The following is a 72,089-nucleotide window of genomic DNA, read 5'->3' as shown; positions in this document are numbered from 1 at the left end:
ATAAGGTCTTATTAATTACACTTGAGGACAAGACTCGTGAGCGGTGAAAGGAAAGTATAAAAATACTCTTACCAATTGTCTAGGATAAACTAATGCGTAAAAGAAAAGGGCACATGCAAACGTGACATGTTATATTAGAATAACTCGACTCTCTCAAAGTGAGCTACTTCATGAGTTAACGAAACATGATATAATAAAAACAATCCTTTATGAAATGTTATCCTAAAACAGACCATGCACAAATCAATCTATACTAAGATGATACTAGCAAGCATGAATATAACTAAGCGACGAAATTGAACCTTAGTAAGACTAAAAAAGTAAAATTACAATAATTTCGTATCCGGTGAAAATCTTGCCTAATTTGTCAATGTCGGTAGCTCGAGTAAACCATAGATCATGGAACAAAGGAGAAAATAGGTTTTACCCCACTTTGAAAGTATTCCGACATTAAGGGTCCATTCGTTTATGAGAAAATGACCATTTCTGGAAAATATTTTCCCAGAAGTCATTTTCAGGAAAATGACAATATTTTCGGTGTTCGGCTAAAACCTGAAAATATTTCAGGAAAATATTTTCCGATATTCGGTAAGGAAAATAATTTCCACTCACCAAATTGGCAAGCGCGAGCATCAAGCTCCAGGCTCGCCAGATCGACGAGCGCGAGTTTGAGATCGACGAGCTTGAGGTTCACTTGGTCGACGACTAGCCAAAAAAGAAGAAGGTGGGAAACAAAAAAAAAAAAAGAAAAAAAAGGAAATTTAAAATAATTCGAATTTAAAAAAAAAAAAGAAAAAGAAAATTAAAAAATTCAAATGAAAAAAGAAAAGAAGAAAAATAAAGGAGAGGAGGAAGTCAAGATTTGTAGAGGTGTGAGATAAGAGAGATCAAGTGAGGAAAATGTTTTCCACTTTTCAAAAGTGGAAAATATTTTCCCCCTACTTTAGAAGGCTTTTTCCTTTGATGGAAAACATTTTCCTCAAGGAATTCATTTTCCGTGAAACGAACGCCGGAAAATCCGGAAAACATTTTTCCGGAAATTATTTTCCACGAAACAAACGGACCCTAAAAAAAGAAATAGAAAAAGAGGTATCTTTGATTCAGTCAAAGATTTTGAAGAGCTGGGTTCCGGCTCTAAGATTCCGAGGTTTCACGTGGCATTTAGCGATCAAAACAAGAGTAAAAGTCGTTACCAAAAAAAAAAAAAAAGAAACAAGAGTAAAAGCACGTCTCATCTTTGTCCATGACAACCCTCCCCTCTCTGTTGAAAAAATGTGACTTCGAATCAATAGAGTAATCAAATCGGATTTGAGATACGATATCACTTTCTTTAAAGATTTATTTGCCCACAAAATTGCTAATGATCACTAGCTAATATCCTTCATAATATAACAAAGTCTAAAATAAAATTACTAAATAGCAATTTTAATATTTCTCCAAAGTCATTCTAGGAGACAATTGAAATATGGCTGTACTTTTGGAAAAAGGACTTGAAAAATAATCTCTCACTCGTTAATTCAAAAAAACTGACAAATATATTTAAATTGGTCTTAAAGAAGATAGGCAACTCTTTGCGAAAAGTTGTAAATTGAACAAAGATATCATTTTGTTTGGAAGGAGCTACAAAATGAACAAACGCAACCCTTTGGGAATTGTTGCAAACTGAACAAGTGTAATTTGCAAATGTTGCTTTGAATAAACATATATAAAAAATTCATAATAATAACATAATAAAATTCCTAATTTTCATAATTTCTAAAATACTTAATAAACAAAAAACAACCTTTAAAATAATAAAGGTTAATAAAATAACCGTATGTGAACAAGTGTAATTTCCAAAGGTTTTTGAAAAAACACATATAAAAAATTCAAAATAATAAAAATAATAAAATAATAAATTTTTAATAAATAAAATTCCTAATTTTCATAATTTCTAAAATACTTAATAAACAAAAACAACCTTTGAAATAATAAAGATTAATAAAATAACCGTATGAAATAAAATAAAGAAAATAAATGGATTAGTGCTAATTAAAAGATGAGCGCACAAGCATGCTAAGTGCACTTAATAATTGCACAATTATTTTACGCCCGTAGGTATAGTGAGATCTATCCCACACCAAATATTTTCTTTAACTACATTAAAGAAGTCTCACACTTATTAACTAATCCACTTGCTCCCACTTTTCCTATGTGAATAAGGAAACATACACTTAGTTCGTTTTATAAACAAACCTCCAAAACATTCCCCGTGAGCTCTCTCTCTCTTTGGTTTTTTTTTTTTTTTTATTCTTCTCGCTTCCACTAGCTCACCCATCTACACATAACTGCTCCCTATCTTCTTCTTCTTTTTAATTCTTTTCATTATCCACTTTTACTTTGACCAACCCAGTATTCTCCTGATGCGAGTGCTAGCACATAACGGATAAACAGAGAAGAAACATCACTTGGCAGGGGAGGGGGACAAGGATGCTTAAAAAGCACAGTCCGCTTACCTGAGAATAACAAAAATAAGCACGGCAAAAAACTTGGACGGCAATAATATAATATCCTCGTGACTAAAGAATTTAAACGTTTGTATAGCTAATTGGAAGTAGCTAGGTCGAAGGAAACTAAGGGAAAAGACGCAAGACTACGCGCACACTGAAGGGAGACATTCTCTACTTGCTTCTAATTTATGGGTAAGCTGAGAAAGTCCTCCAGTCCCCGCCTAAAGCAAATGTCTTTGCCAATGAACAACAAAAATATTCGGATGGCAAAGTTCTCTCAACAAGGAAACCAACTCTAATCACCAAAATTGCTCAAAACATTCCATTGGCGACAACATAGTAAGCGAGAGAACAAAATGAGTCTAATGAGGACCCTGCTGAGCACATCATAAAAATCCAAATTGAGGCACATCAAAACACCGCAGCGAGCTTAAGCATGAGCAAGCAACAAAACTGAGACTAGTTTAGAGTAGGGGTGAGCATGGTCCGGGTTGGTCCAAGCCACCCCCTAACCCTAGGACCAACCCGTACAGTGTCGGTCCTCAATTTTTAAGACCGAGGACCGACCCTATTGAGCCTGGGACCAAGGACCGGACCGACCTAATGGGTTCGGTCTGATTCCAATGCCAACTCGGGACCGATCGATAATTTTTTTCGTTTTGTTTTTTATATTCCCTAAAAAAGCAAACCTACAAATTCAAATTACACATCCATCAACAATGCGACATTGTGCAACTAAACTATAAATACCAATACATATTCACCAAAATTTCCTTTCTTTTCCCAGCAAAACTTTGGCATTTTTTACCTAATTTGAGCTCATAAATTACAAGCTTGTGTCTTTATCGAGCTTGTTGTTCCAACATGCAACGATCTAGATTTTAAAAACATGACATCAATACGGTTTGATTGTTACTTCAATTAAAATCACGATGGATGATGAGCACGATTTGGTTCTCCAATCAAAGCTAAAATCCATCTCCAAAAAAGGAAAGAAAAGCCTAGAAAGAACACATCGGATGCAATCGCCCCCGTTAATCGAGGGTCCAAAAGGGGAGGTCACGAGGACTAATACCCAGCCAAACTAATCATGTACTTGAAGCAAATGTGGAAAAATAAAAATTCAACACAAATCAAGAGCATTGAAAATCTCAAATGAAGCACAAAGTGGAACTCACTAGCCAAGTTGTGTTTGGAAAGCAAGGGTGAGCCGAGCGTTAGGGTTTCTAGTTAGGGCTCTTTTTTTTTTTTTTTTCTTTTTGATTTACTCGGCAATAAGCGAGGCGACCGGTGCGACTGGCAAGCGGCAAGCGTCGAACGTCGAGTGGGGCGAGCGTCAACTAGCGAGCGGCAAATGTTGAAAGAGGCCAGCGGCAAGCGGCGATCGCTGAGCGAGGCTAGCGGCGAGTGGTGAGTGGCAAGTGTTGAGCGAGGCCAGCAACGATAGCAAAGGGCAAGTGGTGAGCGGCGAGTGATGCGAGTGGCATGCATGGTCAAAGGTGGGCAACGTGGGCAACTAGAGGCGAGCAAGATGTTGCTACTTTTGATTTTGGCAAATTGAAGAACAAGGAAGACAGAATGGAAGAGAACTTACTTTGGGCAAGGAAGTCGTGAGGAGATTTACGGCGTAAACTTTGCGTTGTTTTGGATGTCGCAAGTCTGTGACTGTGAGGACTCCTTGGTCTTCACGGTGAAGATTGAAGAACATACTTTGGACTGTGGAGGACGCCGTGAAGACCTTTCGGCGTAAACTTCACGCCTTTTGGAATTGGATGTCGTATGTCCGTGACTGTGAGCCTGAGGAGTCAACAGCTTTAACATCATTTTACTTAGGATTTTTTTAACATATATTTTACTTATGTTTTATAATATAATATAATATAATATAATATAATATAATATAGTATAATATAATATAATATACAGGGTTGGTCCAGGGTTGGACTGACCCAAAACTCTCAGGACCGAGGACTAACCCACACAGTGTTGGTCCTGGAATGTCAGGACCAAGGACCGACCTAGTCCCCTTGGGAATCGGACCAGGACTAGTAGGGTTGGGTCGGTTCGGGGTCAACCCTAGACCGTTGCTCACCCCTAGTTTAGAGCCCATGACGTGGGAACGCACTTAGCAAGCTAGCTAATACGGTGATGAATATAAAGTTGGATGTGACTACAATAGCGAGGTAAATATTTTGACATGCGTGAATAATAACCATTCTGATCAAAAATTGATTTTTAGAACATAAATAAAATTTTATATTTCTATTTCTAGATGAATTTTTGAACGAAAATACGCATTTGACAACGACACAAAATTATTGTTCTTGGAATAGAAATTCATTTGTTAATAACACCAAATTTCTTCCTCTCGGGCGACAACAGACGGTGGGTAGTAGCAACTGATAGGAGGCGACCAACAATCAATGGCTACAGGGGGTGATGGACATGACGGGCAATGTTTGGTGGCTAGCGGCCAACAAACACAGGTGGGCGGCGGCAGTGAGCGGTGAATGGTTGGTGGCAGTAACAAGCGATGGTGGGTGGTGGGTGGTGACTGGCTAGTAACGAGGACGAGCGATGAAAAGATTTTTTATTTTTCATTTCTGTTTCACTTCCCATTTTTGTTTCAAATCTATTTTTTTGGAATAAAAATTTATTTTAGAAATAGAAAAATGAAATTGCGTTGCCAAACGGATCTTTGTTTAAACAAAAATATAATTCTAGAAAAAAAAAATAGAATGGTTATCATACACGCGTCCTAAGAAGCTATTGGCCTAGTAAGGAAAAGTTTAATTTGAAATGAGAGGCTGGCCTCATTGAGAGCGTATATGTATAGGCTCCTGGCCATACGAATTCCTCTGGCATCCCGAGAAAACGGAGAATGACTTAAAAAAAAGAGGCAACTATTCTCACTCATTGCGTCAGCCACCCAAGTGTATATATCACAAGAAACACAGACTTAACACCTCTGTGATGTTAAACCTTTGCAAATGTCTCTCGACTTGAAGAGGCATGACCGCACTCTGAAGAAGAAGGCAAAATTTGTCTAAGGGTGCGCAAATGTTTCTTAGTCAGAGAACAGTTTCTTTTCAAAAATAGTTCTAGTCTATTTTTACTTCGGGGAACAATTTTTGAGTAAAATAATGTGTTTGGTAACTACACAAAATTTATATTCTTAAAATGGAAAAATAATATAAATGCATTTGGTACAATTTTTATTTTTGTATTTATTTGTTTTTTATTCTTGCTTACGAACCGTTGACCACCGCCCTTTGCCGCCGCTCATTGCCCATCGCCGCCATCGCCGCTTGCCGCTGCGGGACCGTGGTCACCGCCGTCACCACCAACCGCCGCCACACAATCACCGCCCACAGCGCACCGGCCCCCCACCGGCCGCCACCGACCGCCGATGGGCTATGGGCCATGAACGTGCGATGGTAGTCGGTGGCGATAGGTGGGGGTGAAGGGTGACGGGGCGATCGGTGGTCATGCAGCGGCAGCCGGCAGTCAAGGACAGCAATGGTGGTCGGTGGCGGTCGGTGGGCTATGGGCAGCAGTGACGACGATTAGATGGTGGTGGCAATGATGGTCGCTACTGGTGGGGCGATGGCCAGCGGTCGGCGATAGCTAGCATTCGGCCAACAGTGGCTGTGGCCGGCTGGAGGTGGCTAGTAGTTGGCAAGAGGCCACCCAAGGCCACAGCAAGCAAGAAAAACGAAAGAAAAAAAGAAAAGCAAAAATTGGCTTATTTTTAGAAATTGTTCCTAGGAACAAGAAGTTACTTTTTTTCTTGTTTTTGTTCCCGAGAACAAAAGTTTTACCAAATGGATTTTTATTCTTTTTTTATTCTGGGGAATAAAAGAATAGAAATTGTGAGAAACGGAAACATTACCATGCAAGCCCTAAAATGCTCGAGACTCAGCTTCAGCATCACCTAAAGTAAACATCAATCTGAAAAACAGTCTATTCGAAGCATGACACATCATATTCAGGTCCTGGCAAGAGCATGCTAGTGCGTAGTGCCAAGGTAGATAGCAGGCGGCGAGAGTCTCCCGAGCACCATGCTAAAAAGAAATCTGGTACAATAGGAAAATCAGTTCATCAAAGTTGTCAATATTTTTCATCACCTGTGATGACCTAAAATTCAAGCATTAAGAGGATGTCCTGTCTGACTGGAAGCTAAAAATTCAGTCGAAAGTTCACAATAGAGAGACCTACTCCTGTAGAGAGAACAAGGAAGGTTGGGGGAAAATGAGGAAGTGGACATCCACAAACTCACATGTCTATATTCCTCATCTCCTGCTCGGGACCTCCTTTTTATCCAACAAGCCATCACAAACACATAGAACAAAAAAAAAAAAAAAAAAAAACAAAAAACACATAGTACGTGGCGGCTGTCGGCCAAAGTGGTTCCTCCAACAAAAAAAAAAAAACACATAGAACAAAAACCAAGAATGAATTGCCATCCTGCAACCACCGACTGTGGTGGCTCTGCTAGGTAGGCTCCTGCCTTTGAAAGGAAAGGTTAGGTGTTCGAAGCCCCTGCAACGCAAGTTGTAAGGAGGCTGGCAGACCATTAGGCGTATTACGCGTGGCACCCTGGTGGTGGGTCCTAGGCTAGCGTCACCTAAGGGTTTACGTGGTAGCTGTTGGCCAAAGCGGTTCCTCCGGCACAAAAAAAAAAAAAAAAAAAAAAAAACACATAGAACAAAAACCAAGAATGAATTACCGTCCTGCAAATGGATTGCCAAGAATCGTGGGAGCAAAACCATGATGACAGCCTTCTTACATATTTAGTGGTAGGCCCAATACTTTCACCATAAGACCCACGTAGGCTTCTTGAACCCAGGTAGAGAGATCCCTCTTCGGGTTGCTGGCCACAGCGATCTCTCTCCCCTTCATTTGAATATGCAGAGGCCTAGAAGTGGCCGTAATTTTGGTACTGGCTGTTCCCATTCACGTAGTCATGACCTCTGCGAGTTCCACACGCTAGCGACCTTCCTGCCATGTGACTACTAGATGAATTCCAGGTTTCAGAGGAATCAGCTGTCGAAGGTACAGAGCACGATGAATTGGCAGATAGGGAAGACAGAGCCAGACCAGAGTTTGTGCCCTTCTCTTCAGCTGCATCATTCGAAGCATTTGTTTCACTTTTCTTAGCCAAGCGGCCTCCGCTTCCACCGGCTCTTCTCATGGCAAATTTGAAAGTTTAGTACTAAATCAATATATGTACAATAAGTTTAGGACTGATTGAATAATTTCTCCGTATATTTGGTGTTTCTTGGAGTGATAGAATCTTTAGAGGATATATAAAATCTCACAATTACAAAATATTTTTTTGACAAGGAATTATTGTTACACTAGCTATTGTACGCCTCCTTTTTTTCCCTAAACATACCACGGCATAGGAAAATTAGTTTCAAGGAAACTCATCTAGAAAACAGCTCTCCTATTAATCAAGTGTGACGCCCCCTGATGGCCCCCGATCTGTTAGGGTCGCCACATCACTTCCTTGTCCTGGACGTCCTTTATTTTGATACCCTTGGATTTCGGCGAATCCACAAGTCTGGGGGTCTATCACATTTCTCATTGGTCCTTGCGCAATAATATGGCCGAAGCAAATCCAACAACCTCCTTCCTTAAACATTGAAATGATGCACACTAGATACACATAGATAATAATTAGACACTTTTTTTTATTAACATAAACTTGGTAGACGTCTTTTGTTGATACAACAAAAGCCAAAGTTTCCTATACTTGGCTATATCAAAAACTAGACCGACATTTTCCATCAGCTATTCACAAGTCGTCTATCAACAAGTGTTGATGTCCAAAATTTCGCTGCTGACCTTGCATCCTTCGTCGCTCCATTCCGCTCGAGCCTCCGTCATTATCCTCTAGCGACGGAGACGTTATCACTTTGTAATATGTTAGTCCCCACGAGGGGTGAGTACGACTGCTCAGCAATCGAAATTTTACTAAACTATATTACGGAGCCTATCGTCACCCAATTCCTTGCAATCCAAATCAGTACGCATAATAGTAGTAATAAACATGCATTAAATCAATAGAGTTTTCCAACGAAATGGCAAATGCAATTTAAAAACCGGAACACATCATGTCAATCAAATGGGTCTTGATTATAAGGCCAAACCATTATGACACGTCTCATACTGTGCCACATAATTTTGTCCCATAATCAGGCGCAACTATCAAAATGGTGTAGCTCAGCAGAATAATCAACTTTAAAACTCAATAGATTTTTGATTCACTAACACTATCTCCCGAAGGACCAGTGTTTGCGTCCCTCCAAGTATTCGAACCCAACCTGGCGTCACGAAAGCCTCTGGTTCCATATTTCAGTCACCGAACATCCAGAGCATGTCATGTTTCACCTCGAGGCATCTCGCACCTAACCTAGCATCATGAGGAATCGCCAAGGCTCACTATGTTACTAGTGTCCCCTACCCTCTGGAATGTGTATTGTCATACGTCCAAGCATCCCGAAATCTCCCGAGGAACCTCTAGGGCTCACCACGACAATGGTGTCCCACAGGCATCCAGAGGCATCGCAATCACGATCTTCCAGGCAACCCATCTCCCGAGGCTTCGTTGTCCCGAGGGTTCGACGGTAGCAAATAACACATCAACCATGATGTAGCAGTTAAATCATTTCAATGCCAAAACGTTTTCAAATCATCAATATGGAGAATCGTTTGGGTTATCGAAAATCCCACTTTATGATATCAAGTAATGCAAAATAGGGATTTCAAAGACATGGCAATACAACAACAATAGTCTTTAAAAATAGGTCAATCTTATATCGATGAAATCAATTCACAAAATCAAAAGCTTGATACCGAACCCATAAAATTCATTTTCACAGTTAACCCTCAAATGTATTTTGAAATCCACATGTATATCCTAGAGTCGCACTCGCACATCACGGCTCGAAATAAAACAATTTATCAAAACCATAAGTAATTTGAAATCGGCACATCGGCGGTCGATAATCGCAATTTCGACCCTAAAGTTTTCAAAGAAGTTCACACACATAAAATCTTAGAGTTTCAAAATATTGGAAATCGGCACATCTGTGGCCTCCAATTCGGACTCAACCACAATAGTTATAAAATCCTTTCCCATATAGCTCAGAATCAACTCGATAACCTCCAAGTTCACAATTCAGTGCAAGTATACCAAAATAATCTTAATATATGAGACGGTTTCACCAAGCAACGATATCATTCACGTCTTATAGGTTAGTAGGGGATAAGTACACTAATATGGCCATAAGTTGTGTACAGCACTCACTTTGGTGCCAAAAGTTTCCGTCGGATCACTTAAGTGCCAAAAAATTTGAAAAATGCTCACTTTGGTGCCAACGCCGATCTAATCGGCCGGAAATCCGACGTAGCATTTTTTTTATTAATTTCTTATGCTGATGTGGCTCGCCGGAGTTTCCTTGGATCACTTAGGCCTTAAAAACGACGTCGTTTTAGCGTCCTAACACCAAAACGACGCCGTTTGGTATCTCCCCCAATTCAAACCCTAAATCTCGACGGCCCCTGCGCTCGGTGGCCATGGCTCCGACCCCGACCCCGACCCCGACCCGACCCCGACCCCAATCCCGACGACGGCCAATCGATGGCCAAGTTGAAGGCCGTGATCTAGCCAGTGCTTGGGAGGCCGCCATTGATGTCTCCCTCTCCATCTCCGATATCCCCGACGAGTGCACGGCCTGCGTCTTCCGGTACATAGGCTCCGGCGACAAGGGTTAGTGCTCCCTCGTGTGCCATCGAGGGCGTCCGAACAGTGCCGAGCAATGGCGACTGAGCGAGCGATGGTGGCCCAGTGACGACGACCAAGCGAACTAGGCCGGAAAAATCCCCAAATGAGTTAAACGGCATTGTTTTTGTGAGGCCATCCATGTAGGACGGCAAAACGATGTCGTTTTCTTAAGGAGGACCGAAAACGACGTCGTTTGAAGGCCTTGTCGATTTTTTTTTTTAAATCACGTAATCATTTTGGCCGGAATCTTTCGCCGGTGGCACCAAAGTGATCGTTTTTCCTCCGATTTGGCACTTAAGTGATCCGACGGAAACTTTTGGCACCAAAGTGGGCACCGTACACAACTTATGGCATCATTAGTGTACTTATCTCGATTAGTAGATATCGACTTGCCTTTGGTTTGGTGCATCAATGGAAAGGCGAATCCGGGAGCTTGCGGGTCACGAGTGCAACTAAGGGGAGTTGGACGGCGCAAATGGTAGAGCGAGAACACAGCTGGTGGCATCGATGGCAAATGGATCGTGAGTTGCCGCAAAGTCGAGATGAGCTAGATAGTGATGAAGGAGGTTGGTGGCTAGTGGTGGTGCGGTAGCTACGAGCACAGCTAAGGCAACTAAATCGGCTCAGCGGTAGATGGAGATGAAATGCGAGAGAGAGAGAGAGAGAGAGAGAGAGAGAGAGAGAGAGAGAGAGAGAGAGAGAGAGAGAGTGAGAATTTCTATGGAGGTGTTGCACAAATTGAGAGAATGGTGTTCAAGAATGAGCGCAACTCCTTCTGCCGCTATCTTCACGATTTTTTTTATTTTTTGGTGACTGAGAACTCTGCCACATGTTCCCCGTGCCCGAAAGGCTCTTGAGGACCGGGCCTCTATATCTCGGGAAAGACTAGTACAGCAATCCATCACTACAACCCTCCACTTAAATCGTTAGTAACGCAGAGTTTCAAACTCTCGACTTTAGTGATGAGAGAGGGATTCTCAACCAATTGTGCTGTCTTCACCATTTGTTGGCTTCATGAGTCAACAATCCAAAGTTTCGGTGGCAGCCGAATAAGAAGACAAGCAAGAGATCCGGCGCTGGCAATGGGACAGCTTGCATGCACATGCAAGGGACGTGTCCGACTCCTTGCTCTTGCACTCGGTACGCTGACCGAATAAGGAGAGGGGCGCTCGCACGTCAACAGTTGGAGAAAGGACGTGTCTTCCGCATGCAGGGGTCCTGAGATTTGCTGGCAGCCGAGCGAGAAGCAACGTGGCCGTTGCTGGCCACACTTCGGTCAACAATCCTCCTTTGTTGACCCCCAGATGGACGTGAGCGTGGCCTTCTTCGCCAGCATTGTCAAAGCCTTTATTTCCCTTTTTGCCGTTCAGCTGTGGAGAACCGACCCTGATTTTGCATGTTCTTGCATGGGAATGCATGTTCTAATGTAGCTGAAACTCCGGAAGTCTACGTCTTCGCGTGAATAAAAAGCTCACTTGATAAGGTTTCAATGCCGAAGATGTTAGCCTTGTGGGCAACGTCACGCGAAGAAATTTCAAGATGAGGTATTATTGCAAGAACGTGACGAAACGTGACGTTTCGATATGGTAAGTGTAGTGATGAAACGGCATCCACAAGTGGTGCCAATGACGTAGTCCGACGACAAATTCGTCGACCTGTCTCGGACAGTTACATATTCGAGGTCCGACGAAATCCGGATGTCACATCAAGAAACCTACACCAAAATCAACATTGAAAAAGGTCCCGCAGATCATCAAAACAGTCAGGCCACAACATATCCCCTTGATCACGACACATCTCCCCGTCAAATTTGAATACAACATAGTAATCGGATGACGTAGATTGATTGTTGTTTCTATTGTCGCAATGGTTGGGGCCGTGAGGGTTCAGATCATCCTAATTGGGCAACTTTTGCTCATGATTCACCGATAGAAAGTCTGAAGAAAATGGGGTTATCGTCGCCATCTTCTTGTTCGGCAATGAGGTTAGTGTTGAAACTTGGGGGGATGGAGTCGTCCCTACATCTGTCTCGTCTACCGATGATGCACCTTCCATGTTGGCCAATGGTGATCTCGAACCATCCTTCGTCCTCTCTTCCAACGAAGAATTCGAGATCTTATCTGAGATAGCTAGTATAATCACCTAGAGGGGGGTGAATAGGTGCACAAACAAATTTTCGAGATACGGAAGCGATTTTAGGCAATCGATAGAAAAGAAAATACGATCAAAGTAAAGTAAAGGTTAGGGAAGAGAGAAATGAACACAAGATTTATAATGGTTCGGCTTATTTCAAGCCTACGTCCACTCTTCCGCACTGACAGCCCACCGGCTGGATTTCACTATGAACAAAAGAGAAGTTACAGCATAGCTTTTCCTTTATTCCACAGTGTAGATGTTCTACCACACTTCCTCAAGGTTTCTCACGAATATAGACTCTCTTTTGTTTACACGATTTTGCACAACAAATGAATTGACTAGGAACAAGGAGCTTCAGACTTTGGAATTCTTCTATCGTGCACCTTCTCGAACAACTAGAACGTCTTCCTTATATACTCCTTCATGCCATCATACCCGTTGGCACTTACCAAATGAATTCCTCCAATCTACCCGTTGGACGGAATCAATTAGAAAGATCATTCGAGCTATTAAAGGAACATATCGATAGCCCATCAATCATGTTCGTCCATACAATCAGGATCTCGGTTTCCATAAGTAGAACCTTCCAAGTATACTTTGCCAATCATCGGATCCTTAATCTACGAATCAATTATGATCAAATAAAGAATTCCGTTATGTCATATCCAGCCAAGAGATCTTCTCCAGTTGATAAGGCCACATCCTTAATGAAACATCCAGTTTTGGATAGCCTTTCTTCAACGGATTAGAAACTGTCAATGAGGATAGACTTTGAGTCTTGAGTCTGGTTGTCCGGAGGTCTTCAGACTTTAAATAACAGAGTGCAAGCCTTCGACTGGGCGATGGAAACGTTTTGTCAACTTCAAAACACTTCAAGAGGAATTTCTCCAATAATCTCCACCTTTTTACGGTGACAAGACTTTCTCCCGCAGATTTGGAAAACTTTGACCCGCAAAACATTTCTCAAACACATATGCATATCTTATAGATAAATGGCTAAATGAATAACACTAGAATCTGCAACCACAGAAAATAGGTTAGTCCAGTATGCAATAAAGCCATCCATAAGATATCAATAGTAGTTAATAATAAGCAGTCAAATCCAAATAGCAGAGTTAGTCCACATCCAGACACAAGTCAAGTCAAAACAAACCACAAACCAAACCAAAAGTTCGACAAATTTAAGTTCAAAGTTTTTCAAGTCTCGCAACTCTCCCCCTTTTTGTCAGCATAAAAAAGATTGAGATGAAAATGAAGTCAAGGATTCTTGGGAACACGAACAAGCTGGAAATCTCCCATCGGCGAACGATGCCTTCCAGCCTTTTAAAGTCTTCCTTCAGCTGAGCAACATCCTCACCCTTAGCATTAGCCTGAATCTAAAGAGAAAGGGCTTGGATTTGATCATTTAATGAACCCGAAGAGACTTGTCCTGCATTTTGCAAGTTCTGAACTTCACATCCCAATGCATATATCTGACCTTGCATCTCCAAGAGAATATCCATCACTCGCGAAAGTCTGCTGAATTTTCGGTGCGTCTTGGTATTAGCACGATCTGATGGAGTAAATGCGGGACGATGCTAGATCAGCTTAATCACGCAGATTTGGCGAAGAAACCTCATGACCTTCCTCAGGAAACTGAGAGGCAAAAACTTCCTCTGGATCTGCTGGGGATCGACTGACTCCCTCACTAGTTGCAGGATTTGAGGTCATTCCTCTTTTCTCTTGGTCTCCCCCTGTGTCCATGCCTTCAGGTGGAGAGTGCTCTTCATGTTCTCCTTCTTCTTGATCTCTTTTCTCTTCTTCTTCTTTTTCAACTCTCTCTTGCTCAGCATCTCTTTCTTCTTCTTCTCCTCTTTCCTCCGTTTCTTTTTCCTCTGCTTCTTTCTCTGCTCTTTCTTCTGTCTACTGTTCTGACTCTTTCTCTGGAACATATTGACTGAGATTCTTCAAAGTAGAAATAGTGATGTTTTCCTCATCAACTTCATCCTCAACGAGGAGAGCTCTTCTTCTCTTAGATGGAGCATCCATGGGCTCCTTCCCTTTCCTTTTTCCTGCAAAAGAGAATTGATGAGATTTGATTGGAGTCTTCTCCTTAAATTTCTCCAATGCCTTGCTTAGTTCCTTCAGACGCATCTTGGTCACCATTTTCAGTCTTACCACCATATGATCGCACGATCGAGCACAAAAAGAATTTGCGAAGGCTGAATGTTCAGATGTCCGAATAACTTCGTCACAAGACTGGATAAGGAAGTTGTCCTCTGTCCTTCATCACAGCTCTATACATGTGGAACATAACAGTGTGAGGAAGAGAAAACCTTTTCCTAGTGATGATAGTATACATTAGCTTTGTCTCTGAACTTGAGACATTAGTCTTGGAAGTTGATTTCGGTCTGAGGCAATTGATTACAATTTTGTGCAGTAAGATGTTAAATGCACTCATCTTTGAATAGGAAATCTTTCCCTCTGTTTCCTGTCCTTAACAAGTTCCAGTAGTACGAGCAATAGAAACTTTGATCCGTTGATACCTTCCTCTCTCAACTCCTAACACATCTTGACATATCCATATCCACAACAAAGTCTTGATCTTTGACACTGAAGGAGAATATATTCGCATCCAAGAAACTAAGATTTGAATAGAAATATGCGGTTAGTTGAGGATAGGCCTCGTGGAGTCGAGCAGAATTTCTCAAGTTGAAGATGACCGAATTTTTCCCTCAAGTTCACATTTACAGCATCCAGGAAGTCAAAATCCACACTCCTAGGGTTTATCACCCCACGCTTAAGCAATTTTGAGTATAGATCCTTCTGTTCCTTCGATCTAAACAACTCTTCCCTTTTTCCTCGATTTTCCGCCGTAATTCCCATTCTTGGCTAAAATTCACTGTATAATCTGTTATCATCATTTCCATCCACCAGATTAAATCCCCAATCACGAGTGTCACTTGGGATATTCGCAAGGGTTTCTTCGCCACCCCTTACGAGCAATTCCCAAACTTTCCATTTTTCGCAAAAAGATATATTCATTTCCATATCCTTTGTCCTTAAGAAAATCATCCACATAGTTCAATGGAGTACCGGTCCCTTTTAAAGCACGATACTGCTTATAAATAAAGAGGGCCTTTGAACTCTTACAGGGTCTGCATCTTCAATGATTTCTTCATTTTGATGATGATCAACATCTTGAGGACTAGATGGAGGAGATTGACGCTGCTGAGAATGTTGTGGGCTCTGCTACTGATTTGGAGACACTTCTTCTTCAGTGAGATCGAAGTGCGTAGGCCCCTCACTCATTCGCCGTGGTCCCCTGCTTGCGATCCTCGAAGACTTTCTTGAAGACGACATCTTTCTTAGTCTTTGAAAGATTCCTTGCTTGACTTTCCCAAGAAAGATGACAACTTTTTCGAAGATTAAACAAGAGAAGAAAACAGGTATTGAAGATTGGTGCTTTTAGGGTTTTGGAGTTAAGCGAGGAGAAAACGATTTGTATATAAGACAGTCGTAAGGAGAGGATACCAACCGTCGTAATGGTAAGTGAAAAGATGCCTTTTAAAAAAAATAACTGCCTTTTTCGAAAAAAATGGTCACATCAAAATAACTTCTTTTTATAAAAGAAACGAAGCAATAATTTCGTCAATTAAAGATAGCGATTGTGATAACAATAATCAACACAGCTGATGAACGTACCTTTTCAAAAAGAGATTAGAGAGAGAGAATAACTTACAGTTAAAGTCTTACAGTCAAAGTCTTATAGTCTGAGTCTGAGAGTCTCTAAACTTTAACTTCTTCTAACTTCAAAATGTTGAGTCTTGAACGGATAATTTCAAATTGATTTTCTCGAAAGGCTTTGTAAATATATCTGCGGTTGGTTCTTTGAGTCAACAAACTGAATCGTAATTTCTCCATTTTGAACATGATCTCTGATGAAGTGATGTCGAATCTCTATATGCTTTGCTCTTGAGTGAAGAATTGGATTTTTGGTGAGATTGATTGCGCTGGTGTTGTCACATTTAATCTCCGTGCATGAATCTTCAATTCCAAAGTCTCTTAGCTGTTGTTTTATCCACAGAATTTGTGAACAACAACTTCCAAGAGCTACATATTCTGCTTTTGCTGTAGAGAGAGCTACTGTACTTACTTTGCTTTCTTGAAAACCAAGACACATTCCTCCAAGTAGTTGTGGCACGAGGTGCTCTTTCTATCAACTCTGCATCCGGCTAAGTCCCAACGTCGAGTACCCAAGAAGAGTAAAGTCTCCCTTTTAGGATACCGAGACCGAAGCTTGAAGTTGATGCAATATATTTGATAATACGCTTTGCAGCATTTAAATGTGATTCTTTAGGGTGCGTTTTGAAATCGCACAAATGCAAACACTAAACAAAATATCAGGTCTAGAAGCGATAAGATAAAGAAGTGAACCGATGATACTCCTATATAACTTTTGGTCGACTTTCTTTCCTCATTCATCTTTATCTATCTTCACAGAGCTTGACATTGGTATATCAGCCTTTTTGCAATTGTCCAGTCCAAACTTCTTCACAATATCATTAGCATATTTTTCTTGATGAATAAAAGTTCCTTCCTTCAGTTGTTTTACTTGAAGTCCAAGAAAGAAGGTTAACTCACCCATCATGCTCATTTCAAATTCATCCTGCATAGTCTTAGAGAATTTCTTGCACAGACTTTCATTAGAGGATCCAAAAATAATATCATCGACATATATTTGAACAAGTAGAAAACTCTTGCTTTCTCTTTTAATGAAAAGAGTAGTGTCTACTTTACCTTTAACAAATCCATTTTCAATTAAAAACTTACTCAGTCTATCGTACCAAGCTCGAGGTGCTTGTTTTAAGCCATATAAAGCCTTTTTGAGTCTGAATACTGAGTTTGGTTTCCTTGGGTCTTCAAACCCAGGAGGTTGTTCCACATAGACTTCCTCTTGGATGAATCCATTTAGGAAGGCACTTTTGACATCCATTTGGAATAACCTGAAATTCTTATAACAAGCAAAAAGCAAGTAATAATCGAATTGCTTCTAACCTTGCTACTGGGTGCGTAAGTCTCGTCATAGTCTATCCCTTCTTCTTGTGTGTATCCCTTGGCCACAAGTCTTGCCTTGTTTCTTATGACTTTTCCTTTCTCGTTCATCTTGTTCCTGAAAACCCATTTAGCTCCAATAACAGACTTACCTTTCGGTTTAGGAGTCAATTCCCAGACATCATTAATACCGAATTGCCTGAGCTCTTCTTGCATAGCTTCAATCCAGCTTTCATCAGATAAAGCTTCTTCTATGCTTTTGGGTTCTATTTCAGAAATAAGAGCCACAGCACTAGACTCGTTGCGCCTTTTGGATCTTGTGCAAATTCCTTCATTGATGTCGGCAATAATAAGATCTTTGGGATGACTGGACTAATGTTTCCAGTTGCTGGTTAATTTGTCAGATTGATGGTCACTTCCTTCACTTGAATCTTCAACAGTCACTTGTTGCTGGTCTTTCAAAGTCTGAGCTATTTTAGACTTTGTAGAGTCTGGAGCAGTTCAGATTCTTCAAGATGAGTCGACTGGATTCATTTTGCATAGAGTCTTGGAATTTAACATTCATTGACTCTTCCACTGTTTGAGTCTTCTTGTTGTAGACTCTGTACGCTTTGCTTGTGGTTGCATGTTCGATTTTAGGTGTGATTTGTGCGAAAAACCGAGGTAAGAGTTGGTTATTTTCAAGCCGTGTGACTGTTCTTGTTCGGTTTGTAGGAGTCAGTAACTTGTTCGAGCTTGCATGTGTGTTTGGAGTCCGATTTTGGCTTCGATGTCTTCATGAACGTTGTAGCTAACATATTTTACTATAACATACTTAAATTTCGTGAAAAATGATGGATATTTGAGGGGTTAAAGCCTTGTTATACGGAGACCCCAGATCTGTGATGTTTTCACTGACTTCTTGTGGGATTCTTGGTTGCATGTTGGTTTTTGATGAAAATATGACTTCGATGTCTTCATGAAAGTTGTAGGTAACATCTTAAACTACAACATACTCAAATTTTAAGAGAAATGAACAAGTATAGCCTAGTAAATCGGCTAGATCTTGGAGACGATGATTCTGGTGATGTGTTCCGAGACACCCGAGACTTCATGGACTTAAATGGTGACCATAATTTGGTTATTTGACCTATATCTCTTCATGAAACTTGTAAAGAACACCTTGATACATAACATATCCAAATTTCAGAGGAAACGAAAGAGAATAGATGGGTGAAATCTTAATATTTCGGAGATGTGTATTCTGGACGATGCGGTAGTGGTTCCAGAAGCTTCGTGAGGTTGTATAAAATAATATAAAAATAATCTGGCTTGGAGTTCTTCACGAAAGTTGTGCGAAAATGTCTTGGCTATCACTCTGTAAAATTTCGTAATTTTTGGAGACCGTATGGATATTTTAATCGAATTTCTTCGGAAACTGTGCATTCTGGATTTATCCGAATATTATGTGCTGTTTTGTGAAAATTGGGAAATTGTGTGAAATGCTATTTGGCCATGTATTTTGTATGAAATTATCATCCTATTGGCTTGTTTAATATTTTCTGTAATTTTTATAATTTTGGGAATTTATGGATATTGAATTTAATATTTATTTATTAAAAATAAATAAATAAATAAATAAAATGGATTATTTTATTGGCCATAAATTACATTGAATTTATTAATAAATAATTATGCCTTGTTGCATGTATGATGAGATATTGGTGTATGTATGACATTGAATTGTGATGCATGTGTGCAGTATGACTTGTTTGATGTCACGCCATATGCCATGTTAAATTGAGATCAAAATAATGGTAAATGTGGATAATGATAAGTGAGGAAGTGGTTGTGGTGGATGATGATGCTCGGTGGCCTAGTGGCGTAATTCTGGAGATTCCCGGGAGTGTCGGGATGCCGGTGGTATACGGTACGTAATTCGGGAGGCTGGTGGTATGTCGGTACATAATTCCGAAAGCCTTGTCGGAGGTCTTTGCCAGAAAGGAATGCCTCGCGATGCCGGGATTGGGGTGTGAGATGCCTGGCTAGAAGGGTAAAGGCCGGAAGCCTGTCGGAGGTTTCGCCGAAGGGAATGCCTCGTGATGCTAGTTGGGATGCGAGATGCCCGGAATGTGGGGGCGAAGCCCGGTGGCCATGGGATGGCTGGAATCTTGGGAACCCTGTCGGAGGTCTTTGCCCGAAGGGATGATGAAATTGATGATATGAGAAATGGGTGATGTGGTGATCAAATTTAATAATAAAAGATGAAAATTAACCCATGATATAATATGCATGATGATATGCATGATGATGATGATGATGATGATGATATGTGATGTGCTATGATGATCACCCATGATATGATATGCATGATGATATGCATGATGATGATGATGATGATGATGATGATATGTGATGTGATATGATGATCACCCATGATATGATATGCATGATGATATGCATGATGATGATGATGATGATATGTGATGTGATATGATGATCACCCATGATATGATATGCATGATGATATGCATGATGATGATGATGATGATGATGATATGTGATGTGATATGACGATGCATGATAGAGTGTGCCTAGCTTCAAGGTAAGTAATGCCTGCAATGCATGTGTAAATTGCATGATGCATTGAGTTGTTATTGGATTTCCCTATCTGCTGAGTGGTTGTACTCACCCCTTTTGGGGAATAACATTTCAGATTAGTAAATGGTTTGAGCGGTTGGATATGACCGCGAGGAGAAGGATAGCAAAGGAGGGAACCTTTGGATGCCGACACTGGTTGATGGACCTTAAGCATACGATTGTGGGAGGAGATGTCGGTCATCTTTTAAAGTATAGCCGAGTATAGAAACATTGGCATTTCAATGTACTGACTAAAGATGTCCATCTGCTTTATGTAAATAAACGTGTTCGGCTTTAACTTGTATAAGATGTTTAGTAGGTGTGCATCGTTTTCTGAATGTAGGGAAGGGAGTTTGTTAGATGTGCTTCCATATGTGAATTGCGCAAGGGACCTATAAAAAAAAAACCGTAAACCCCCTTATGTTGTATGGACCCGCTGTAATTGAAATGGTATCAGAGTGACATGTTATTAGGAAAGTAAATGGTAAGCAAACTGTGGTGACCCAAATCGGATCAGGGGCCGTCGAGGGGTGCCATATATTTCCATGTCTTCAACCCATGAATGACTGAGTAGAATCTTTACTAATTCAGAACATATTCCCTTTTGAAAGTTGATTTTGAAACCGGTATCACATAGCTGACTAATACTAAGCAAATTGTAATTGAGCCCTTCCACTAAGGAAACATTGCTGATTTTGAGATTTCCAGTCTTTCGGTTCCAAATCCCACAGTTTTCCTTTTTTGTTTCCTCCAAAAGAAACTTTTCCACCATTTACTCGAACAAGCTTTATGAAGTAAATTGAGTCTCCTGTCATGTGTCTTGAGCATCCACTATCCGGATACCATTTTAACTTTTTCTTGATAGTGACCTGCATTTAAAAAGAAACTCAAGCCTTCTTTGGCACCCATATTTTCTTGGGTCCACTGGTGTTAGTATGGTATGCGGTTTTTGCCCATACCTTTTTAACAAGTTTCCAAATCATAGGACATTCTTTTTCAAAGTGATTTGCACTATTGCACTTTAAGCATCTGAGAGCATTGCGACCTACTGGTTTTACAAAGATTCTTTTAAAATGATTTTGTAAGCATCTCTTATGGGTCTTTGTTTGATTCTTTCCTTCACCTTAGGAAAATCAATTAAAGAAATGGTTTCATCAGTCATTCCCAAACCAGATTTATTAAAATAAGGTCTTTAAACAGAAAGAATTTTTTTCAGTTTCTCAGATCTTATAGAAAATCTTTTGGAAATATTTGAGATATCTCTTTTCAAAAATGCATTTTCTTTTAACAAATTATCTTCACTTTCTTTAAGAGAAGAAACATTCTTGTCTAAACTTTTCACTTTTTCTTTCAAAATATTTTCCTGTTGTTTTAGAGCAGAATTTTATTTCTTGAGTTCGGAAATTCTTTTAAGAGAAGTCTTAAGACTGAAACACAATTCATCAATATACTTTGAAACCTTAATAGGGATTTTGAAGTTACTTACCTCAAATTCGCTTTCTTAGTCTGAATTTGTCTCGGAATTTGAATCTGAATCCGATTGTGTTATCAGACATATATTGGCATAATCATCATCACTTTCTTCACACTCTATATCACTCCAGATTTCAGCTTTAAGAGCTTTTCGGTACTTTTCAGTTTTTCCTTTCTTCTTCCTCGAAGAGGACGGTTGGAGTCGATGTGTCCATTTTTCTTACATTCAAGCAGACTACATCTTTGTTTGATTCATCATCCTCATGAGACTTAGTCATTTGCTTTGAAAACTTTGTTTCTTTGGATTGAATCTTCTTCCTTTTTGTTCAGCTTTCGAATCTTCTTATCATGAGAGCAAGTTCCTCATCATCCATATCGTCTTCGTAACATCGGAATCATCATTAGATTTTAACGCAATGGATTTCTTACCTTTAGGGTCTTCGTCTTCATTGATTCATTTCACTTCATAAGACTGAAGAGTCCCAACCAACTCATCAACAGATAGAGGCATGATTCTTTGGATCTCTCCAATTGAGGTCTTTATGTGATTCCAATCCTTGGAGAGTCCACGCAGTAGCTTGTTTACTTTCATGGGATCAAAAATTGGTTGACATTGATTTTCAAGACCGTTCACAATATCTGTAAAACGACTAAACATATCAGTTATAGATTCTCCTGGTTTCATTTTGAAGGCTTCATATTGGCCGAGGAGAATGTTGATTCTAGTCTCTTTCACTCGATCGGTTCCTTCATAGGTAATATGTAATCTATCCCAGACTTCTTTAGCTGTAACACAAGAAGATATTATGTTATATTCAGTAGGGGATAAAGCACAATATAAGGAATAAATTGCTTTTGCATCAAGAGCTTGTCTCTTGATTATCTCTTCCCGAGTCATTCCATTAGACTCAACAGCATCTTTTCCTCTTTCGAAACAGATGCAGCTTTAGGAATGATTCCTTTTTCTACAACGTCCCATTCCAAAGGATCCTTTGATCTTAGGAACGCTTTCATCTTGTTTTTCCATATATTGCAATCCTTTCCATCAAAGTAGGGTGGTCTGGTATTGCTTTGCCCTTCTACCAGCCCTGGAGCCAACATACTAGCCATGGATCTTTAACTCTAAAGTAAAACACTTCAACAAAAGTGAGTACACAGGCTCTGATACCAATTGAGATAGCTAGTATAATCACCTAGATGGGGGTGAATAGGCGCACAAACAAATTTTCGAGATACGGAAGTGATTTTAGGCAATCGATAAAAAAGAAAATACGATCAAAGTAAAGTAAAGGTTAGGGAAGAGAGAAATGAACACAAGATTTATAGTGGTTCGTCTTATTTCAAGCCTACGTCCACTCTTCCGCACCGACAGCCCACCCGACTGGATTTCACTATGAATAAAGAGAAGTTACAGCACAGCTTTTCCTTGATTCCACAAAGTGTAGATGTTCTACCACACTTCCTCAAGGTTTCTCACGAATATAGACTCTCTTTTGTTTACACGATTTTGCTCAACAAATGAATTGACTAGGAACAAGGAGCTTCAGACTTTGGAATTCTTCTATCGTGCACCTTCTCGAACAACTAGAACATCTTCCTTATATACTCCTTCATGCCATCATACCCGTTGGCACTTACTAAAGGAATTCCTCCAATCTACCCGTTGGACGGAATCAATTAGGAATATCATTCGAGCTATTAAAGGAACATGTCGATAGCCCATCAATCATGTTCGCCCATACAATCAGGATCTCGGTTTCCATAAGTAGAACCTTCCAAGTATACTTTGTCAATCATCGGATCCTTAATCTACGAATCAATTATGATCAAATAAAGAATTCTGTTATGTCATATCCAGCCAAGAGATCTTCTCCGGTCGATAAGGCCACATCCTTAATGAAACATCCAGTTACGGATAGCCTTTCTTCAACGGATTAGAAAGCTGTCAATGAGGATAGACTTTGAGTCTTGAGTCCGGGGCTGTCCGGAGGTCTTCGGACTTTAAATAGCGAGTCGCAAGCCTTCGGACTAGACTGATGGAAACATTTTGTCAACTTCAAAACACTTCAAGAGGAATTTCTCCAACATTATCCGCCTCACCGTGGTCGATACCAGGCTGAGATCAAGAAACTGCCTTGGGAGCATGGTTTGATTCTTCTTGATTCTACCCTGCAATTTCCAACGCAAGCGGACCCGGAAACACTTTTTGGTTTCGTAATGACCTTCTCCTTTCAAATTCACCCTCGAATACTAAGAGCTAACATTTAAATTTTGATTAAATATTTATTATTAAATTGTAAGGAAAATTATGGATAATTTAGTACTAACAAGAAATGATTTCACATCACAAAGGCATTAATATTATTCGCATCAACTAATTTTTATTATATATAAGGGAAAAAAAAGGCGCCAAAAAGGCTCGAGGGGGCTGGGCTTGACCCCAGCCCCTTTTCTTTTTCCACCAGACTATGCCCATCCTTTATTTCTTCGCAGCCCGGCTTGGGCCCGTCTCGCCCAGCACAACTCCTAGCCCGGCTTCCTCTCCTCTTCCTCTTCTCGCTCCTGCGGCGAGGACACGAGCACGAGCAAAGCCAGCGGAGGTGACGAGCAAGGTGCCACTGATTCAGCAAAAGGGGAAGCCGGTCGGCGCCCCGAAGACCGGTGGCCGAAGTGCCTTCGCCAACCGGCCCCCTCGGCCTATAAATAGGGCCTCGGGCAAAAGGGGAGAGGTGGACCCGGGCAAGAGAGAGAGAGAGAGAGAGAGAGAGAAAGCAACGGTGGAGGTCGAGAGAGTGTGTTTGGTGTCTATCGTGCCTCGACCGTGGCCGACAACCCTTTGAAGGTCCTTTTCCCACGCCAAGGCTACGGTGGGGTTTGAGGGGGTCTCCCTTGATCTTCTTGATTTGGAGTCGGCTTCCCGAGGATTCGAGCTCGGAGACGCGCATCGCGAACAAACGTAGCCTGATCTATCGAGCTCATCTGATGTCCGACACTACCAAGCTAGGTAGGGCGCGCACACCGACCGCCTCTGTTCTACCCTCTTCTCACACCCTATTTCAAGCTCGCCGAACCAAGCTGTTTTGTCCGTTTTGTGCGAGTCTTTGACCCCGTTGGCGTGTGTGCTATGATTGTTGGGCGCTGCTTGTTTGTTGCTTTCAACCCCGGCTCGAGCTTGGACTGGGTTGTCCCCGTTTCTCACCCTTCTCTTTGCGTATATCCAGTGTTCGATATAATACCTAAATTAGATCGTTTTTCATTCTTTTGAGAGTTTTTCAAGTATTTTGAAAAGAAGACAAAAGTGGTGACAAAATTCTTGTTCTTTGATTCAAGATACTGGGTTTGATTTATATGTTTATTTCTTATTCTACTATGTTCTAATTTTCTTTTGTTAGGTCTACAATGTAGCCTAACCATGATAGTGTGAATTTCATGATTTTTATGTTTTACAATCGATTTCATTCATGTGAGTTATATATTATTGTGCTTAATACTTTTGAGTAACCACTTGAATGATCTGATGTGCATGTTTGAGAATGAGAAGTGGTAATATGCAATTGCTCATTATAATATATGACCATGAATTAAACGTGGATAGAGATATACTGCGTTATTTGTGTAGCTTTCGGTGATAAGGTGATCCAAAAGACTCATTGTAAACCGGGAATATTCATATTTTTTAATACACTCATGTTTATTTGAATCCACATAGAGATATAGTGGATTACTAAGCTGAGTAGGTTTGCTATACCTAGAGATAGGATAGAAAATAGATTAGAAAATTATACTATCACATGTTTGATATCGTTTTTGTACCCACAACAATCTGAAATTCATATCTAATGGTTATGGTGAAATCGGATGCTCTAACATATTTATCTTATTGATTTACTACATTTAGCCTCTAAATTTTGTTTCTAATTTATTCTCAATTATATTTTGATCTGTTAGATAAATTTTAGAATTAATCTATTTTAGTATTTAATTAGTTTATTTATCATCGATCTCTGTGAGATGAACAAGTTTTTGGCACTTAAACGTTCACTTGTGTTTAGAATTTTATGAACAAGTTTTTGGCACTTAAACGTTTGTGTTGAGAATCTCTGTTCTTGAACTTTGAGCGATCATCTACTCATCGTTTGGGCATTGTACGAAGGGTCGAGACCAGGAGAGATCTCGACCGAGTGTGGGGGAAGCCAAGCTGGGTCTCGACTAGCGGCAATGGCCGACCAGGCGAGGCTTAGCCCTCAACCTTGGTTGGCCGAGGTGTTGCCAAAAGGGAGCGTAGCCAGCCTGAGACGAACGGTGTCGCTCACTGCGGCCGTCCCTGTCGTGGCGGGGTCGGCAATGTGGCGAATGGAGGAGCAGGCACGCAAGTTGGGTCAGAGTCGGGTCCACGGGCTAGAGTGAGAGGTCTGCTAGGTTTTTAGGGTTAGGTCCTTGGGCCGGACACATTTTCTTATTAACATGTGGGCTTGTTTAAATTTAGTTAGTCTTTTTGCTGGGTCTCATTTTAGGCCAGGCGGACTAGGCCTACCGTTGGACCCAGTTTAGTCCGACCGAGTCCCTATTTTCGGATTAAATCAATTAAAAATATTTTTAGTAAAAAATTAGAAAAAGCTTTAAAAAATAGTAGGAGTGAGCATAGTCTAGTTGGGCAGTTCCACCTTTGAAGCTAGAATTGCTTATTAATCATTGGTTGCGAAAAATTAGAATCAAAATCCACCTGTTAGTTTCATGGATCCACTTGAGAATCGGATTGCCATATTGGTCTGGTTCCCAGCCATTGATTTTAATTAAGGATTGAAAATTATAAGGCAAAACGAATTAGACAATACACGTTGAGTAAAAACTTAATTTTTTTGAAGGTTGTGATGTGATCTTCTTAAAGTTTCTCGACATCGGAAACATGTGGAGAATTAGACTCCATATTAAAAGTTCTATGCTCTATAGAAGTTCAAACATTGATCGCTTGATTCATTTTTTTTCAACATCAATCTAATTTAATCATGGGAATGGCTAAGGAGAGATCCAATTATACTCTTAAAATGAGCCATTAGCTCTTATGGACATCTTTAATTGATTATCTCATTCCTTTTACATTTGTTTATCTTGTTTTAGTTAAGAAAACAAGTAGATAGATTATTAGAATGAAAAAAGAAGAAGTAGGGGGTTAATCTTATTACACATCCAAGAGACAAATTAATTGATAATGTGTGTGTGTGTGTGTGTGTGTGTGTGTGTGTGTGTGTGTGTGTGTGTGTGTGTGTGTGTGTGTGTTTGGTAGAAAAACTATAAAATAAATAAGTAATTGAGATAGAATTTCTTTTCAAAAATATATATCCTAGGTGAGTGGGTGGATGGTTCCACGTCTAGAATCGAGAATCGGACTAGTACTCACCGATTTCACTTAATTGAAATTAGGAATCAAACCAACCTCCATGGAAATTGCCAGTTCCAATTCCAATCCGATCCGATTCTTGGCGGTTCCCAGATCTTTTGCATACCCTTGAAAATTAGTTTTTTAGTGGTTTTTCCTTAAGATATGTGAAAATCCTTAAAAGGAAAAAAAAAAAAAAGAAGAAGAAGAAGAAGAAAAAGGAAATCGTGTAAAGGTCCTTGGAGATAAATGTCAAATTGTTGTTCGTACATTTCCTTTATTCCAATTAAGCCCTTATAATGCATGGATTGATATTTCCTTAGTCTAGTTAGGAATTGAATTTTAAGACTTGTGATTGGTATAAAATGCTACATAAATGTTTTACCTAATATTTAAATAAGATTAGGTATCAAAAGGATATTAACTGGTATAATAAAGTCACTGATTCAAATTTCTCTGATTGCATAGGAATAAAAAAAAAATCCCAATAATTTATTTGGGTTTTTAATTGATTTGCTACAAATTAATTAGTGGGGACTCCAAAAATGAAAACGACTTGCTAAAAGCACGCATGACAACATTTCTATTTATCTATTTCTCTATTTTTCTGTTCCTGGAACAGTTTGGAATATAAATCCGTTTGGTAACGCAATTTTATTTTTCTATTCCAGAAATAGATTCGAAGCATAAATCAGAAGTTAAAATTTTTAGCTTTTTTATTTTTGGAACAAAAATGAGAAATCAAAATTTTCCTTATCATTTACTCTCGTTACGTCCGTCGCCCACTTGCCGCTCGTCGGATGCCGGATGCCCACTGGTCATTGGCCGCTCATCACCAATCGTTGGATGCCAAAGGCTCACCACCAACTACCAAATGTTCGACGTCGACCGTCCGCCACTCGCCATCGGCCGCTAGATGTCTGCCGCCAAATTCCAGATGTCGAACATCGAATGTTGAACTCCGAACGTTGGACCCCGGTTGCTGGTCGTCGAACTATGGTGATGGACTTCGAACCGGCCGCCTACCGTTGGTCACCGGACTTTGGTCGCCCGCCCCGATCACCGGACTTTGGCCGCCCACCGTCGATCACTAAATGCTGAACGCCGATCACTAGACGTTGAACTCCGGCCACCGGAAGCCGATGATTGCCACTCTTAGAAATATAAATTTTATTTTGTTATCAAACGAATTTTTATTTCAGAAATAGAAATTTTGAATCATTATCAATCATGTTTCTTTACTCATAAACTCATCAATGGAATATAAATTGAGAAATTAATTTCTGGTCAGAAATTGATTTTTGTTTAAGAAATTTTGTGATGCACGCACCTAAGGTGACGAAACAATACCAAATAGACTTGTTAACTAAGATGGAAAGTAGATGAAAATAATTAATAATTATTAAAATATATCTCAAATTTGAAAACATCAAATAAATACTGTGCAAGTTAAATTGAGTAATTTTGCGAACGTCTTTTGACTTTTGTTATCCGTGCATTGATTACTATGCACGTGTCTCGTTCAAGAATGAAGATTGTGGTCAGAAGGAAGCGTGCAGCCGCAAGAGGGAAAGTCCAAAATTGCTGCCTCCATTTAATGCAAATAGAAGCTCTCTGTCTTCTGTTTTATTCGGCTGAAGTGTGAAGGGAACATAGCGCTCAGGTTGGACTTCTTCAAGAAAGCTTGGGAGTCAGCGTGCATGAAGAAAAGTGCAATGATATGTCCTCCATTGTTGCCACTGTCGATCAAATTCTGATCTAGTCTTGTCCGTATGTCTGAAGTCTTTCTGTGCAAAAATGAGTATTATGTTTCATGTTAGAATTTCTTGGACCCATATTATAATTTAGCTTCATGTAAAACCTCTTTCATTCTTCTGCCCAAAAACAAGATAAATGAAATAACAAAAAAAAAATAAAAATTCTATCCTTAGTAAGTTAGACAAGTTCGTTATAATCTAGACATGATCTGTCATGTCCCAAAATCATATACACAGTGAAACTATCTTCTCATATCTTCTCTTTTTACTAAATTTTAAGAGATCTTCATGCGATGCACACATTATATGCAATTGTTCTACCTAAAAGAAACTTTACTTAATTTTTGAATTACGTGGAACGCCACTTAAATAGATAAATTACATTTCAATGAAAGTGAGAAGTAAAAGAACACGAATTTTGGCCCTTGATTACCTAGGGAGCGGGGTGTTGATGCTCTCACTTCCCTCGGAGACCTCAGATTTGACACAGGCGTTGGTCTCGGGAGGGCCTGCAAGACCTCGTCGGACTCGGCGCTGCTTGATAGGGATTGGGTGTTGCTGAGCGACCCGAGGAAGCTGACGACCAGATGTTCCGCAAATAGGGGCTGCCCTGTGTTGTTGCCAGTTTGAGAGTGAGCGTCCAAGAGATTTGTAAACTTCTTCATGGGATTCTGGGCAGGAGGAGATACTGGATCGCATGCTTTCGGCTGGAGGAGAGGTTCTTAGGCCAAGCGGAACGCTCCATTGATGAGGTCTTGTGCTTGCTTCGTGATGAGGGAGGAAAGCCAATAGAGAGGAAGGGGGGACATGTAGATGAGGACAAAAGAGCTCAGGGTCATGAGCACGAGGCAAGGAAGATGAGCGGGAGGTGGTGCGAAAATTCCCCGTCCTGTTGGATCTTAAAAAAAAAGGAGTATGAATATATGGTCTTATTAGTATTGTTGTTGCAATAATTGTTATCATATCCATATATCAACGGGAGTGGTTATTTAAGTCTCTTAAATGTTATATTATGCATGTGACCCAAAATAATATTTATAAAGCCTAAAGAAATCATTATTTCATATTTGTTATTTCGTGTTATTAATATTGTTAGAAACAATAAAAATATTATTAAGCGATTCCGCATAACTTTCATGATTTTTTATATAACATGGGATAATAAAACTTTTCGGCTTTATTAACCACACAAATACAAATAAGTTGCCTCATCCACATGTATGGAGTGTAACCCCCTAGGCTAACATAATTGGAAGACGCTCTGATTTGGACATAGAATTTTTTTATTCAAATCGAACGCCTAATCACTAAACCAATTCGACAAGAGGGTCTAGTAGAAAAACATAAATACATAATAAGTAGCCGACAAGTAGTCAATCTCTGAATAAACCACAATCAAGCTGGGAAGGCTTCAATGATGGACAACAAGAAAGGGTTTGGAAGATATTGCAGCGAGGGAAGCCTCCTTCCTCCAAAAGCTTCTTCCACTCTGGTTCGGTCCTCTCTTTACCTCCGGTTTGAGTGATCATGGTCAGATCGGAAGCTATCGCCGTGTCATCGAAGAGGCCATCGCCCTCTGGTCGCAACACAACTTCCGCCAGGATCACCTTGCCATTCTTTTCCGCTACAGCTCTCCTGCAGTTCTTCAAAATCCTTACAGAATCTTCATCATTCCAATCATGCAGGATCCACTGTACAAAGGAGGAAGATGAAAATTTTAGTTGTGAATCAATCATGACTTATTAAATCATGAATGTTCAATGCGTCGATTGTCATTTGCAGTTTGTGCATTAGAAGTTGAACAATCATATCCAAGAGTGACATTCTTCCGAAGGAGATGCAGTGATAGAGATCATGAGGAATTGAGGCCCGGGGTTTCCCATTTATTGTTAGTATAAACTAGCTTTTTAAAATTCAGTTGAAGATTTTCAGTACTTATGAAAATACGTATCGTTTACTAATTTTTTTATTTAAAATTTTATGACAAACATTAGCAAATGAATCGCTAAGCAGAGGAGCAAGTACTGAGTGCACTCAATTCATGTGAGTCCATAGAATAAGCGCCAAGTATACTTACCTTCATGAAAACAGCATCAGCACTTGGAATGGCCTCAAACATGTCTCCCCCGACATGACTGACCCCGCCGTGCGCTGGCGCGGCAGCAACAATGTGAGGCTGGTCGAAGTTAATCCCCTTGATGTGCGGGTACGCCCTCACTATCTCGGCTACGGCACTGCCCGTCCCGCCTCCAACGTCTACCAGAGATCCCACGCGCTCGAACCCATCCTTGTACGCATCCACGATAGCTTTCATCATGAGCTTGTTCGAGCACGCCATCGCATCACGGAACGTGCGGCTGAATTCAGGGTTCTGGGACTCCAAGTCCCACATTTCGCAACCATAAGCCCTCTTTAACGGGAATGATCCCCCGTCTTTGATGTAGTCACTAAGGCTGTGCCACGGGGACACCATATACTGATGGCCCGCCAGCAGTACCAGTGGCGCGAGGTTGAGGTGCCCAGCCCCTTGTAAGAGCCATCTCGACGACGGGGTGAGGCCGTAGAGCGTCTCTCTGCCGTCGTAGTGCGCGGAGAAGATGTTCTTGCGGACCAGGGGCGTCATGATGCGGCCAAGGACGCAGGTTTTGACAGATGGGGAGGGGATGTGGGAGACTATTTGAGCCAAAGGTGACAGGCCCCCCGCCCAGCGAGTGGATGATGTCAGGTATCCGGAGCTCCACCGCGCAGTTCAGCGCCATTGAGTCCACGTACGCATACATGAGCTTCCATACTTGGACTTGGCCACTTAACGTGTCATCGAGCGGTGCCATTCTCTCTCGCTGTCTCTCTCTGTACCCCCGCCTATTTGGTTTGGGACAGTGTTTGAGTTAAGAAGAGAGCGTCTGTTCGTCTATATAGGGCAAGGTAATCATCGGGTTCAGCCGAATGTTAAAGTGTTTTCACACGGTGCATCATCTCAATTATTTATTTATTCATTGAGTTGCAATAATCAGAAGAAACCTCCGTCCCATGTATAAACTAAACTGCTGTTATATTTTATTATTTCCAATATGGTCCCAATTTTATATCTCCCAATTAATTCTAATTTATTGCCCGATTTATTATCCGCATTTATTATATGATACTTGCCCGTTAATATGTTGCCATAACGGTCTTAATAGAAGATATTGGCAACGTAAGAAACGGAAAGATCTAGTTATTCCATATTTGTAGAACTGAATTTTATATTTCCTAATTAATTTTGTTGTAAAATATTGCGTTGCAAATATGTAATAGAGAGAATAAAGAAATTGAGAAGAGAAAATAGGCAAACACCAAAGATAGTAAAAAAAGTCAGAGGAGAAGATTTTATTTCTAGTAACTATTATGTTTACAACAAAAACTAAGTTCCTATTTATAGAATAACAAGAATGTACTTATCATTAATATCAATGTATCGAATGATACATATATTGGATAGAGAGATGAACGTTCATTGTATAAGGAGATGTACTTAAAATGTATAGTATAAATATACCATAATAAGTACATTAGATAAGATGAATATAATGAATTTTCATTCATGTATTTCATGACACTCCGATTTGCATATTCGTTGTATTCATTACGAATGTGCATTGAATCATACTACATCATTAAAAACCTTAAGCCGGAAAAACCTAGTGGGACAAAAAAACTGGACAAAAGGGAAAAAGAGTGTAGAGCAAAAATTTTATAATATCTCCCTTTTATGGATGCATTAATTGCCTCGTTAAAAAGTTTAAGCCGGGGGTGGTGGGTCCTCCCACTTACATGTCCCCCAGGTTTACTCGCCGGCTACCGGCTATACGGGGTTCCTAGGTCACCAAAAAAAAAAAAACCCTGTGGGAAAAAAAAAACCTAACAGAAAGAAAAAAAAAGTGCAATGCATAGTTTATAATATCTCCCTCTCGATTGAGTCATATAGCCACTGTTCGGGCTAATCAGTCTTGCATCTTGTGAACTCGCCGTATACCAATGCTGTAATGCATAGTTCATAATATCTCTCACTCAATTGAGCCATATAACCACTTCCGGGGCTAAATATTATATAAGGTCCATAAGCATTTCATAGCCATATGAAAGAACAATAAAAAAAAAAAAAAAAAACATTTAAAGTGAAACAACTAAAAAGAAATTATTAAAATCATAAAATTTGAAGTTCAAATTATCATCCACCAATCTGATGCCTCATCAAAGTAATCAGAGTCCTTAAAGAAATCAGAGACATCCAGGGATGCATTTGCTACTTCAGGAGCAAGAGGGTGGGGAATATTGTTGGTCTCAACAACGGTTATGGCCATAGAATTGATTTCAATAGTATGAGATTCATCACGCTTGCCCGTATTTTTGAAAGATGTCTAGTATAGGTCAACAAAGTGCTTTGGCATACGATAAGTACATGGTCAGTGCCCAATCATGCCACAGCGATAACAAATACTTTCATTAATCATCTTCTTTAGCTTTTTTTCTTTGCCATGATTTAGGCCAAAGTTAGATTTCCTAAGGCGGTTAAATTTCTTGCCATTCATTTTAGGATTATATTCTTACCTGCGTTTATAGCCCTTAAAATGATCAGTATTTTTCTCAAAGTTAGCATGTGCTTCAAGCAATACTTTTGAGCTAGATGGTCTAATATCATGATTTTTGAGCAGCAATTCATTAGTTTGCTCGGCAGTGAGGAGCATAGAAATTAATTCAGAATATGTGGCAAATTGACGCTGCCGATATTGCTATTACAATACAATATTCGAAACATGGAAGGTGGAGAAAGTTTTCTTTAACAATTCCGCATCAACGAGTTTGATACCGCATAACTCAAGCTGAGAAATAATATCAAATAAAGCATAATTATAGTAAGATACTGATTTAAAATCTTGCATTCTGAGATTTTGTTAGTCATATTATGTTTGAGGGAGGATAACAGTCTTGATATGATCATACCTATCCTTCAACCTCCTCCACAGGATTCGAGGGTCTTGAACGGATAAATATTGAGTCTGTAGGCTCTCATGCAAATGACAGCGAATAAAAATCAGCACATTTGTTTTATCCTTTTCTTTTGAGGTTCCATCCCCAGTAATTGCAACCTTATTCTTGGAGATGCATTTCTTTATCAAGGTACCAACGTAGATAATTCTTTCCACTCACTTCCAAGATGTGGAATTTGGGCTTTCCAATATTTACCATAATCCTTGCAAAAATAAATCCTTATTAATTAAAAGAATTTCCAAATATCCACCGCCACTTCAGAAGCAGGAGGATACTTTTATATTTGAAATTTAGCTTCGGGCCAAGAAAAATAAAAATGAAGAATTGATAGAAGAAGATGAAGTATAAGTTGATTAATAAAAAGAAAATACCTACCTTGCAAAAATTACTTACTCAGTCGATAGATCTTCGTGCTAACATGTTGTAAAATATTGTGTAGCAAATATGTAATAGAGAGACTAAAGAAATTGAAAAGAGAAAGTAAGTAAACACCAAAGATAGTAGAGAAAGTCAGAGGAAAAGATTTTATTTCCAGTGATTGTTATGTCTACAACAAAAACTAAGTTCCTATTTATAGGAAAACGAGAATGCACTTATCATTAATATCAATATATCGAATGATGCATGTATTGGATAGGGAGATGAACGTTCATTGTATAGGGAGATGTACTTATAATGTATGATACAAATGTACCATAATAAATACATTAGACAAGATGAATATAATAAATATTCATTCATGTATTTCATAAAAAATTTCGATTTATTGCCCGATTTATTACCTGCATTTATTTTTATTTTTATTTTGTAAAAGTAATAAAATATATTGAGCTATGGACAATATACAAAACAGCACCAAAAACTTGCACTCTAACTGCTATAGCAGAAGGAGTGGAAGGGAGCTGAAGAAAAGCCTCGAGGGCAACAGCACAAAAGGAGAAGGCGAAATAAGCCTAGACAAAACAGAGCCAACCTAAAACAAACAACCGAACCTCAGCCAGTAGAAAAGAAGAACGAAGAACGGAGAGCCTAAGGAGGCAAAAGCAATAAAGCAAGATGAAGACAGCAAAGGAGGCAAAAGCTTCTGACCAAAAACCAAGGGATCAAAGCCCCAATTTCTTTGAAGTCTCTTGTTTCTCGAGGAAGGCAGAACATTGCTAAAAGTGATAACTTTATCTTTGACGACCTTGATGAGGTGATTCTTCAAAGCCAAGATCACCACAGCTTCACCTTGAAAGATAATGCTATTTCTCTTCTTACAAATCAAATGGCATAGGGCACCGAACGAAAAAGGCGCGATATAGTGGAAGAAGTCCTTACCGGCTAGGAATTTCAGCGCCCAATTGAGAGTCTCCTTCCAAGGTCTAATTTTCCAAGGGAGGTTGCACCTAGTAGCCCAGAAGTAAGCTAGTGTTGCTGAGGTTGGACATTGAAAGAACAAATGATCAATAGAATCAGGTAAGGCATTGCAAAAAGCACATATTGTATAATCAATTCTTCCATATGAATGGAGGAGCGCCTGAGTAGGGAGGCGGTTTTTAGTGATCAACCAAAGATTGAATTGGAACCGAGGGGCAATAGCATTATCCCAAACAAGAGACACCCATGGAACACGGTCCTTTTTGGATGTGATGATGTTCCAAGCAGAAGCTACCGAGAATGTACTAGAAGAATCACCCCACCAAGTGAAACGATCACAGGTCATAGAAGGAGCAAGTAACATAAGACCCCACCTCTCTAGAAAATTTTTCAGCGTACATCCCGCAGGGGAGAAAAGATCTGCCACCACTGCATAGCTAGGAAGGTTTATACTATCCATGAAAGAGTTGGGTATATTACCCGCGTTTATTATATGATACTTGCCCGTTAAAATGTTACCACAATGGTCTTACGTAAGAAACAGAAAAATCTGGTGATTCCATATTTGCATATCTCAATTTTATATTACCCAATTAATTCCAATTTATTGCTCGATTTATTATCCGCATTTATTACGTGATACTTGTTTGTTAATATGTTATCACAATAGTCTTGATGGAAGATGTTGACAAAGTAAGAAACGGAGAGATCTGGTTATTTTATATTTGTGGATTCTAATTTTATATTTCCCAATTAATTCTGATTTATTGATCGGTTTATTACCCGCGTTTATTATGTGATACTTGCCCGTTAATATATTACCACAACGGTTTTGATAGAAGACGTCGGCAATGTAAGAAACAAAAAGATCTGGTGATTCCATATTTGCAAATCCCAATTTTATATTTCCCAATTAATTTTGATTTATTGCCCGATTCATTACCCGCGTTTATTATGTGATACTTACTTGTTAATATGTTACCACAACGGTCTTGATGGAAGATGTCAGAAACGTAAAAAAAATGGAAAGATATGGTGATTCTATATTTATAGATCTAAATTTTATATTTCCCAATCAATTCCGATTTATTACCCATGTTTATTACATGATACTGGCCCATTAATATGTTACCACAATGGTCTTGATAGAAGACGTGGGCAATGTAAGAAATGGAAAGATTTGGTGATTCTATATTTGTAGATCCCAATTTTATATTTCCCAATTAAATCCGATTTATTACTCAATTTATTATCTACGTTTATTATGTGATACTTGTCCATTAATATGTTACCACAATAATTTTGATAGAAGACGTATGCAACGTAATAAATGAAAAGATCTGGTGATTCCATATTTGCATATCCCAATTTTATATTACCCAATTAATTTCGATTTATTACCCGCATTTATTACGTGATACTTGCCCGTTAATATGTTATCAATGGTCTTGATAGAAGGTGTCGGCAACGTAAGAAATGGAAAAATTTGGTGATTCCATATTTGCAAATCCCAAATTTATATTTCCCAATTAATTCCGATTTATTGCCCGATTTATTACATGATACTTGCCCGTTAATATGTTACTATAACGGTCTTACGTAAGAAATGGAAAGATCTTGTGATTCCATATTTGCAGATCCCGATTTTATATTACCCAATTAATTTCGATTTATTACCCGCGTTTATTACGTGATATTTACCCGTTAATATGTTACCATAATGGTCTTGATGGAAGACATCGGCAATGTAAGAAATTGAAAGATATAGTGATTTCATATTTGCATATCCCAATTTTATATTTCCCAATTAATTCCAATTTATTGTCCGATTTATTATCCGCATTTATTACGTGATACTTGCCTGTTAATATGTTACCACAACGGTCTTAATGGAAGTGTAGGGAACATAAGAAACGAAAAGATCTGGTGATTCCATATTTGTAGATTCCAGTTTTATATTTCCCAATTATTGCCGATTTATTATCCGCATTTATTACGTGATATTTGTCTGTTAATATGTTACTACAACGGTCTTGATAGAAGACATGGGCAACGTAAGAAACAGAAAAATCTAGTGATTCAATATTTGCAGTTCCCAATTTTATATTTCTAAAATTAATTAAAATTATGCATTATCTCCATTTGATCATACAAATTCTTGATTTATCTTGATTGATTATAATTGATATTACATTTCTGGTTATATTAAATAGTCATCTTATAAAGATTATAAGTAGGCTAATGTATTCTTCATTATTAAATAGAGAGAAATTATACATTATCTCTTCCCCATATATATATATATATTGGTAAGGGCTCTCTTCCCCATATTTTTATCATGGTGCCAATTAGGAAAAGAGCCCAACTACATCTTCTCATTTGAGGGCCCTTTCCTTAAAACACTAGCCAAGCAACTCGACTGAACTACTTCTCTGACAAACTGCTTCTCGTCAAAACCTTCGCAGCTTCCTCGTCATCAGCTGCGCCAAACAAAATGATCCCCTAGAAGATCGTCCACCAGAGATGCTTGGGTTTGTTAAGGGAACCTCTGCAGCCATCGTGTAATGAGAAAAAAGATAATCGAATGGCAGAGAATCAACTCGAAAATATTGTCGAACAGTTGATAGGGGCAGTGGGTGGTGCTGGGGGTAGTGCTAGAGAAACTAAGGCAATGAAACAATACCAAATAGACTTGTTAACTAAAGGTGCGTTTGGTAACTATTTGAATAGAAATAATTTTTTTTTTGTTCCCAAGAACAATTTTGAATATAAGAACGTACTTGGTAACTACAAAAATTTTATATTCCAACAATAGAAATGCATTTAATAAACTTGTATAATTTTGTTATTTCTTTTAATTTTAGATATTTTATTATATATTTTTTTTTTTTCCTTTTTTCTCCTTTGTGGCCAGTTGTCGGCCACAGCGACAGTCGGCGACCGGCCGAGTGAGGTTTGGCAAGCTCACTAAAGCCTTGCTAGGCCACCGCGAGAGCCAACGAGCTTGTCAAAGCCTCGCTAGGCCACCGGCGAGGCATGGCCTCGCCATGGGGCTGGGAGGCTCGGTGTCATCGGGGTTAGCGAGGCTCCGGCGAGGTTGCCGGCCATGGCCAACGCCGACGACCGACCAAAAGGAAGAAGGAAAGAAAATAAAAGAAGAAAAAATAATAGAGAAAAATTATTTATTGGAATTGTTTCTGGGAACAAAAAATTATTTTTTTCTACTTCTTATTTTTATTCTAAATCTGTTTTCGAGAATAAAATTTTATCAAACACGTTTTTTTTTTGTTCCAGAAAAAGGGCATGCATGACAACCATTATGTTCGAAATAGTTTCGGGAACGAAATAGATTTTTCTATTTCTATTTCTAGAAGAATTTCTAGCAAAAATAATAGTTTGATAACGACACAAAATTTTTACTCTAAAAATAGAAATTCGTTTGATAACGATACAAATTTTTTTCCTTTCGGACGGTGGCGGTGACGATCGGCGACCTTTAATATAAAAATAAAAATAAAAATGATTTAGTAACAAAAAAATAAGAATAAAATAAAATAAATCATAAAAAATAAAATAAAAATATCATTTTATTTTAAAATAAAAATATCCTTAAAAATAAATTTATTTTATTTATTCTATTTTATTTTATTTTACGAATAAATTTATTTTAAATTCAATAAAAATTAAAAATAAAAATAAATTTATTTGGCAAAACACTCAAGGCAAATAAAAATAATTTTTTTTTATTTATCATAAATAAATTGAATGAATTTATTTTTAATAAACTAAAACTAAAATGATAAATAAAAATAATTTATTTATTTTAATTTTTAAATGAATAAAATTAATATATTTATTTTTATTTTTAATAAAATGAGGAGAGGAGGAGGAGGAGGAGGAGGAAAGACGTAGAGGAGATGAGGGAAGACTCACCGAAATTAGGGTTTAGTGAAAGAAATTGTTTATGATTTCTCTTCCAAATCAATTTATGGAATAGAAATCTATTCTAAAAATAGAAAAACTGAATAGGTTTATCAAACAAGTTTCTATTCAGAAACATGTTTGGAATAGAAAAATTATTTCTGGAACACTAATTTTAGTTATCATGCACCCCCTAAAAGAACATAAATTTTTGTTTTGGAAAATCAAAACACGTTTTAACAAATAGGCTCTAAGACCGAAAATAGATGAAAATAATTAATGATTGTTAAAATATATGTCGAATCTCAGTCCATCGAATAAATAGTGCAAGTTAAATCGAGTAATTTTGATGAACGTCTTGACTTTGGTTATCTGTACAATAATTACTATGCACGTGTCTCGTTCAAGAATGAAGATTATGGCAAGAAGGAGGCGTGCAGCCGCAAGAGGAACAGTCCAAAATTGCTGCCTCCATTTAATGCAAATGGAAGCTCTCTGTCTTTTGTTTTATTCGGCTGAAGTGTGAAGGGATTATAGCCCTCAGGTTGGACTTCTTCAAGAAAGCTTAGGAGTTAGCGTACATAAAGAAAAGCGCAATGATGGGCATTCATTCCAAGGGTCAAAGAAAGAGGAAAGGAGGGTTCGTTCGTCCATTCTCCTCTCTTTTAATGCATGCACATGCATGCATGTCCATGAATTATGGTGGGCTTGCTTTGTCTTTTCCTTTATACGTAGAAGACTTCTGCGTGCTGAAAAGACTCACTCAAAAAAAAAAAAAAAAAAAAAGAGTACTAGACGTTGGACAAGAATTGTGCGCCAAGTTCTTTGCTAGCCGAGAAGGCACCAAGTTATTTCGGTGATTGAGAAAGAGGGCTTTGAGATTATAGAAGAATGCAGAGAGTCCTTCTCGTGAGAGATTTGCACATTTAATTCCTCGAGTAAGGTTTCACTCAAAATTATGAGAAACTAAACACTATGAGTCATTGGATATAATTGAGACTTAAAAAGTACTGAATGAATATTTGAGTGCTTGAGTGATTTTAATTTTCGTTGTCTCGCTTATTTTTATAGTGAAATTTTGTGCTACTCTCTCCGTGAACATAAATTTCAATATTCATACTGAATTATATAAACTCAGTGTCCGATTTCCTTTCATTCCTTCTGTAATTTTATCCAATTCGCTTATCTATATTTACGATAATGTTAATAGAGAATGATTATGGATGATCGAGAAAAACGGGGGACGACGATCATGGAGGTAGCTGAAAGAAAACATCATTGTGATGCTGGGAAAGCTCCCAATCAAGAGAGAAGCTCTTATAGAGGAGAAAGAACGCTACTTATGCCTACCTTCCGAACAAAAAAACTTGATACCTCATTTTTTTAGAATATAAACACCGGCTAGAAAGTTAATATATAAAGAAGTCTCGAACTTTAAAAAAGAAGATATAATTAAGTTCTATAATTTCTGAAATTGATGTAATCAAGTTTTCGTTAATTTCGTGATTAACAAAAAAAAATAACCTTTTTATTACTTTTCAAATTAGGCGCCACACGGAAAAAGAAAAAACATAAAAGAACAAGGATTTAAAAATAAAAATAAAAAGGCTAAAAATCTAAAGCCACTCCTCTCGGCCACCAGCCACCACCGCCTGGGGCCATGGTCACTCCAACTTCACTAAGCTCGTGGCCACGGCCAACATGGGGTGCTCGAGTCATCAAGCTTGGCTATGACCGCTCGAGATTGATTGAACTTACCACTATTAATATCTTATCTGAGCATCAATAGGCCTGCGTCTGAACTTTCGACGGTCTCACTTCACCATCTCTCTTCGATTCCCCGCGTTTACACTCAAATTTCCCACCACAATTTCCCACCACACTTTGATGAGCTAAAATGCTAAAAATGATAATTCCTCTTAACAAATCATTAGTGTCTTCTCAATAGTCAAGTAATTAATGAATCCATGGGAGATGCAAATAGTTTTTATCATCTTCCATTTGGGCTCTTAAACCGTCTCTCTCGCAAAGGTCGCAATCTATCATTTCAAGCTCAACATTACTGTGTTGGTATCTGTGGTCATCAGAAAACAAGTACGATCGGGGTTTGTTAATGCGATTCATGATTGAGATTCTCTTAGCTTTTTGTTTTCCTGAAATTTTCCCCCTTTTGATGTTGGTTTTGGTTTTCCTTCAAAGAATATGCGAACATATAGATTGGAGTTGATGAGAGATAAATGAGAAAATCACACAAATGATCTCTAAACTCGATCGACGTGTAATGTGGCCCTTAAATTTATAATTTATTTAATGCAATCCATGAAATTTAACATAATTTACAATATAATCCTTGAACTTTTAAATTATTCAATTTGATTAGTCAACTTTTCACATGGTTTAAGAACCAAATCGAACATTTTGTATCTGGTCAAAATCTTGGCTAATTTGTCAAAGTGGGTAGCTCGAGGAAACCATAGATCGTGGAACAAATAGTTTCTGCCTATATATATATATATATATATATATATATATATATATATCTATATATATATATATTGTATCTGGTCAAAATCTTGGCTAATTTGTCAAAGTGGGTAGCTCGAGGAAACCATAGATCGTGGGACAAATAGTTTCTGCCTCACTTTGAAAGTATTATATATATAATATATATATATATATATAGATAGTATTTATATAGTTTTCAAAGTGCTGGGTTTCGAGTCTAGAGACTCCGAGGCTTCACATAGCATTTAACAATTAAACCAAAAATAAAAACACGCCTCATCTTCATCCACGACAAATGGGGACGGTCATTCAAAATCCTCCCCACTCCTTTCCTCGCGAGTTCTCTCCTCGGTCTATCTCCGTTTTTTTCTGTTTTTGTTCTTCTCGCTTCCCACTAGTTCCCCGTCCACACTCAACTACTCCCTATTTTCTTTTTTAATTCTTTTCATTTCCATCAGATGAAGTCAAAACAATATTACTTTTGTTTCACTTATGCCATGCGGACACCATGTGGACACTACATCAACATTGTTTGCTTTTCGATGTTCATGTAGGCAGATTTTTTATGGTTCTCATTAACAAAACCTTGATGGAGGGTAAACACAACACATATGTATAAGTTTGAGATTTTTTGTATTACAGAAAAATTTATGATAAATATGTCATGGTGGGCATAGTTTGGGGTTTTTGATAACTTTTGCCCTAAAAAATGGTTATTAATTGAGACAGATCACTAATTTTCGTGGTAAATTACACCTTGTAAAGAAAAGTTGTAGAAGAATATTTTACAACTAAATTTACCATAGTTTAGATAATTTACTGGTAATAGAAAAAGAAAAATATTGTTAACTTCATTAGATGACTTTTTTTGGGGGGTGGACTATTACGAATTATTGGATCTATAGAACTTACCACGACAAAAAGAAAATTACGTTCTGATAAAGAAAAGTTACAGAATGATATGTAATAGGTTAATTGATATTAATTTAAAAATCACAAAGTTCATGGAAAGCGTAGGCCACCATCAATTAACCGGAGTCGTTCCCTTTTTTCTCTTACCCAACCGTGTAGAAGTATCCTTCAAATGATATCTCTGATTCCACATTTATGAAAGTAGATATTTTGACAAAGCCTAATTCCGATAAGAAAAAATATGAATTTCAAAAACACATCTATGTTCTGCAACCTTTTAATATAGAAAAAACTGTAATGTCTTACGATGATGAATATGAACTTGACATGGGTTTACGATCTGAAGTTGACACGTGAAAATATATTTTAAGCCTAGTTAATATGATGTATTCAGCGATTTTCACCTTTAATATGTGGACATTTGTCACTAAACTAAGGGGGATTCACTAGAATGTGAAATCCGATTATTAATTCGATAATTGCCTAATTGGGGTTTTAGTACATCGATATGGACACTGTTGTCACCAACTACTAAGGTATCACTAAAATTGCACATTCCTTCAATTTAACGTTTGTGAGGTTGGAATTAGCACTATAATAGGAAATTGTTAGCTGCTCAAAGCACTTTGAACACATTATTGTCGCTTGTAGGCCCCAAAAAGGAGAAATTGTATGATTTCATCATGTTCGGTTTTGTCAAATCTGAAGCAGCAATATTTGATTTTAGCATCTATATTTGCACTGAGGTCGGTGAGAATATTCGTATTTATTTTTGGCTGCAAAATCAACGTAGCTAGCGTGAGACATTGGAGACAGGTCAAGCATTGCGATTTCTGACCTTTTTTTTTCTACAATGTAAATCCAACCATGTGCATTCTTCAGGTGAGTCGACCCACAGATACCTTATTAGTCAAGCATTGTGATTCCAGGTCTTTTTCGTGAAAATAAATGGACTGGAGCTGGAATCTTAGAAGCAGAAAGAAAGATAAATTGCTTTGTAGGAGGTTGTTCATTTCCTGGCTTGCAGTTTTGTGATGATCATAGTGAATCCAAATCTCACCTATTTTGAAGTGCGGTTGTTTTCATTGGATTTGGTTTCGCATTTTGCAAATGTAATTCATTCATTGAAGCATTGGTAATTGATATGTTGAACTATCTTGGTTGACGCAGACCCCTAAGAGAAGGGATTTTCGTTGGTGTTTCTTGAAGTTACTTTGGAGGCGTCACATTAATCAGTGGAGGGCCAGAACTCCAAGCTGCTTTCAGTCTCTGCCTCTCATTGATGCTGTGATTCAAACTGTGAGATTCATAGTCAATCACCGCTTCAAAGGATGTTGGGACCGTCGAAGTAGAATCACCTTTGAGTTCCATTTGAAATTACGTGCTATGGAGAAGTCCCTTATGAACCTCTAGATCAATGTTGTCCATTATGCAGCAGCAATCGTTGATTGTTTAGATTTTAAGAGGGTGTGCATATGTTGGATATGTAACATTCTAGTATATTTTGATCATAGAATTTGAACTTTTTGCTTCTGGTCCTTGATGTAATCAGTTCGTGTTGATCAATATAAAGTCAATCTACTACGGAAAAAATTTTCATTTGCAGATAATTAATAATGTTTACCATGTAAATGTGAGTTGATTGCAGTGATGCGTATTTGCACCTTCTTTTCTGGAAATGAAGTGTATTTGGTGTTCCTCAAATTGAGAGAATCTTTACAGGGTATAAAAAGGCCCGTAATTACAAAATATTTTTCGACAAAAGAAGGCTGGCTCACAAGAATAGGAATCATTTTCATTACACTAGCAATTATATGGCTCCTTTTGCTCCTAAATAAACCGCGGCAAAGGATGAGTAGTTTCAAGGAAATTCATTCTAGCAAACACCTCCCATATTAATCAAGAAACCTCCACCAAATTCAACATATTCATAATCTAACATATCATGAAACTCAGAACCCACACCAATATCAAAGCTATGAGACCCACAGCATCACATCCCCTTGATCTGAGGACACGGTTTAGATCTCCTCGACAGAAGCGTAATAATCAGATGATGTGGAGCGTAATAATCCAATGATGTGGATTGATTGTTGTTCTTGCTACTGTCATCATGGCCATGGCCATGGCCGTGGGGATTCAGATCATGCCCACTGGGTACCTTTTGCTCATGATTCACTAATAGAAAGTTGAAGAAGATAGGGTTGGTGTCGTCGTCGTCTTGCTCGGCAATGAGGCTAGTGTTGAAACTTTGGGGGACGGAGGAGCCCCTAGGGCTTGGTGAGTTCAGGATGAGTGAGGGGGATTTGAGGATGAAGTTCTTATAGATAGGGGTAAATGGTTCCAGTTTTCGTATAAGTTCCATTCAAAATATGGAACTTACCCATCGGAACAAGCATCATTTTTTGGAACTTAGAATGTACCTTACATACCCTGTAACCTGGAATATATCTTGCACGGATTCCATGATTGGTCCTAGGGTCTACTAGGTTCCATGTGTATTATTAATTAAATGATTGTAGTATTACTACTTGTTGCTACAACCAATTAACCACAAATTATATTTAGATAGATGAAAACTATAAAACATTAATAGAATAAAAGTCTCAGTCGTAAAATGGAAGCTCAAATTAGTGATTTCAAATTACACACTCATCATTGGATTCTATGAAATATTGTAGAATCGTGCAAAGGCATTAATAAAGAAAAATGCAAAAACTTATTCCAGATTCCAGGTTTCACTTATTGACAATCTGGAACCTATCTATCGAAACAAGTTCTCCAAGTTCTCTAATTTTTAGAATTTGAAACCTACTGTACATACCTTAGAATCTAAAACTAGATAGGTTCCCACTGGTCCAATTTTTAGGTTCAAGTTTCAAGTTCTACCCTAAAACCATGTTTACCCCTACTTGCAAGTGTGGTGGCCTTGGCATATAGTCTTGTAGATGGGTGGTTCATCCTTTATCTTCTGGACCTACTTGGTTGCTTGACACCCCTGGTTGAATTTGTGAGAGCATCCATAGTAGTTCCTACAGACACAACTTTAATCACAAGCAATAGCACATTTTCCTTAATTGTTCATCATGAGAGAAGCATAAATAATTTAGCCAGGTCGATAGGTGGATGTGTTTCTTATTAGGAGATTTTTGTGGACCACTACTAACTGTTTCAAAAGCTTAAGTTATTAAATGTATGATTGATTTGAAGCCATGATGTTTTGTAAAGATTTCCATGTATTATTTGTCTTAGACATCAAGCAATAATAGAGTTCTTTCTACTTCATAAATTATTTTTCTCCTATATATGAGATTAATGAAAATGGATAAATTATTTGTGAAGTACCTTGGGAACTCCGACTTGAGAATCGCTTCTTGAGCATATTTCCTCCATGAGTACCCGTCGTAGACAAATTCATGGTCATCCAATCTTGTCCATGTATTCGAAGTCCCTCTACAAAAAAAAAAAAAAAAAATGGGTAATTCCCAATTCATGCGAGAATTATTAAGATTTATGTATAAATTTGAACAAAAATAAAATAAAATATATACGAAAAATTAATGAAAATGGATGCATCATTTGTGAGGTACCTAGGTAACTCGAACTTGAAAATCAAATTCTAGTCCAGTCTTGTCTATCTATTTAAAGTCTTTCTGAGCAAAAATTAGTAAATTTACTTCTTCTTCTTTTTTTGTTAGAATTACTTAGACGAATATAGATAATTTGGCTCCATGTAAAACCTCTTTCATCCTATGCTCTGTGTAAAATTTATTTTATCCGGATTATCCGTTTTATATTCAACTTTGTTATATTTTAAGGAGACGGCAAACACAAAATAGGATAAATTTTGATTTTATCAAACTACTAAACATAGAAGGAGATCTTCACACCGTCATTTTCAAACATGTGATTTCTTCCCAAAAGAAGCTTTATAATTATTTTTTTTTTTTAATTGCGTGAAACACTACTTAAATCGATAAATTACTTTCAGACAAAGTCAGAAGTAAAAAATAGAAAAAATAAAAAATAAAGACCTTAATTGCCTCGGGACCGGGGTACTAGTGCTCTCCTCATCAGAGTCCTCGAACCTGACACAGGATTTGGTTGGGACCTGCGAGACCTCGTCGGACTCGGCCATCCCCAATAAGGATAGGCTGTTGGCGAACGACTCCTTGAGGTCTTCGAGCAGATCTTCTGCAGACGAGGGCAGCTGTATGTTATTGCCAGCTTGGGACTGAGCGCTGAACAGATCTAGGAGCGTCGTTACGGACTTCTGGGCTCGGAGGATCTCCTCGATCATGCGCTTGCGGCTTGTGGAAAGGTTCTGAGGCCAAGCGAAACGCTCCATTGATGTAAATACACTTGCCAAAAAAGAAACTTACATATGTTATTATAATTGCGGGAAGCTTCATTTAAATAGATAAATTACTTTTCAGACAAAGTCAAAAGTAAAAAGACGCGAATTTTGGCCCTTGCTTACCTTGGGATCGGAGGCTTGATGCTTTCACTTCCCTCCGAGACCCCGGACCTGACACAGGCGTTGGTCGGGAGCTGCAAGACCTCGTCGGACTCGGCGCTCATCGATTCAGATATGGAGTTGCCGAACGACCTGAGGACGTTGAAGAACAGATCTTCAGCGAACAGGGGCTGCCCAGTGTTATTGCCAGTTTGAGAGTGAGCGTCGAAAAGATCTCTGAGCTTCTTCGTGGGATTCTGATCTTGGAGGAGATCCTGGATCGCGTGCTTGCGCCTTGACGAGAGGCTCTTAGGCCAAGCGGAACGCTCCATCGATGAGACAGGTCTTGTGCTTTGCTTGGTGACTGAGGGAGGAAAATGGGGGCGGGGGTTTGACGGGGACAACAAAAGTGCTCCGGGCCGTGTGAGAGAGAGAGAGAAGAAGAAGGGGGGTGACGGGGACAATAGAAGTGCTCCGGGCCAAGTGCAAAAGAGGCAAGGAAGACAGGGTGGAGGGTCATGCGAAAATTCCACCATTCCGCGTCTCGTGGTATCTAGAAAACAATGAATATCTTGTCTTATTAGGATACATTTGACTAGATCAAACACTTAAAATTAGTGATATACCTGGTCTAACGCCATTTTGGTACCTTTTCAAAGATTCACGAATTCAGAGATTTAAAGGTTTATGAATCGAGGACTTAATTTATCTAATGCCCTTTTGATACATTTTCTCTTTATTTTGAAAATATTTAGCACGCGATTTTTATCCATTTTATCCTATGCTACTAACATATGAAGGATGATCATACAAATGCACTAAACTTACTATGGTACTATAGAAGGAATAGCCAAGGCATCGCTCAAACTTCGAAGGAAAATCCCCAAGTGCAGCCTAGGCGTGAAGGCTAAGTGTGATGACGGCACCATGACGTGGAGAGCAAGAGTTAGCAATGGTGCGCTTGGACTTTCTTTGTTTGACCGATGTTCTGTCCTTTCTTCTTTTTGCCTGAACGTGCTTGACACTGGGAAGACCGAAGGATCAACGCGACAATTCCTTCAGGAAGTCCTCCCTTTCCTCTCCTTCGTGCATTCACTCATTTTGATGATGATAATAATAATAATAATAATAATAATAATAATAATAATAATAATAATAATAATAGCGAAATGAAATTTCACACAATCAAACTAAAAAAATACTTGACTTAGCTTTATGCTTGTCGTCAATATCCACAAAGCAAGATGAACGCGGGGTTGAGAGGACTGCCAACACCATAGTCCAATCGAAGAATTCTCAAGATAGTGGACATGAGATGTCTGAGGGGGTGTACATACTTCCCCATCCAATGACTGACAAGTCCGAAAGACTTCTATTTAACATTGGAAAGTTAGAACCCGTGCTCCTTTGATCGTGGGGATTGCCAAATCTTAGCCCTGATTTGTCACCATTAATCTCTCAAATATGCGTCCCTCACCTTCTTTCACAATCTTTTCCTTTTCCGATTCACTTATATTGCTGCAACGTGTCCAGATTCACTCACTATCATTTACGATTTCATGGCCAGAATTATCTTCTTATTCTTTCCTTTAATTTCCTCTCCGCTTGATCTTTTCATATTGCCTTGCGCATGAACGCCCAATATTCGAGTGAGTGTCAATTCTTTCCATATTGCTGGATGATGGTTTTATTTATTTGTATGATGATGGGCTTAAGGCTCGTCAGCCCATGTTGAGCCTAAAAGCCTGGCCCGCAAGATAAGGACCCATGGATGAAGGGTTGAGATATGAAGGGGTGTTACGTTAAGGGGATGTGTCTTTTGGAGAAGACGTATTTAAGGAGAGAAAAGAAAAAGAGAACGCACCTTTTGGATGAACATACGCTTTTCTTTTCTCCCTCTCCCAAAACCAACGTAACTTTTCTCCCCCATTTGAACCAACAGTTTGCTCCTTGGTGGACCGGGATCAGATTCTTCCTCGAACTTCAATGTTGGTGTTTAATCTATGGACAATATGGTACGCTCGATTCTATGGTGTGTCTTCGATCGGTGATACATGTTCTTCCTGGGCTCGTCTTCCGCATTCGTTTTAGGAGTTCGATCTAGTGTCGAATCCGTTTTAAGGAATCAGTAATTCCCGACATTGATATCAGAGCCGTAGTTAATGTTTCCCGATCCCCTTTTTATGTTATTGAATTACTTTTGTGGTCGAAATTCGAGAAAAGCCGCTGCCGGTCGATTGGAGATGGTAAAACCTGACACCCGTGCTTCGTCATCGCCCATTTGTTTGTGATTTTCTACAAGTCAAAACTCGTTTTATAGTGCAGGGACGAAGCTCTCGTCGATACGAGAAAAACGAGTCGCGGATCACCGCCGGAGACCGCTGAATGCGCCACCACGTGCGGCCGAAACGACACGCCGATTCGATCCCCCGCAGGTGCGTGCGTTGCTCGCGTCGTTTCGGCCCCGGGCGCGTGCAACGCACTCGCAGGTGCTCGCGCGTGCCACGCACGTGCCGGATGGCATCATCGTGACGTCAGCCGGCACGAGCGTGGCATGTGCCGGTCGATTTGTCGACCGGTCCAACCCGGCCCGTCCGATCCGACCCGACCGCTCGTTGACCCCGACTTGGCTGACCGTTGACCTCGATCGTTGACCGTTGACCGTTAACTTTGACCATTGACAAAAAAAATGTGTTTCTTTTTCCAATTAAGTCTATGTTGATTATATGTAATCCACATATTTGTTCTGCATTTATTGTAGAAACAACGCCTCCCCTTAAGTTGCACACACCTATTCGCGTAATTACCGATGAACAAAAGAAAATGCTTTCTAAGTTGATAGCTGAGCCGACTGATTATCGATGGGAGAGTGGCGACTTAATTGATCACGTTTTTGAAGTCAACGGGAAAATACAAAAGGTCATATGGAATGGTTGTCCCATGCCACAGTCTGAGATGGTACAATTTTTCATGAACACTTTTCCACAAGAATGGCAAAGAGTGTTGAATCGCTTATGGGAAGTCAACATAGCTGCTTCGTATAGGAAAATTGTGATGGCTTTTATAGATGATTATTACTAGATTGTTACAAGAGAAAATATCAAGAAATTGAACAAAAGAGGATATTTCCCAGTTTGTATATTGACTTGGTGTTAGATGTTTTGGCTAGTCTTTATTTAGTGTGCTTTGTGGACATCTTATGTAATGTTTTCTACCTAGTTATTGTTGGTGTGGCAACTGATATGTTAGTTGTATTATGTGAAAGTATTATTATTATACTATTGTTTGATATCAAGTACTATTTGCTTTCTGTCATTATTAACTGTTGTGGGTAGTTCATAGAAATTTTTGTAATTTCAAAGAATTTATTTTGCATAAAATGTTATCTTAATAATAACTCCAAGTTAGGATTTTGGATGATGATTGGAAATATAGTGACGTTTTGATTCTGAAACCTTACTTGAAATTATTCATTAATATGATGGTTTTGTGCAAAATGGATGCATAAATGATAGGCATTAATAATTCGTGCATATATGTCTGATATGTTCAGATCAATAGCTTTGGCCACAAAGAGCATAGTCGCTGGGCTAAACAAAGGTGAAAAGCTCAATGGTGATAACTATGAAATATGGCACATGAAAATCCAATATATGCTAGAAGAGCAAGAGGCACTAGAAGCTCTTAACCTGACCATGGTAGAACCTGAAGAAGGAAACACTGCATGGCACAAGAGAGATAAGGATGCATTTGTTGCATGGAAAAGAAAGAACTCTCTTGCTCGCATTACGTTGCTGAGTAGTATGGAAAATGACGTCATGCGAGAGTTTAGGCGTTTTGAGAATGCCAAAGAAATGTGGAAAGCATTGGTAGCAAGGTTTGGTCATACTTCGATGACTAGACTGAGACAACTTACTATTAGGTTTGAGTCTTATAAGAAGCCCCGTGGTCAGACCATGAAGCAGCACCTTAGAAATATGTCAAACATAATTAATGAACTGAAAGATGTTGGCCATGTCCTGACTGATGAGTAGCAAATGCAAGCAGTGATTCGTTCCTTACCTCAGAGTTGGGAGCATATGAAGGTGCACCTGACCCATAATGAGAATATCAAAACCTTTGAGGATGCAGTGCGCTATCTTAAGCTGGAAGAGGACCGCCTCTTGGCGGCTAAGTCGGAAGCTGAATGCTTGTTCTAGCTCACATGGAGCTTCGAGCTCTAAGCACAAATGTCCTAACTGGTTCGATAAAGGGAAAGGCAAGAAAGTAGGTCCTTCAAGGAAGAAACCTAAGCTTGACCAACATGAAAGAGGAAAACGTCCTTGAATGAAGAAGCTTACAAGGGTGAAGTATTACAATTGTAACAAGAAGGGTTACTATGCTCGCAACTGTCGTGAGCCAAAGAAGGTATACACCCCATGTACTTTTCAGAACTTTGCTTATATGTTGAGTTCTGTATTCTTAACTGAGTCTCATCCTTTGTGAACTGTGGATTCAGAAGCGACAGACCATGTAGCGAATGATAGAGAATCCTTCGTGGAATTCCGACGAGTACCGACTAGAACTAAGTGAATCTATATAGGAAACAACTTTAGAGCATAAGTAAAAGGGATTGGCATCTATCAATTGAACATGCATGGTAGACGCACTTTGTTCCTACATGATGTGTTATATGCTCCGGAGATTCGTCGGAATTTAGTATCTGTTTTAGTGTTGGTTAAATTTGGTTTTAATATAAGCTTCCATAATAGTGGTGTGGATTTGTATTTGGATACAAATTACTATGGTTGTGGTTATTTTCTAGATAGTTTTATTATATTAAATGTTGACTATAGTAATGCCAATGTTTGCTATTCCCTTTTCACGTCTCCTAATTCATATGATAATGATGTGAGTGTGTGGCATGCTAGACTTGGTCACATTGGCCAACAACGTATGAATAGACTAGCCAAAGAGGGCTTGTTAGGCAATATCGAAAAAGTCGATTTGCCCATATGTGAGCATTGCCTAGCAGGGAAAACAACAAGAAAATTATTTGGAAAAGGTAAAAGAGCTAAATTTTATTTGCAATTAATCCATTTCGATGTACGTGGTCTGATGAATGTGAGAGGAAGGCATGGGGCTGTTTATTTGATCACATTTATAGATGATTATACTCGATTCGGATATGTCTATTTGATTTCTCATAAATCTGAAGCATTTAGTTGTTTCAGAAGGTTTATGAACTTTGTAGAAAATCGATTAGGCAAGAAAATAAAAGTATTGCGATCCGATCGAGGTTGAAAATATTTGTCTGATGAGTTCATAAAATTATGTGATGAAAAAGGAATAGAAAGACAGTTGTCTATTCCATAAACTCCTCAACAAAATGGTGTTGCGGAGAAAAGGAACAAAACCCTATTGGAAATGGTTAGGTCCATGATGGCGCATGCTAACTTACCTATCACTTTTTGGAGTGATGCGTTGTTAACTGCTACCTATATACTTAACCGAGTGCCTTCCAAATCAGTTACTTCCACTCCATATGAGTTATGGACAAGCAGAAAACCAGACTTAAGTTTTCTTAAACCATGGGGTTGTGCTGTCTATACTCATAAGCCCTCTCACAAGTTTGGGAAATTGAGTCCCAGAGGAAAGAAGAGTATTTTCATAAGATACTCTGAACACTCGAAAGGGTATGTGTTCATAGGTGAGCAGGAAAGTGGAAGTATAACTGAATTCGAATCACAGGATGTCACATTCTTAGAGAATGAATTTCCTAAGAAGGGCGAAATAGGTGAGGATTACTCCCTATTTGAAATCTTGGATCAAGATAATGAACTTAATGGAGTTCGTCCAAGTGAGAGTAACAATTACAACCACATGATGAGATGATATCCTCATTATCTAATTCGAGTGGGAGTATGATGGAGAATGATGTGCAAAGTGTACAATCTCTCATATGGCGAACAAGTCGCAAAAGTATTTCCCGTCAACGTTTTGACATCGAAGGGGAAACTTTCATGGTTGCTCCACAAGATGAGGATGAGCCAAGAAATATTAATGAGTCTCTAAATTACCCTAATAAGGAAAAATGGATTCATGCAATGGAAAGGAGATTGAGTCAATGAAGTTAAACCAAGTTTGAGAACTATTTGATCTTCCAAAAGGACGCAAAGCTATTGGGAAGAGGTGGGTTCTCAAAATAAAGCGTAAAGTTGATAGCTCGATAGAAAGGCATAAGGCTTGCCTTGTGGCGAAGGGGTATAATCAACAGGAAGTAATTGATTATGAAGAAACATTTTTTTCTATAGTGAGATTTACCTCAATTTTGCATTATTTTGGCAATAGTGGCAAGTATGGATCTTGAGTTACATCAAATGGATATAAAGACTGCTTTCCTCAATGGAGAATTAGAGGAAGAAATATATATGGAACAACTAGCTGGTTTCATAATGAAAGGCCAAGAACAAAAGGTATGTCGACTTTTGAGATCGATGTATGGCCTTAAGCAATCGTTGAGACAATGGTATATACATTTTCATAATGTCATAATGGCATATGATTTTACAATGATTGATGAGGATCATTGTGTATATATCAAAAAATCTAAAGATCAATTTGTGATCATATCATTATATGTTGATGATATATTGATTGCTGGAAGCAATATAGAGTTTGTAAATACTGTGAAGAGTTGGTTATCTTCCAACTTTAAGATGAAAGATATGGGTGAGGCTGCATACATTCTTGAAGTTAAGATTTCAATAGATCGTTCGAAGAGATCATTATCTCTTTCGCAAGAAACATACATAAATAAGGTTCTTGAACGATTTCGTATGCAAAATTATAAACCATTGATACTCCTATTGCAAAAGGTGAATGATTGAGCCATAGACTGTATCCAAGGACTCTACAAGAGAAGGAACAAATGAAACATGTTCCTTATGCTAGTGCTGTTAGGAGCTTAATGTACGCTATAATGTGTATAAGACTTGACATATGTTTTGCAGTTGGAATGGTAAGCAGTTACCAATCCAACCCAGGTCAAGCACATTGGAAGGCCGTTAAAAAAATACTAAGGTATCTGAAGGGAACTGCTGATTACAAGCTGAATTACCAAGGAAATGATCTGCGACTTGAAAGCTATTCAGATGCTGATTGGGGAGGAGATTTAGATGAAAGGAAATCTACCTCTGGTTTTGCTTTCTTACGGAATAATGGCGTCATATCTTGGAGCAGTAAGAAATAAACGTGTATAGCCTTGTCCACAATGGAAGCTGAGTTCGTGACATTATCAGCAGCAGTACAAGAAGGTATTTTGCTTAAGAGATTTTTGGATCATTTAGGTGTTATTGGGTATGCTGCAAATCTATTATTGGTTAACTGTGATAGCCAAGCAGCTATAGCATACACCACAAATCCAAAATATCATGGCAATACCAAACATATAGATACCAAGTATAATTTTGTCAAGGATATGGTTGCACGAAAAGATGTGAACTTACAGTACATATCTACACATAGAATGGTAGCAGATTCTATAATAAAGTCAATACCTAGAGATGTGTTTTGTGGTCATGTAAAATCTCTAGGACTGCGTAGAGGCTGATGTACTGCATATTGTAATTTTCCTGAAGTGTTCACATTTAATGAATTTGTGTTTTTTTTTTTTATCATTAATTCTTATGAATCTTTGTTTGACGTTTATACATCTTAATGCTCAGTGCATTATATTAAGTTAAGAAAGTATGTCGGACAGATAAGAGATTAACCCACTCACACGGGTAATCGCCTCTATTTACTGTGTGATAAATAGAGATGAGACGATTTTTAAGCTTATTATCTAGGTGATAATCGAGAGCTCAAGCTTAAAATATATATGTCGCCTTAACTGAGTGTTAAGATGATGACATAATATTTACTATGTCCGAAAGTAAAATAACCCACATATTTTACTTTAGATGTCATATGTGAGTTTTGATGAATTATGTGAATGAGTAGATATATGAACTCAAGTTAGACATTATGTATGTCTGAACTATCATATGTACGGTATTAAAGGTGTAGACATACGCTCCATGGGAAATGAGTTAAATACCGTAATACGTATTTCATAACTACGCATGCATGAGATGACCAATAAGAGTGGCAAAAGTTTGATCTCAACTTTTGTGCCGTGTGAGACTTCTGAGGAAAAGAGTTCCTCAATTTAGTGCCCTCATGACTCTTACTTATTCTCAAGATTTCTATTTAGTATTTACTATCTTAGGATGTTGCCAATGATCATGAATTGATTCGATCTAATGGGATATTTTTAGAAAAGCAAGCTGAACTGAAATTGAGAGTTTGAAGAAAAGAGGAAGATCGAATTTGGAGAATCACATATTAATTTTGTTTTCACTAGTCAACCAATTATAACTGTCTTTGGGATAATTGTAATTGTGAATACAATATATCGATGATTAAAAAGAGATCAAGAGAGATATAAATGTAATCGATCGATCTATGGTACTGCATACTAAATTTACTCAAAGTGTAATGCCCATTATGAGCTGTTATATATTCCTAATAGATGTATAGCAACGAGCTTTCAAAGTATGCTGGTCGCACGGATTATTCACCGATATTAATGTTACAGAGAGGTAAAGAGGATCTTGTTCGGTCCACCATGTGCGAGTGGGAGATGATGATTTTATTTATTTGTATGATGATGGACTTAAGGCCCGTCCGCCCATGTTGGGCCTAAAAGCCCGGCTCGCAAGGTAAAGGCCTATGGATGAAGGGTTGAGATATGAAGGGGTGTTACGTTGAGGGGATGTGTCTTTTGGAGAAGACGTATTTAAGGGGAGAAAAGAAAAAGAGAACGCACATTTTGGATGAACGTACGCTTTTCTTTTCTCCCTCTCCCAAAACCAACGTAACATTTCTCCCCTCTTTGAACCAATAGTACGCTCCTTGGTGGACCGGGATCAGATTCTTCCTCAAACTTCAACGTTGGTGTTTAATCTGTGGACAATAAGGTACGATCGATTCCGTGGTATGTCTTTGATCGGTGATACATGTTCTTCCTGGGCTTGTCTTCCAGATTCATTTTAGGGGTTTGATTTAGTGTCGAATCCGTTTTAGGGAATCAGTAATTCCCGACACTGGACAAATCCCATTGATTCCCCTTATAATTTCAATTTTCCCGAAAGAATCCCAAGCAATCCAAAGGTGTCTACGAAGGAATGGGAAATTCAGTCCGTCCTTATCACTCTGAGCTCCCAATCTTTCCATGATCAGTAGCTGAAAACGTGAGATTGTTTTTCAGATGATTTGCCAAGATCGACTCCTCTTATTATGCGAAAGATGATTTGTGAGACCTAGTGGGGTTGAGCTTTTGGACGCGAGATATCTTGGCCAAAGTCGTGGAGAATATTCCATGAAATTTCTCTTTTCCTTTTCTTTTTCTAATTTATTTCCCTCAACTTACGATCTGACAAAATTGCCCATGATTTCGTAGCCAACATATTTGTTTTCTTTTGTGCATTCTGGTATTCTTGGAAAAAGATCCCACGAGTTCCTCCACTTATCTGGCCAAAATTTACTAGAGGGAAGATTTATTGGAGAGAAGATTTCTCTAATTGAGTGGCTTCCCTCATCTTCGCGGAAATTGTGACCCCCAAGTTTCAGATTCTCATGTACGCAACTCATAATTGTCACGCCCCGAACCTCGAGCACGCCAACATCCCACCATGGTCATGCAAATGCGACATTCCCAGGTACTGTCGCTGACCCCATTCATTTATTAATGTGCGAGCGGAGCTTATTATAAACCCCTAACAATAAAATACGGGAAAGAAAAGCAGGAAACAATTTCACAACCAATCACTTACATAAACCAACGGAGTTACAGACGAAGGCCTACAGCCAAAAGTCTACAAAAGACTGGCTCTTAAAAAGGAATTGTCCTACGATCTACAAGTCGGACACGCTCTTCAATCCTTATGACTTCACCTCTGCAACTCCTCAAGGCCAACCAAAGCTATCTAGCCGCTCCGTCCACCAGGGACCTGAAATTTTAATCCCACAACCGAGATGAGACGATGTCTCAGCAAGTTCAACCCCCTAAACCCCTATTAGAAAGAAAATATGCCCCGGGTGGCCTAGCCACATCACACAAAGACTTACCTCGCATTAGTCTTCATCTGCAGATAAGCACAGTTTATATAATTCAACCACATGCAATTATAATAACCAAACGACTGCAGCACAATCACATCATCAAAACCATTCGACCACTTGGATCGTCTCAGTGATCAATTGACTTAGCCGATTACATGTCATTCTAACAAATCGATCACTGCTCTCAATCCCGGCCCTATAGGAAGGTTTAATAAACAGTGGCAATCACGGCCCCACTCGGCATGACCTTTAATTAGGTGGTCCATCACGACCTCATTGGGCACGACCTCTAATAGGTGGTCAATCACGGCCTCACTGGGCACGACCTCTCCTAGGTGGTACATCACGGCCTCACTGGGCACGACCTCACTGGGCACGACCTCTCATAGGTGGTTCATCACGGCCTCACTGGACACGACCTCTCATAGGTGGTTCATTACGGCCCTATTAGGCACGACCTCTCATAGGTGATCCATCACGGCCTCATTGGGCACGACCTCTAATAGGTGGTCAATCACGGCCTCACTGGGCACGACCTCTCCTAGGTGGTACATCACGGCCAATCTCCCATCAATTTCTACACTTAGGATTTTATAAAGAATCCCTATTTATCACAATCACACTCCATTTGCCACAATCAATCATCAAATTCAAATTCTAAATACACAGCAGCGATCAGCACGAAATTATGGGAGAATAAGGTTCCAAAATAATTTTCAGAATTTATTAAATAATTAAATTTAATTCCGTAAATTAATTAAATAATAATATCTATATATTTCACGATCCACGCTCAATTTATAATATCCAATCATCAATTTCAAAAACTGACTACACGGCAGCGACCGTCACGAAATTCGAGAATTTAGGGTCGACAAAATTTTGGAATTTAATAAATAATTAAATTTATTCCGAAAATAATTAAATAATAATATTTTAATAATTTCGAATAAAAATATATTATTAAATTATTTAATAATTTCGGGACATTTAAATAAATCAAAAGTAAATTCATTTATGTCAAATCAATGTTTATTTTAAATAACTCTACTTACCATTAATTAAGCACACTTTAAATTAAAACACCACCTTAATCTAATCTACTCTTAAATAACCTAAACTAACAACCTAATAATACTCTTAAATAACCTAAACTAAACCTCCCTAAGCATAATTAACCCTCTAAGCAAGGTTTAGTGAGCTAAACTCACTGGATTAGCGAGCCGAGCGGACCAAAACGACGAGGACGACGCGAGGATCGACTTTCCTCAAGGCGGGCCAAGCATCCGGGCTCGGGAAGGCGGCGAAACGGGCCAAGAAGGGCTGAGAAACCCATTTTCTGCAGCTCTTGGTTGAGGCCCGACGGAGGCTGCTCGGCTGCGGTTCGGGCGCGGGAACGAGCGGGAGCGGCGGCTACAGCTTGGTGAGCGAGGCGACGGTTCCGGCGGGGTCTCGAGGTGGCCGGAGTGGCTGATCCGCGGCCTATAGCAGCCCACGAAGGCGAGGACGAGCTGGATCTCGGCGAGAGGCGGGCTAAGACGCACGGCAGCAGCGTGCGCGAGAACGACAAGCGGCGGCGGGCGACGCGAGACGAGGACGGCAACGGGCGACGGACGGCGGTCCCGTTGGGCTGCAGCCAGCTTCGACACCTCCTCAGATCTACTGGGGAAACGGGCTGAGGCGGAGCGGAGAGGCGAGCTGACCGAAAGCGGGCGCGGGCGACGGCGGGCGATGGAGGCGGGCGGCAACGAGCGGGCAGGCGAGGTCGGCCGGTCAGCGTGCGGCTGGCTTGGTCCGGTCGAAGCTCTCCCTCCCCCTCTTTCTCTCTCTTTCAAAGTCCAAAGAAGAAGATGATGTTGATAGGTGAGAGGGAAAAACCCCACTTTATGAGGGCCAATTGCCACTTGTCAACACCCCATTCGCTTGGCTTCAATCAGCATGACATCACCCACATGATGTCATCTTCCACTATCTCCTCTCCCACAACATTCTTCAATGGGTGCAATATCATTTCCGCCGGGGTCCAAATCCTTGTACATCCAATTTCTTCAATTCCCGTCAATCCTCTTCCAATTGAATTAAATTAAGGCCCATAAAATTAATCCAATGTCACCACATTTCAATTCACATCTTCACTTGTCTATATAATCAACTTAATTCCCAAAAGTGCGACCAAAGGCAGGCCTACTAATTTCTCGAGCCAAATTAGCCATTCTACGATTTAATTGCTGAAAAACTCGATTGCATGAAAAGTCTTCCAAAGATGATTCAATGATCTGAAATGATTTGTGACACACCCAGGACTTCCAATTTCTGAATTCGATCTCAATTCCATGGTTAATTTCATTTTGGCACGATATTAACGCAGCCCAACCTACCGGGTAGCCTTTAGAACTTTTCATGCATTTGACCTGTGGTTGATCATCTCAAGCCACAATGTACATCTTTGAAACATTGGCGACTTTCAGTTGTCGGGGTAATCTCAAGGTTTCAAATACGAACACGAGGTACCCAATCGATAGAAAAGTCGGTCCAGTGCCGATCGATAAGAATTGTGCGATCTGGTGGAATCACCCACACCTGATCACATGCCTCTGTCGAGTCGACCTATCTCCGATCTCTAATCGATTTTTAATTGTGTCGTAATGACCCTTGCAGATTAGCTCGGTCGAAGGTCGCTTCTGGTCAAATTCTCGAGTCCGATGCATTAGAAATTCTTTGACTTCATCCGATAGACTAGTTTCCACATGAGTGGCCGACTCAAGGAAAGGAACTATATGCGTGCCAACGAAATGCCCGTCTCAAATTATTGAAAATAGAATTGGAAAATCGGGATGTCACAACTCTTCCCCTCTTAAAAAAATTTCTTCCTCGAAATTTAAACCTTTACCAATTCTTAAACAAAAAGGTGGGGGTACAGTCGCCTCATATAATCTTCCCTTTCTCAGGTTACTCATACGTACCAATCTTTGCCGAATCACTGCTATCTTGCCCAAACCACTTCGGATCCAAAATACTGAACACTTGCCCACTTAATATTCCAAAGGTCTTCAACACAAAATCTGCGAAGCTAAACTGGCGATTCTGGGCGGTCTCAAGACTGTCTCTGCTAACTACGACTGAATCATTGATTTCTGAACCAACTCTAGACCTGCGATTTTCTAATCTCTGATCTCATCTCAACTGACTGAAGTTCTGAAGTTCTGAACCCTCTGCTCTACACCAAATAAAAAGAAACTTTCTAACTGATCTGTTGAAGCTGAGAACCTCTGGTCAAGATGCGATATAACTCCGATACTGATCTCGGCAACTGCAATCACTGACTACTGTACTTACCCTGGCTTGTGATCTTTCTTTCCATGACTTCATCTCAGCAATTGAAATTTTGCACTCTCTGCTATGCAGTGCTTAAGAAAGAACCATCTGAAAGCTCTGCCAGCTGGGACATCTGATCTAGATTTGAAATACAATTCATTCCCGGCACTTCATGCAGATAATTTATATGATATACACACACTTCGGTGTACCTATTCTAATCGAGATCTTTTCATGCTGCACTAAGGCGAGTTGACTCTGTTCCTCTGTCGACCACAACCCCAAAAGGATCAACACTCTTCCCGACTCCTTAATAACTTGTCATAACATTCCATCATGCTACACTTCCATTCCCACACAGGATTCTCTCACATGCTTGAAAAAGCTTTCCTGGCTTACATTGACAAATTCTCACTGACTGATACATCCAACACTTATAACGTGTTCGACGATATCTATCTTCATACTGATCTACCAATCCCAATGATGTAGATTCTGACTCATCTTCGCATTGTCTGGAAAACTCTGAAATTGCTATGATGAGCTTCCCATAAGATCTCTTCTTTAATCTCTGCATCGTCAATTACACACAATCATCCTCAGAACCTTACCATTCTACTTTCAGAAATCTGGAAATCAATCTTTCTCATTTGCATTCTCTTATGGAGTCTTCTGAATTTCTGAATCTGTCCACTGAAGCGATTTGATTATGATCTGTACTCTCGGCTCAATTATGAGGGTAGTCATAAGATTCAAAAGGTGGCCTACCTTAGATTTGAAAACCGAATTTCGAACTTTCTCAAATAAGATCCAATCCTTGAGTACCAACTCTGCAACTAAGGACTCTCGACTCAGTGCATCTGTAACTTTGCTCACATTTCCAGAGTGATATGAAATATCATAATCGTAATCCTTAATGAGTTCCATCCAGCGACGCCATCTCATATTCAACTCCTAAGGTCTCAACTGACGGGATGCGTATGCAACAACCCTATTATGCCGCATCAACACGCAACCCAATCCTTCAAACGACGCATCACTGTAGATCTTAACCCTCTTGGACCAGATGGAACAGTTAGCACAGGTGCGGTAGTTAGCTCTTGCTTAAGCTACACGAACTTTTCTTACTTGCACTTACATGTCCACACGAACTTTTCTTACTTCCTCAGTAGTCTTGCCAACGGTAACGCCAACACTGAAAACCCTTCTACGAATGGTCTGAAATATCCTGTTAATCCTCAGAAACTTCTGATCTCTATCACTGTAGTCAATATCGGCCAACTGATCACTGCTTTAATCTCGGACGAGGTCTACGGAGATTCCTTCTCTTGAAATCACATGACCTAGGAATGCAACACGAGTCATCCAAAACTCGCATATGCTAAGCTTATTGTAAAATCCAAGAGTACTCAAGGTCTGAAATACCATCCTCAAACGTCTCTCGTGCCCCTCGGCACTCTTCAAACACACCAGGATAACTTCAATGGACACGATCACAACTGATTCAAGTGTCCTTAAACATTCTGCTCAAAAGACCCAAACAAACAGCTGGGGTGTCCATTAAACCACACAGCATTACAATGAACTCATAACTACTGTATCGAGTGCGAGGTCTTAACTTCGGTATGTCCCTTTTTCCTGATCCTCAACTAATGATACCATGACCTCCAGTCGATCTTAAGAAATATCGATGTACAAACAGAATGAACCAACTTTCTTCTTCACGAATAGAACAAGTGCTCCCCAAGGTGATACACTAGAACGCGTGAATCTTCTATTCAACAATTCCTGCATCTGCACCTTCAGTTCCTTTAACTCAGGTAACACCATTCGGTAAGAAGCCTTAAGGACTGGCTCTGTTCCAGATGCTAATTCAATCACGACTCTATTTCCCTTCCTGACAACAAACTTGGCAATTCTCCAGAGTTTACCTTAGAAAACTCATGTACCACGATTATGTTCTCCATATTCGGCTCCTCAACTGACGCATTCATTATAGTTGCCAAGTAGATCCGACAACCAACAACTTGAACCAAGTGTCACGCCCCGAACCCCGAGCGCGAGCACATCCCACTGCGGTCAATCAAATGCGACATTCCCAGGTAAAGTCGCCGACCCCATTAGTTTATTATTGCGCAAGCGGAACGTATTATAAAACCCCTGACAATAAAACACGGGATAGAAAAGCAGGAAGCAAAACCACAACATAACACTTCCCTAATTCAACAGAATTACAAACAGAGGTCTACGGCCAAAAGTCTACAAAAGACCGGCTCTTAAAAATGAATTGTCCTACGACCTACAAGTCGGACACGTTCTCCAATCTTACGACTTCACATCTGCAACTCCTCAAGGCCAACCAAAGCTATCGGCCCTCCGTCCACCGGGGACCTGAAATTTTAATCCCACAACCGGGATGAGACGATGTCTCAGCAAGTTCAACCCCCTAAACCCCTATTAGAAAGAAAATACACCCCGGGTGGCCTAGCCACGTCACACAGAAGACTTACCTCGCCTTAGCCTTCATCTGCAGGTTAGCACAATTTATATAATTCAACCACGTGCAATTATGATAACCAAACAACCATGGCACAATCACATTATCAAACCATTCAACCACTTGGATCGTCTCAGCGATCAATCGACTCGGCCGATTACATGTCATTCTAGCAAATCAATCATTGCTCTCAACTACGGCCCTACTCGGCAAATTTGAATCGGTGGCATCACGGCCCCACTCGCGCGACCTTTAACGGTGGCAATTCACGGCCCCATTGGCGCGACCTCTAATAGGTGGCATATCACGGCCTCATCGGGCACGACCTCTCGTAGGTGGTTTATCACGGCCTCCTTTGGGCACGACCTCTCATAGGTGGTTTATCACGGCCTCACTGGACACGACCTCTAATAGGTGGTATTTCACAGCCTCATCGGGCACGACCTCTCGTAGGTGGTTTTCACGGCCTCATCGGGCACGACCTTTCCTAGGTGGTATATCACGGCCTCACTGGGCACGACCTCTAATAGGTGGTCAATCACAGCCAATCTCCCATCAATTTCTATACTTAGGATTTTATAAAGAATCCCTATTTATCACAATCACACTCAATTTGCCACAATCAATCATCAAATTCAAATTCTAAATACACAGCGACGATCAAAGACGAAATTACGAGAGAATAAGGTTCCCAAATAATTTTCAGAATTTATTAAATAATTAAATTTATTCCGAAAATTAATTAAATAATAATATCCACATATTTCACGGTCCACGCTCAATTTATAACATCCAATCATCAATTTCAAAATCCGACTACACAGCAATGACCGGCACGAAATTCTGAGAATTTAAGGTCTCGACAAAATTTTCGGAATTTAATAAATAATTTAATTTATTCCGAAAATAATTAAATAATAATATTTTAATAATTTCGAATATTAAAATATTATTTAATTATTCAATAATTTCGAGATATTTAAATAAATCAAAAGTAAATTCCTTTATGTCACATCAAGGTTTATACTAATATAAACACTCACTTAACCTTAAATTAAACATAATTTAAGTTAATCAAACACCTTAATATAATCTACACTTAAATAAATTAAACTAACCACCTAATAACACTTAACATACACTAAGCACCCATAAAGCATCATTAACCGTATAATCAAGGTTTAGTGAGCTAAACTCACCGGATTAGCGAACCGAGCGAACCAAAACGACGGGGACGACACGAGGATCGACTTTCCTCAAAGCGGGCCGAGCATCCGGGCTCGGGAAGGCGGCCGAAACGGGCCAAGAAGGGGCTGCCATACCCATTTTCTGCAGCTGCTGTCCATGGTGGTTTGAGGCCGAGAATGGGCGGATCCGGCGACGATTCGGCGGAGGAACGGCGAAGGAAGCGGCGGCTGCAGCTTGGCGGGCGAGGTGGAGGCCAAGCAAGGCCTCACGGCGGCGGGACGAGCTCCGGCAGCTCCTGGAACTCGCGGACAGAGGTAGACGCAGCTGGGCGTCGGCCAAGCGCGGGCGAGCGCGGGCAGCGGCGGTGCGCGAGACGGCGAGCGGCGGCGAGCGACGCGAGGCGAGGACGGCGTGCGGCGGGCGACGGCTCCCGGCGATGTGGGCTGCTGCTTCTGCTCGGCGTCCGACCAGATCTGAGATCCCGAGCAGCAAACGGAGGGAGAGAAGAAGGCGGAGGGCGATCAGCGAAGGCGGTGCATCGACGGCGGCGTGAGGCGGCGACGGGCGTGCGGCGTCGAGCTCGGCTGGCTTCCGTCGAGCTGCTGCACGCACGAGCTCCCCCCCATTTCTGTCGGTTCCAGCATGAAGAAGAAGAAGAAGATGCACCAACGGGAGAGGGAGGAGAGAGAAGGAAAGAGAGAGAAGGGAAGCCATTTCATTTTCTTTTCCCTTTTTCTTTTTCTCTTTTTCCCTCATCCAATCTAGGTGGCCCACCATGACCTAGGATGACCTCACAATCCACTCACCCAATCCTCCACAACATCTTCCAATGGGTCCATTTTATTTTTCCGCCGGGGTCCAATTCTTGTGCATGAAATTCTTCAATTATAATCAATCCACTTCCAATTGAGTCCAAATTTAAGTCCATAAAATTAATCCAATGTCACCACACTTCAATTCACATCCTCACTTGGCCATAGAACCAACTTAAGTCCCAAAAGCACGACCAAAGACGAGCCTATTATTTCTCGAGCCAAATTAGCCATTCTCGGATTTAATTTACCAAAGAACTCTGATTGCATGAAAAATCTTCCAAAGATGAATTAATGATCCTAAAACGATTTGTGACACACCCAGACTTCCAATTTCTGAATTCGATCTCAGTTCCACGGTTAATTTCACTTTGGCACGATACTAGCGCGGCCCAACCTACCGGGTAGCCTTTAGAAATTTTCATGCATTTGACCTGTGGTTGATCATCTCAAGCCACAATGTACATCTTTGAAACATTGGCGACTTTCAGTTGTCGGGGTAATCTCAAGGTTTCAACTACGAACACAAGGTACCCAATCGATAGAAAATTCGGTCCAGTGCCGATCAACAAGAATTGTGCGATCTGGTGGAATCACTCACACTCGATCACATGCCTCTGTCGAGTCGACCTATCTCCGATCTCTAATCGATTTTTAATTGTGCCGTAATGACCCTTGCAGATTAGCTCGGTTGAAAGGTCGCTTCATAGTCAAATTCTCGAGTCGGATGCATTAGAAACTCTTAACGGCTTCACCCGATAGACTAGTTTTCACATGAGTGGCCGACTCAAGGAAAAGAACTATATGCGTGCCAACGAAATGCCCGTCTCAATTTATTGAAAATAGGATTGGAAAATCGGGATGTCACACCAAGTCATCTTCAATGACGAATAACGAGGATTGAAGTTCCTCTTCGACTTTCAGTGATTCAAAACTTTCGCACGTTAACTGAACAAACTGAATTATATCACTGCCACAATTCATAACAGCAGAAAGCTCCTCGAGCCAAACCTTTTCATAAATGACTTCCAAGTCATATATAAGTAAACCCATCAAGTACAACTATAGTCAGAGATTCATCTTTCTATCACTTTATTACCACAATGAAGATCCTACAACCCTCACTGAAAATTCTGCTGCGTTACTCTGATAAAAACATCTCAAAAACATTCTTCTTCTGATTGATGCATGGTCGATCCCTTCATGTTCCTCTAGCCATCTTGGTGGCGTCCTATCCGTAGTAACAGTGCTTATGCTCTCCTGAACTTACACGAACAGTTCCTAACCTGATGGTCGTGCTGGCCATGTTCAAATCATGTTCCCTTTTTATTCTGACACTGGGCTGACTCAAGCCTCTTTCCACAAATTCGGCATACAATTAGTGAGTCCTTTACCTCCCATCAAGGAACATCATGCACCATTCCTTGCACTGGGGTCTGTTCCAAGTACCCCACTAAATGTCCCGAAGCATGATTCCTCTGTTCTGTCTCATCAACAGTGGTGATAGAAACAGCTGTAGTTCCATCCATCTATACGAGCCATCTTTGATCAAATGGCTTTACTGGTGACACCTGTAACAAGTCCTTTCCCTCTTACAATACACAACTGATCCGTGTCTTTTCTTACAGACACAACACACATCTATCAAGTTAAGCTCTAGCTTTCCAATTCTACTTTTCCGGTTGGGTAAAACAGAGCACCTTTCTTCTGACATCGGCCTTTCCTCCAATCGATTTCCATTTCTGCTTAAACTGAACTTTGACTCAGATACGACGACTTAATCCTCAATCACAACTCTAGATCGGGCCTCAACAGGCATGGCAACAACAACGGCGGTCACAACACTGGCAGCGGTAGAAACAACGGCAACAGCAATGGCTCGATCCTGAGCTTACGAACCCAAAATACTTCCCAAAGACTTTAGCGCTTACACAATCCCGATGAACCTAGGATCATTCGGTGCTGCTACACTCCTAGTACCGACTGGCGACGGTACTCTCACACTCACGCTGGTCTAAACCCGCGCTCTACCTCGGGTACCGACTCTTGTCAGCATCTTACCCCGAGGTATAGGACCTACCGACCTTCACCAAGGAGTCCTCAACTCCTAGTCACTCATCCTACAGGCTCTTTATAGACACCTGTTTACTGATTTCAACATCAGGTTGAAATTTGAGCGACCCCACAAACAAGCTACCAAACAACTATCAACCACATGCATCAGCATATTAAAAGCCTTTCCTACTGACTATCCCATGACTCATCGCACCTTATCACTCTATACACAGACCATGCTCTGATACCACTTAAATGGGGATGTCACGCCCCGAACCTCGAGCGCGCCAACATCCCATCATGGTCATGCAAATGCGACACCAGGTAGTGTCGCCAACCCCATTCATTTATTAATGCACGAGCGGAGCTTATTATAAAACCCCTAACAATACAATACGGGATAGAAAAGCAGGAAACAATTTCACAACCAATCACTTACATAAACCAACGGAGTTACAGATGAAGGCCTACAGCCAAAAGTCTACAAAAGACCGGCTCTTAAAAAGGAATTGTCCTACGATCTACAAGTCGGACACGCTCTCCAATCCTTATGACTTCACCTCTGCAACTCCTCAAGGCCAACCAAAGCTATTTGGCCACTCTGTCCACCAGGGACCTGAAATTTTAATCCCACAACCGGGATGAGACGATGTCTTAGCAAGTTCAACCCCCTAACCCCTATTAGAAAGAAAATACGCCCCGGGTGGCCTAGCCACATCACACAAAGACTTACCTCGCATTAGTCTTCATCTGCAGGTTAGCACAGTTTATATAATTCAACCACGTGCAATTATAATAACCAAACGACTGCAGCACAATCACATCATCAAAACAATTCGACCACTTGGATCGTCTCAACGATCAATCGACTTAGCCGATTACATGTCATTCTAACAAATCGATCACTGCTCTCAATCCTGGCCCTATAGGAAGGTTTAACAAACAGTGGCAATCACGGCCCCACTCGGCACGACCTTTAATTAGGTGGTCCATAACAACCTCATTGGGCACGACCTCTAATAGGTGGTCAATCACGGCCTCACTGGGCATGACCTCTCCTAGGTGGTACATCACGGCCTCACTGGGCACGACCTCTCATAGGTGGTTCATCACGGCCTCACTGGGCACGACCTCTCATAGGTGGTTCATCACGGCCCTATTAGGCACGACCTCTCATAGGTGATCCATCACGGCCTCATTGGGCACGACCTCTAATAGGTGGTCAATCACGGTCTCACTGGGCACGACCTCTCCTAGGTGGTACATCACGGCCAATCTCCCATCAATTTCTACACTTAGGATTTTATAAAGAATCCATATTTATCACAATCACACTCCATTTGCCACAATCAATCATCAAATTCAAATTGTAAATACACAGCAGCGATCAGCATGGAATTATGGGAGAATAAGGTTCCAAAATAATTTTCAGAATTTATTAAATAATTAAATTTAATTCCGAAAATTAATTAAATAATAATATCCATATATTTCACGATCCACGCTCAATTTATAATATCCAATCATCAATTTCAAAAACTGACTACACAGCGGCGGCCAAGCACGAAATTATGAGAATTTAGGGTCCGACAAAATTTTCGGAATTTAATAAATAATTAAATTTATTCCGAAAATAATTAAATAATAATATTTTAATAATTTCGAATAAAAATATATTATTAAATTATTTAATAATTTCGGGACATTTAAATAAATCAAAAGTAAATTCATTTATGTCAAATCAAGGTTTATTTTAAATAAACCTACTTACCCTTAATTAAGCACACTTTAAATTAAAACACCACCTTAATCTAATCTACTCTTAAATAACCTAAACTAACAACCTAATAATACTCTTAAATAACCTAAACTAAACCTCCTAAGCATAATTAACCCTCTAAGCAAGGTTTAGTGAGCTAAACTCACTGGATTAGCGAGCCGAGCGGACCAAACGACGAGGACGACGCGAGGATCGACTTTCCTCAAGGCGGGCCGAGCATCTGGGCTCGGGAAGGCGGCCGAAACGGGCCAAGAAGGGGCTGAGAAACCCATTTTCTGCAGCTGCTAGTTGAGGCCGACGGAGGCTGCTCGGCGGTGGTTCGGGCGCGGGGAATGGCGGAGAAGCGGCGGCTACAGCTTGGCGAGCGAGGCGGCGGTTCCGACGGGGTCTCGCGGTGGCCAGAGTGGCTGATCCGCGGCCTACAGCAGCCCACGAAGGCGAGGATGAGCTGGATCTCGGCGAGAGGTGGGCTGAGATGCACGGCAGCAGCGTGCGTGAGAACGATGAGCGGCGGCGGGTGACGCGAGGCGAGGACGGCAACGAGCGACGGACGGCGGTCCCGTTGGGCTGCAGCCAGCTTCGACACCTCCTCAGGTTTACTGGGGAAACGGGCTGAGGTGGAGCGGAGAGGCGAGTTGGCCGGAAGCGGGCGCGGGCGACGGCGTGCGATGGCGACGGCGGCGACGAGCGGGCAGGCGGAGGTCGGTCGGTCGAGCGTGCGGCTGGCTTGGTCCGGTCGAAGCTCTCCCTCCCCCTCTTTCTCTCTCTTTCAAAGTCCAGGAAGAAGATGATGATGATAGGTGAGAGGAAAAACCCCACTTTATGAGGGCCAATTGCCACTTGTCAACACCCCATTCGCTTGGCTTCAATCGGCATGACATCACCCACATGATGTCATCTTTCACTATCTCCTCTCCCACAACATTCTTCAATGGGTGCAATATCATTTCATGGGGTCCAAATCCTTGTACATCCAATTTCTTCAATTCCCGTCAATCCTCTTCCAATTGAATTAAATTAAGGCCCATAAAATTAATCCAATGTCACCACATTTCAATTCACATCTTCACTTGTCTATATAATCAACTTAAGTCCCAAAAGTGCGACCAAAGACGAGCCTACTAATTTCTCGAGCCAAATTAGCCATTCTCTGATTTAATTGCTGAAAAACTCTGATTGCATGAAAAGTCTTCCAAAGATGATTCAATTATCCTGAAATGATTTGTGACACACCGGACTTCCAATTTCTGAATTTGATCTCAATTCCACGGTTAATTTCACTTTGGCACGATATTAGCGCAGCCCAACCTACCGGGTAGCCTTTAGAACTTTTCATGCATTTGACTGTGGTTGATCATCTCAAGCAACAATGTACATCTTTGAAACATTGGCGACTTTCGGTTGTCGGGGTAATCTCAAGGTTTCAAATACGAACACAGGGTACCCAATCGATAGAAAAGTCGGTCCAGTGCCGATCGATAAGAATTGTGCGATCTGGTGGAATCACCCACACCTTATCACATGCCTCTGTCGAGTCGACCTATCTCCGATCTCTAATCGATTTTTAATTGTGCCGTAATGACCCTTGCAGATTAGCTCGGTCAAAAGGTCGCTTCCTGGTCAAATTCTCGAGTCTGATGCATTAGAAATTCTTAACAGCTTCATCTGATAGACTAGTTTCCACATGAGTGGCCGACTCAAGGAAAGGAACTATATGCGTGCCAACGAAATGCCCGTCTCAAATTATTGAAAATAGAATTGGAAAATCGGGATGTCACAATAATTGAGCATATTATGAGGATTTGTTGATCCATATGCCAACTAGGAGTATGTTCATGGCTTCTTAAGTTCAAGCATAATAAGGGTAGTTCATATGAAATTTATCAGATGCGGACATGCTTTACAAGAACTAAACATGCAAAGTAAAAATTGATATTTATATTTTTTAGAGGTCAGTTTGGATCCCTAATTTTCTTATGCAATAAATGACTAATTGCGAAACAAAAATTTAGGTGTCAACAAGCTACTGACAAGAAGAAGAAAAACCCTAATCGGCGCTTGGCTCTACACAATTCTTCTCTCTCTCTCTCTCTCTCTCTCTCTCTCTCTCTCTCTCTCTCTCTCTCTCTCTCTCTCTCTCTCTCTCTCTCTCTCTCTCTCTCTCTGTGAGCAAAATGAGCCTTGACAAGTGAACTAACCATGGAACTAAGATGCTTCCTTTTTCTTATTTTAATTTATGAGAAGTAAGGGAATTTCTACTTTCCCAATAAGTGTGTTTTTACGTGGCCGGTCTACATTCCGTGTTGGATTATCGGAAAAATTATCAAACTTACAATTTCATTAACTAAAAAGTTACAATGAGTAAAGAATATTTTACTACTAATAGCATAAAAAAATATGTTATCAACTTAGGTATATTTTTATTTTTCATGGAAAATTACGAACCATGTGATTGAAAGGACTTACGACTATTTAAGGAAAACTACGCCAATGTCAAATAAAAGTTACGATCCATTAGGTAATTTATTAATTAATAGAAAAAGAGACATACTATTAATTTACGTAGCTTGTTAGTTTTTCTGAACAATTACAAATCATAGAATCTACATTACTTGTGATGACAAAAGAAAAATTATGTTCTATAAAGAAGGTTACAAAATGATACGTGACGGATAAACATTGTCCTTTTTTTCTTATGTCACTGTATAGTAGGACCTCGAAAACATATTTGTAGTTTTGCATTGAGATTGAAAATAATCATGTTAGATTACAAAGTTATTTCTCCAAATGATATAGGTCTTTTCTAGCATGTTTATGAAAATAGATTTTAATAGAAACCCCAATTCTAATACAGTAAGAGTCTAAGAAATATCTTTTTCTGGCTCGATTTAATGACAATTATTTTTGGAGATGATGATTTGACATGGGTTTACAATTTGAATTTGATACAGGAAAGTAAATTCTAACCCTTGTTAATATAATGAATTCAGAGATTTTAACACTCATAATATGTCCAAATTTGTTATCAAATTAATGGGGAATACATGGAATATGACGTACTTCTTATTGGCTCGATAATTGCATCAGAGGGACTTCTGTACATTGACATTGACACTTTTCTGATCTTGTTTTTACCTTTGCGTTGAATGGAAGCCCACGAGAAGCCCACGAGATGAGTCAACGATGGGCTTTGACTAGAGATCCACGTCCAACAAGCAAACATAGCTTAGCCCGTGTTGGATTTTTAACTTCTAATTTTTGATGCTACTAGAAGAAGTTGCTAGTCCAAATTGCGCGCCCAAACCACCGTCCGACTTGAAGGCAACCTTGGAGAGACAGCACAAGCTTGGTGGACAAACAGCACCAATTATGCAGACGTCATTATTTTCACAGTTATTCACTTAGAGAACATTCCTTTTTTTTTTTTTTAATGAA

The 72,089-nt window shown here is 39.8% G+C and overlaps 1 protein-coding gene and 1 pseudogene across 1 annotated transcript; both read right to left on the bottom strand.

The window, feature by feature from the left end:
• Positions 1 to 30,072: 30,072 nt before the first annotated feature.
• On the bottom strand, positions 30,073 to 31,508 carry LOC120295635 (annotated as a pseudogene).
• Positions 31,509 to 45,653: 14,145 nt separating this feature from the next.
• On the bottom strand, positions 45,654 to 47,193 carry LOC120295633. The gene is made up of 3 exons (XM_039316907.1): positions 46,886 to 47,193; positions 46,440 to 46,766; positions 45,654 to 45,858 (listed from the first exon to the last, which is right to left on the bottom strand). Exons 1-3 carry the CDS (start codon positions 47,191 to 47,193, stop codon positions 45,654 to 45,656), a joined length of 840 nt encoding a protein of 279 aa, XP_039172841.1.
• Positions 47,194 to 72,089: the final 24,896 nt, after the last annotated feature.

This window comes from Eucalyptus grandis, chromosome 1, assembly GCF_016545825.1.
Source record: "Eucalyptus grandis isolate ANBG69807.140 chromosome 1, ASM1654582v1, whole genome shotgun sequence".
Taxonomy (NCBI): Eukaryota; Viridiplantae; Streptophyta; class Magnoliopsida; order Myrtales; family Myrtaceae; genus Eucalyptus; species Eucalyptus grandis.
The sequence above is the reverse complement of the archived record's forward strand: the minus strand, read 5'-3'. Positions and strand labels throughout refer to the sequence as shown.

What these genes read in the sequence shown, in the direction of transcription:
- LOC120295633 (XM_039316907.1), bottom strand. Translation starts at nt 47,193, where the DNA reads ATGGAGCGTTCCGCTTGGCCTAAGAGCCTCTCGTCAAGGCGCAAGCAC. An exon ending in ATCAAGCCTCCGATCCCAAG is followed by an intron (nt 46,767 to 46,885) that starts GTAAGCAAGGGC and finishes TTTTTTGGCAAG; the next exon opens with TGTATTTACATCAATGGAGC. An exon ending in CCGGTCCCGAGGCAATTAAG is followed by an intron (nt 45,859 to 46,439) that starts GTCTTTATTTTT and finishes TTTTTTTTGTAG; the next exon opens with AGGGACTTCGAATACATGGA.